The following is a 72089-nucleotide window of genomic DNA, read 5'->3' as shown; positions in this document are numbered from 1 at the left end:
ACCCGTGTTTCCCACTGTCAGCATGGGGTCGAGACACCTCAGACACAGCTTAGGTTGTTCCCTCCCATGGCACAGGAAAGGCATTGGAAGGTGCCTTCATTGCTTGAAGCTTCACGGTAGCTTGGGAAATGAAGCAGCCCCCTTCCTCCTCTGCATTGTTGCCCAGCTCCCTGCTTCAGCTCCACAGTCCGTGTAGTTTGAAGTGACCTAAGTGGAACCCAGGAAATGTCCAAAAGTTGTGCCGTAAATGGATCCAAGGAGGAGCCAAGAGTGAGGAGGAGCCAAGAGGACAGTGGCACCCTTGTGGTTTGGAGCCATTGGGCATGGAGGGTGTTTAGCAGAAGATATACAGGAATGAGATCACCACCAAGGCAGAGTCCAGACTCAAAAAGAAAAGGCCAGGTTTCTACCTGAAACCCCAATACTCTGAAGAAGTCAAAGCATGGAGAGGTTATCTAAAGTTCCAGGCCAGCCCAGGCTACAAACTGAGACACTCCTTCAAAACACACACATGCACACACACACACACACACACACACACACACACCATAATCTGAATTACTGAGGTCAGAAAAAGAGACATGGGGTTCACACAAATTTAGACCTATGTTAAAAATTCACAAAATTTTGGTGTAGAATAATTTTTAAATGAATCAAAACAAAAGAAAAAAAAACTTGTCTACAGCCCCATTCACCAAACTAGCAAACTAGCAATTGCTAATGTGGACAACTTCCCTCTGGTCTTTTTAATTTCCCTTGCCTTATTTTGAGATGGGGTTGCACAGCCAACAAAGTTCAAATGCAGTCTTTCCTTATTTATATCATACTATTTTAAAGTCTATCTGCTAAATAAACAAATAAATAAGTTCACACAGGAAAGGAAGGAGAGAAGTAAGAAAGGGAGGGAGGAAGGGGGGAAGGGAGGAGGAAGTGAAGAAGGAAGGAAGTGGGGGAGGAAGAAACAAGACAAAGGAAGTGGAAAAGGCTGGAGGTGGGCCAGAGACCCTGATAAACGTAGCAGAGACCTGAGAATATTGCAAGCTTGAAAAGACTCTGATTTCTTTCAAAGTTGTTTTAAATATTACCTAAAGCTTAAAATTTCACAAAGCCTTTTTGCCATTTTTTAAGAGAAGAAAGTGGAAGGGGGGGGGCTTTTTTTTCAGGTCAAGTCACTTGCCAAACCGCTCCTTCGTGTAGCAACATCTCCACCTGCTGGACTTGAGTGGTATGACCACACACTACAAGACAGTTCAGGTTGGCAAATCCACAACCCCAAAGATGTGAAAGTCCCTGAGGCCCCTCAGCTCAGATCCATATGATGACCCCACTCAGATGGACCTTCACCTCTACTTCTTACTCAGTGACAACTTCATCGCTTCCATGTATACCAAAAACTGAATTCCGACTATTTCCAAGACAAACGAGCCTTGGCCCCCTGTGGAATGTAGGGTAGGCCAAATGTGACCGATTCAGGCTACCTTGTAGCAAGGCAGGCAGCTGGAATGAGAGCAATCCATCCCGACACAGACATGATAGGTTCAGACAGCCCACAATATGCTCACAAGTGTGGATGGGTGTCCAGAATACTCCTCCATTATGCAGACCTTTTAAATATGGTAATTTTGTTGATTCTTTAGGAATGTCATAATGTTTATAATACAAGTTGAGCGTATTCGCCTCCAGTCCTCTTAAATCCTACCTCCTCCTTTGTAATGTCATACCCTCTTTATATTGTTTCTTTGGTTGGATGATTTTCTTTCAAGACAGGGTTTCTCTGTGTAGACCTGGCTGTCCTGGAATTCATTCTGTAGACCAGGCTGGCCTTCAAACTCAGAGATCCACCTGCCTCTGTCTCCCATGTGCTGGGATTAGAGATGTGTGACGCCACCACTGCTGTTTGTTTGTCCTTATAACACACCAAGCTCAGTCTGTTCCATCTGTCTGTTCATGGGTACAAAACCATTCATAGAGACAAAGTCAACCTCAGAAAGAGCACACCTCCAGAGAAAATTGATTCTCCCCGAGAAGCCACCACCTGCCCCATGCTCGAATGTTGAGTAGTTTGATTCCGTGCAGGTCTTACACAGGCGATCAGTCTGCTGTGAGGTTTCTGAGCTTAGTGGTCCTGCCATATCCAGAAGACCCTTTCAACCCGATCCTCCCAACCTCTCACTCTTAAATCTTTCCACCCCCTCTTTTAGGATATTCCCTGAGTCCTAGGGAGGAGGTGTGACATCGCTGTCCTGTTTGCAGCGAAGCACGCCTCAGATGCTTGTTCTCTGCTCTTGAACCAGGGGAGTTTCCGCATTTAATGACCGCTGACAGCACAAAGAAGCATCTCTGATGAGGTCTGAGAGCCACCCTCATCTATGGGTACAGAAATTCAAATTGAGACGGCCGTTTGATCCTTTATTCATTTAGCAGAATGTCCACAAGTTTGTCACTGGGGCCTTGGTTTTTATAAACAACCACCCCACTGATTTCCATAATGACTAAATATGTTGCACTGCTACCAACAGTGCACGAGGCGTCCCCATTCTCTGCATCCTCACCAGCCTGTGTAGCCTTCTGTTCTCTCAATCTTATTTATTCTACTTATGGTAAAATGAAATCTCCAGGTATTTTAAATGTTCATTTCCCTGATGGCTAAGGATGATGAACACTTTTAAAAATATTTCTTAGCCATCTCAGTTCCATAACCCACATTTAATTGCTTGGTTTTTCTTTCCTGGTGTATAACTTTTAATTTTTTTTTTGTATCACCTAGATACTAATCCTCCATCAGAGGTATAACCAGCACAGATTTTTTTTTTAATTCTGTAGGTTGCATCTTTAGCCAATGAACACTTTCCTTTCCGTACAAATTTGAATTTCATGAGTCCCACTTGTCGACTATTGGTCGTTTCCTAAATGACCGGGTTCTATTCAGAAAGTCCTTCCCTGAGCCAATGTCATGAACCGTGTGTCCCCTGCTCTTTCTTCTAGACGTTTCAGAATTTCTGGTTTAACATTGAGATATTTTATTCACCTGGAATTGATTCGTGTGCAGGTTGAAAAATAGGGGTCCAGTTTCATTATTCTCCATGTAGCTGTTCGGTTTGACCAGCAGCATTTGTTGAAGATGCTGTCTCTTCTCTAATGTACACTTTGGGTCTCTTTGTTAAAATCAAGTGGCTGTCCGAGAGTGGATTCAGATACGGGTCCTCGGTTCTAACACAACGATCAGTGGATCTGCTTTTTGCCAGTGTCATGGTTTGTTTGAGACAAAGTTTCTCTGTAGCTTTGGAGCCTATCCTAGAACTTGCTCTGTAGACCAGGCTGGCCTCGAACTCACAGAACTGCCTGTCTCTGCCTCCCGAGTGCTGGAATTATAGGCGTGCACCACCATCGCCCGGCTTATCATGCTCTTTAATTATAACTCTGTAGTATAATTTGAAGTCAGGGATGGGTTTTTCCCCAGGAGGATTTTTATTGTTCAGGTTTTTTGTTTGCTTTTGGTTTGGGCTATTCGGGGATTTTTGTGCTCCCATATGAAATGTAGGGTGGTTTTTTTTTTTCCTATTTCTTTAATGAACTGTATTGGAATTTTTATAGGGGTTGCATTGAATCTTCAGATTTGCATTTGAAAAGGTAGCCATTTTCATATTAATTCTACCAATCGTGGGATAAAAGGCCTGGTCATTTTTAGTGCTTTCTCTATTGCTTTCTTTGGTTTTGGAATTGCACTGTATAGGTCTTTTGGTTAGGTTATTCCAAGAAAAATTATAGGCTACTGCAAATGGGACTGCTTCCCTGGCTTATTTTTCAATATTTGGTATATAGGAAGGCTACTGGTTTTCGTACATTAATGCTGTAACCTACAAGCTTGCTAAAAGTGTTTATCAGCCCAGCATGCAGTCTTAACAGTAATTGAGCTGATTACTAACTACCTGTCTCTTCTCTCAATTTCTTAATAGGCTGTAGGCTCTGAGTAATGAAAGAAGCATAATTAGCCAACATCCTCCAGCTTCATTCCCTGGAAACGTGTATCTGCCTAACAGAGGCTAGTTGACATCGTCATGGGAGGCTAGTGAGCTTTCCAAAGCACCCTGAGAAGGTATTTCAGGTGAAGAGCTTTTCTCTGTCCCCTCCTCTGGCCTCACATATGAGACCACCAAGGTGTTCACGAACAGTTAAGGCCCTGCAGCGTTGCCTCACTTGAGCCTGTGACTGTATTCTAAGGTGAGAACGACATGTTTGATTCTCTCTCTTTGTTCAAGCAGATTGTCAACAGAGAACCCCAGAAATGAGACTGTAACAGTACCGGGCAGATAAAAGGTGAGTTGCTAATATCCAGAGCTTTATATGGTTTCATATAAGCACCAAAGCTAATAATCAGGGGACAAATGGCAGTTAAGCAAGCAAATGTCGGCCGAACAGCTGCCTCTAGCTAAGAAAGAGGCCAGGAGAGGAGGCATACCGCCAAGCGAGCGGTTGGCAAAAGCAGGGATGAGAGAAAAGAGAAGAGGGGCCCTCACTGCTTTCCGCACTGCAGGGCCGGAGCCCAGGCGTCAGCTCCCACGTTCAGTCTCAGCCAGGACATCACCCTTTTCCCTAGACACTCCACGAAACAACACACTCAGAAAAAAATAAAAGGGAGTTTCTGGTAAGATAGAAGAAGATTAATTTACTGCTACTGAAGAGGCAAACAAGAAACCCAGCTAGCATATTACTAGGAAGTAACACTCATCTTCACTAGCATTCCTATTCCCTTTCTCTCATCAGAAAAGACTGCTGAGTCACAGGTGCTTGGTGCTCTGTGCTTCCGTTAGCATGGAGGGTCTGTTTAGATCCAGAAGTCAGGCGTGGATAGACACTAACTGGCTCGGGGCCACAGACTCACGACCCACCCTCGCGGTGTTCACAGCCACGGCAGCGAGTTCTTGGTGAAGGCCACCAGGCAACGAGGGTTGCCACCTGCGACTTCCCCCTTAATTGCTGGAGACAGGTTACTTTATCTGTGTTGTGGTCCCTCGCCTGAAGGATGCAGATTCCAATAGCACTGATCCCATTAGAGAAGAGAAGGATATGTGAGGCCCCAGGAACTAACTTGCAGCTGTGCCCAAGGAACATTAGTGTTTAATAAGCGTGCGTGATAATCATCGTGCTGCAAGGGTCCTCGTTGTTCTAAAGCAGTACACCATGCTGAACAGCAACGAGTACAGACTGGACAATGACAAGAGTACAGTGACCCAAACATTGCCTTCTTAAAGATGTCTGTGTCCTTGCCAGGCGGTGGTGGCGCACGCCTTTAATCCCAGCACTCAGGAGGCAGAAGCAGGCTGATCTCTGTGAGTTTGGGGCCAGCCTGATCTACAGAGCTGGTTCCAGGAAAGCTAGGGCAGTTACACAGAGAGATATCCTGCCTTGAAAAAAAAAATTAGAAAAAGTCTGTGTCCTAACCCCTGGAATCTGTGAATGTTTTATATTGGGAAAGAACAATGTAGGTGACATTAGGCCATGGGGAGGTGTGCTGGGTTACTTGGGTGGGTCTGGTATAATCATATTGGTCCTTGTAAGGGGCAAACACCGGATCACAGCCAGAGAAAGAAGAAGGCCATGCGATAAGAGAATAGAATGAGAGATGGTTCTGGGATGTGGGACCAAGAACCAAGGGGCGCGAACACATCTAGGACATGGGAGTGCGGGCTTCAGATGGATGCAGCCCTGCAAACACCTTGACCTCAGCCTCTTGCAGTTCACTTCATATGGATGACCTCCAAACCATCAGGGTATGTTTATGTTGTTATCCTCTGCGGAGTTTGTGACCAATTACCAAACGTCACCCTTAGGAAGCCATCCCAAACTTGCATAAGAACATCAACTTGTTTCCTTCGTACACGTGTCTGTTGAAAGGCAGCCTGACGGAGCAGAAAGAGCCCTGGCCCTGCCACGGGAAACGTCAGTTTATATTGCTCCTCTCTTTGCATAAGTGGCCAAACTTTTCACGGTCTGGTTGTTCCATCTCTAGAATAGAACAAAACATAATCATTTCAGGGACTGACTACAATAGCACACAGAAGGTACTCAAGAGCCATAGCTTGCTTCCCATGAGAGATGCGCAGTGTCCTGAGGCTTGGCCCCATAGAGCAAGTAATTACAGACCCAGCTCCTGAGATGTGGTTAATGTGTGCACATATCTCAGCCTACTCTCCATGTCTAAGGTCTGTCGTCTAGCTGTTTTTTTTCACGGTTCCCTCTAAAAGATGAGACACCCTGTGGCCGCCAACAGATAATTCCACTAATTTCCACTGCCATTACCTGAGGTTGCAGCTCACCTCATCATCCTCCACCTGTCTTCCTCGTTCATGAGTCAGAGGTCTGCACCTGGCAATCTGGTGTTGGTTAAAGCCACCTCATCAACAGCACGCCAGGTCACTACTCCCTCCCTCTACCCACGGTGCTAGAGATGCTCAGAATCTACCCCAGCTCATTGTGAATACCACTCCCATCATAATCACAACGAACAGCAATGATGGCGGATGAGTGCTGGGTACCGAGCACTGTACTGGGGACTGTGAGGGGGGCCTGGGTCTTTCTCATCCCTCTCGTTCTCTCTCTGGGAAGATGCTTCCAAAGTTGACATACTGTAATTATGCCCTAAGAGACGGGTTAACGTTAGCAAATACATTTATTTGTTACCAGACCACACAAGGGCAGCCGATCAATATTTCATTGTGGAAGGTGGAAGGACTCGAGAGGCCCCACTCCTTACTGAGGCACGATTGGCACTTAACAGTTTCTCAGGGTATGGTCAGTGTGGTCACTTTCTTCAATGGTGGAACCACTTGCTTCAGTAAATGACCCCACCCACCCACGCTCATGCAGACAACCCTAATTAAACTCAGTGAGTGATACACACAAGAAAACAGACATGAGCCGGGTGGTGGTGGCGCATGCCTTTAATTCCAGCACTCGGGAGGCCGAGGCAGGCGGATCTCTGGGAGTTCTAGGCCAGCTTGGTCTAGAAGAGCTAGTTCCAGGACAGGAACCAAAAAAGCTACAGAGAAACCCTGTCTCAAAAATCAAAAAAAAAAAAAAAAAGAAAGAAAAGAAAAAGAAAGAAAACAGACATGAACATAGGAGAGGACCTGTTGGGAAGAAGTATTTCACTGGCCAGGGAAGGAGGTTAAGACGGGTAAGGAGGCGGGGGAAATCACTAAATGCATTATACACAGGTATGAAATTGTACAAATATGTGTGGAACTTTCAAAGAACAAAAAGAAATTCTTAAAATTTGTTCTGCAGTTGTTTCACTCGTCAACAACAGCAAATCTCGCTGCTCTACCTAGGCCTCTGCTCCAGCTACAAAGGGGACCATCATGAGACTTGTTCAAACCTAAGCATCAGGGGAAGACAAGATGAAAGTAGCGGGACCCAAAAATGGGCTTTTGGTGTGCATGGCAAAGCAATGGTGGAGGGCGGTGCCTTGGAGACTGACGAAGGAAAGTCAAGGAGGGAATGCTAGCGGGCCTCCATAGCAGAATCCGAAGGAAACCTTCCTCTTGCCTGTCTTCTGGACTCTATTTCCATGCATGGCCCTGTCTCCACGCACATAGGGTTTTTCGTCCCAGTAATGAACTTCACCTGTCCACCTTTCCGAAGGTTACAAAGAGCTGAGACCCTGAAGGCACACGCATCATTCCATTCAGCCCCGTCCAGAACCTGCTGAGGTGCACACGTCATTCCCACAAATGCAGACGGAGACAGATGCCCAGGGATCCGTGTGTCCAAGGCAAACCACTAGTCAGATCCTGGATCCCAGCAGCGTTGGCCTGATTCCAAAGCTTGTGCTCTTCCCAGGCATTGCCACTGGGACGGCTGCTGCTGTTGGGCTTCCCCTCCCCACCAAGTGACAGCCAGAGCCAAGAACATTTCCAGGGCCTCTTCCAGCACAGCTTGAGCGTTGGGTGGTCCAGAAATACTTAGTTTTATCCTGGAACGAATGAAGAACTGGAAGTGAAAGGTCTCTTTGCAAGCTGGAAACAGCTTGTCCCAGCTGAGGAGCTGAAAGGGGGGGAAAAAATCACCTCTTAATGGAGAAGCCCTGTCTTCAATGGGAGGCCCCACTATTGCAGATTCCTGAAAGGAAACCAGAGGGGTGTGCTGAAAGCGGGCACAGGTGTGAGGAAGGAGAGTCTAAGGATGCTGGGCAGCTGCTGAGGGAGGCTACCTAGGACAGGAGGACTATAGGATGTGGGTGGAGCCCTGCGAGGGTAATGAGGATAAGACGAGGCACACACAGTCCTCACTGTACACAGAGGGAATGGCAGGGGTGTAGGGAGAAACAGATGTTCCCAGAGCACCTACTGTGTATCCATTGCAAGCACCAGGCTGTGAGTTTAAAACAGTGCACACGAGAGCACCAGGAGCTCTTCAGGGTCCGAAGCCTCTTCACTCGCAGCCACTGGAACACCTGTCACATTGCTCAGCACAGGCTGGGATGTGTCAAAGTCCTGTCCTGTGCTGTGCCTCCTGCTTTGAACTGACCTGCACCACCCTCTCCAAGGAGTCCTAGCTTGTCCTGCTCCTTCAGGTTGTAATCCTTTGGTGAGCATGGTAAGCCCTGTTCCCTTAGGTTAGATTCCTTGGGCTGTATACTTGAAAAGCATTAAAGCCATATGGTGGAGGAGAGGGGGTGCAGGTGCACCTTTGGGTGTTTTTGAGATAGGCTTTCTTACTGGCTTAGCATTCTCCAAGTAGGCTATGCCAACTGACCAACAAGCTTCAGAAATCCACCTATCTCTGACTCCCCAGTGCTGGCACTACAAGTATGTACCACTATGTCCAGGTGTTTCTACATGAGTCCCCGAGTTCTGGACTCGGGTCCTCGAGCTTGCAAGTCAAGCACTTTACCAACTGAGCTATCACTCCAACCCTCTTCTGTCATATCAACAATAGAACATCATTCTAGTGGCCTGGCAGTCAGGACAATTAGCTTCCAGCAGGCATCTAGGCCAGCTTCTAGCATTTTCATGTCAACAGCCCATTTGGTATCATCTCTAAGTATGATCATCCAGGTTGTGGGACCTTACAAAACGCTTGAAGGTAAGGCTTATCCTGTGTCTCCCTTGCTGAGCTGTGAACACTGGCATGTCAGCCTATAGGGGAAAAGATGTCTTGTCAAAGGATTATTTTCATTGCTTGGATCCCAGCATCTCTTTCGTCCTTTGTCCAGCTCAACCCTTTGTTTTCCAGTCTTGATACCTTTTCCCTCTTCTAGCCTGCACCATTCTGATCCACATTGGACCTAAAGAACTTAATTTGTTCCTTGTCTGCTGAGGTTCCTCAGCCAGAGAGAGGTTCTTAAGGTGTTTGGAGAGTCTCAGGAGCCAAGCATATGGCCTGGCTAGAAGGAGGAATGGGACCAAAAGGGGGCTTTTCAGGATCTGGAAAGGATGGAGATCAAATAAATAGCCTAAATTAGACTTCTAGAAGGATGGCACGCATGGCTTTGAAATGTCCAACCTTACCTTAAAGGTTTACACAAATTGAAGTTAAATATGGTAGCTCGTACCTGAACCACAGTACTAGGAAGAGGAGGCAGGAAGACTGTGTCACTTTCGATGCCTGCACAGAGTGAGATCTAAGTCAGCCTGGGCTACAGAGACCCTGTATCAGTACACCAAAAAGTTTTCAGTTTGCAAAGTGTGCATATAGCCCGCCTTTGTTTAAGCATAGCTGAATGCTTGAAATTCACCAACTAGAAGTGGAAAATAAACCTTTCCTCTCATGACCAAGCTGGGTCCTTGTCTCTTGTAAGCCTTGACTAGAGAAGTCAGGTTTCACTACTCTGAGACATTTCTCAGTCAAATCCAGGAGGAAGGAGACCAGGAATTTTTTTTTTATATAGAGAGGAGAGCTACAGTGGCCTCATCGTGAAAAGGGCCAGGAGTCCAAGGGCTCCATAAAGGATTCAGGACTTAGTAGAAACGAAGGAAGCAATCCAGAGGATGGAGATGCTAAGTCCTGCTGTGGCCATTCCTGCAGAGATAATCCACAGGCTGTACAGCATCAGAGCATTGCTAGGTGCTAATGGTCAGGAGGACAAAGTGGCATGAGCCTAGGAAATTAAGGGCAAGCCCCCAAGGAAAATCGTCTCGCTCAGTCTCCTTTGTGTCACGGATCAGAAAACTGAGGTCCAACTGAGGTCCAAAGAGAATCAGCCTGCCTGGCTAATAGTGTAGAGCCAAGATGGAAACAACTCCATCCTGTGCCCTAAGAGGGGCTCTGTCTCCCGCCACGCTGCTCCCGGCACTGCATGTTCCCTCTACAGTACCTGGCTTCTCATTCATCACAAGGCTTCAAGGGCTTCTGTGATAGGCACAAAATTGCTGTGCTTCGACCTGCAATAAATCACCCACCTAATGATCTCCGAGCTCCTCGTGACCATCTGCAAGCAGTCCTGTGCTCACTCACTTGGGCAATAAAACAGCTGAGCCTGCTGCCTTCCTTGAGGGAGGGGTGGGAACCAGGAGAAAGAAGAGCTGCAAAGGGGTAAGCTGGATTTCTATTGCTGGTGCTCCCGCTCTCCCTTTCTCGAAACTCTTTCTTCTTTTCCTCTGCCCCCTCCCCCTCTCCCTCCTTCCCTTTTATGCCATATGTTGTGGCACTAGAAACAATCCCTGAGTTAAACCCCAGTGTCACTACTATGGCCATCTGGAACATGTCCCTGAGAGTTCCTCGCGCAGGTCAAATGTGGTAAAAGCATTTAGATGGCATCTCTGGTCACTGTCTCTGTCCACACAGCAGAGAACAACATACCTGTTCCCCCATCACAGACTCTGTGGCTTAGACAGCTTTTGGCTGCTTCTAGACCAGGCTTCAACCATGGAAGTCCTGTGGCAGCCTCAGCTCCCTCCTGCCTTGGTCCTGCCTGGTTTCCTCCTGCCATACTCTGCTGCCTGGGTCTTCGTCACTGCTCTAGAGTCTACAGCTGTTCCCCACCACACCCTTATCATGGGGTCTAAGCTGAGTACTTTCAGGGCTTCTCAAAAACTATTTTTTATCCTTACTATTCTTTTCCTAAGGGTCAGACCTACACCATTTACCTCCCTCCGTCTCTATTTCCTCTTCTATAGAATGAAAGAGTTTATTCACAAGATTGTCAAAAGGATCAAATAAATTAGTACATACATTGAATGCCATAGCAAAAACCACAGTGTAAGCAGCTAATGACATTAATAGCCTGCTACAGCTGCCAAAAAGAATGGTTCTTTGGGTGCATTAATTAGAATAGAATCAGAATGATAGTGGAGGGAGGGAAGGGTCTTTATGTAACCCCACTGTTCAGCCTACAGCGCAGTTCAGCACTAAGAAATGCTTCCGTAAACTGAAGGGCGTCCAGAGGAGACAGATCTAGTAACTGGTCCTCTGTTGCATGAAAGGAGACTGAAGGCAGTCAGTGAATCCTGAAACCTGGAGGAAGGACTGTTGGAATAGAGAAGAGGGGACACCAGAACTGCCCTCAGATGTACAAGAGGTAATTTTTTCATCTTTTTTGTGTGCAAACCCAGGTAATGGTTGGACGCTTGGCTCTTGGGTTGTGCTTGGAAAATGTCAACTAATGCGGTTTCTGATATTAGAAACCATAATGACATAGGATGGTAACCAACCAGTACATACATTCATATGGACAGACAGACATCTGATGTTAGAAACCACAGTGACAGAGGATGGTAACCAACAGTATGTACGTTCATATGGAAAGACAGACATCTGATGTTAGAAACCACAGGGACATGGGATGGTAATTAACATAAAGAAATTTTAAAATAAATTTTATAAAGAGACATAATTTCCTTGCCTTTACAAGGATTAGGGATTATTTATTGAACCAGTGAATTCCCCCCAACACACACAAAATCAGAGAACAGAGAATTGCTACCTTTTTTTTGCCAACAATGGGTATTAAAAGAAATCTAATTATCATCTGTTGCATAGTCATTCTCTAAAAATAAAAATCTATATCACACTTCAACAAAAGAGAAGCACAGGAAAGACAGGGCCTACCTCAGAATAAAGAAGGCCCTTCAGATTTGTGCGCTGAGCTTCCCAGACCTCACTTTCTATACATCAGTGAACAGCACCACTTGGAAGCCCATATCTGGAAACACTTTAATTCAATAGCTCCAGGGTCTTTTTCTTTTTAATTTAATTTATTTGAAATTAAAATGTAATTACATCATTTCTCCCTTCCCTTTCTACCCACCAAACCGTTCCTTGTACCTTCCTTGCTCTCTGTCAAATTCATGGCTTCTTATTCTTTTTTTTTTTTTTTTTTTTGGCTTTTTCGAGACAGGGTTTCTCTGTAGCTTTTGGTTCCTGTCCTGGAACTAGCTCTTGTAGACCAGCTGGCCTTGAACTCACAGAGATCCGCCTGCCTCTGCCTCCCAAGTGCTGGGATTAAAGGCGTGCGCCACCACCGCCCAGCTTTGGCTTCTTATTCTTTAATTGTTGTTACATATTTATCTATCATATTCTAACTATAAAAACATAGCTCGCTCAGTCTATATAATGCTAGTTGTGTGTAAATGATTTCAGGTCTGACTATTTGATATTGGACAACCAATGGGAGGCTACTTTTCCTGCTTTCCTTAGTTACCTGTAATTCCTTGTGTAGACCTGAGGCCCATGAAATTTCCCTTTCTGTTGTCGCATGTCTGTTAGAGTCATCCTTGTCCAGATCATGTTAGGTAGCCATGTTGATGAGATTTCATGGGTATAATTTTGCTCACATTTCTAGGAGATGCAATCTCACTGAAAGCTCCCTGTTCCTCTGGCTCTTTGAATCTCTCTTCCCTCTCTTCTGTGATGTTTCTCTGGGCTCCTTCTTCTTTGCCTACAGGTCTATATATTGTTTTGATATTGCAACAGGACATTGTCATCTAAAAAGTTCGCACCCAAGAACCAGGCACAGAGGGAGGAAGAAGAGAAGGGGGAGGGGGAGGACGGCAAGGAGGAGAAGCCTCTGAAACAGTGAGCCAAGATAACTCTTCCCTTAAGTTGCTTTCTCGTGGCCCTTGTCACAGAGCTGGAAAGCTGGCTACTACAACATCTTCAAGTAGCGGTAGAGAAAGCAGAATCCTTCTGGAGTGCAAAGTCTCCTTCAGCTATAATAAATGACTGTTTTTGTCCCTGGTGCACTCACTAAATGAGGAAAGTTTTCTAACTCCACACAACTGGCCATGTCACTTACTGGCTAAGTCACTTTTTTGGACCTCAGTTTCTACATTCCAAAGTAGGAAACACAGTGCCTTTATGTCTACTTCATAGCAATGCTGATCACATGGAAAGAGATACACAAGGGTGGAGGACGTGTTGCCCCTCCCTCCTTGTACTCCACTTCACTCTGTGCTTCTTCTGTACTTCCCATCCACAGTGTATTCTCTGGGCTATGGATCCAGGATGGTCCTCACAACTCCTTCTTAGCTGTAGGGCTTCCGGTCCAGTTCTCAGTAATATCACCCCTAATGGTTAAGAATAATGAGAGGTTTGTTTCTGTCCCACGCTTTGAAGCAATTGGTCTCATTCGGTCTGTAGAATGCTCCAGAAAGGGTGATCAATAACCCAGGACAAGTTTCTAGCCCTATAGTGTGTATCCTATTAGAAGAGTCCACAGATACTTGTCACAGTCTGATAAGACCCTGCTCCACGGCCCTTTCCTAAATCTAGTCTTGTCCCTTATCCCGACCATCGTCAGCTCCCAGCTCCACAAGCCTGTTTTCAAAGTTGCCCCTCAAAAATGTGTGGCTCAGGCCAGCAAGCCGCTTAGGGTGAATAGGAGCTTGTTGCCAAGTCTAATAACCTTATTTTAATCCCTAGAACTGATATGGTGGAAAAACAAAACCAGTTCCTGCAAGTTACCTTCTCACACACACACACACACACACACACACACACACAGGGGGTGGGGGTGGGGAGAGAGAGAGACATGTGCACTGCAACCACCAAACAAATATAAAAAGAATTTCCCATGATGGGATCCTGTCCACACTCTTCTCTCTCTCTCTCTCTCTCTCTCTCTCTCTTCTCCTCTCTCTCTCTCCACTCTTCTCTTCTCTTCTCTTCTCTCTCTCTCTCTCTCTCTGGAATTCATTTTCCTAACTTCTGGGAAGCCTAGATCTCTCTTAAAATGGAGAACTTGCTAGTGCCTGGTCACCTAGACTACAGTGTGTTCCCAAGTTTCAATGCTAGCAGAAACCATGTCTTCATTGCTCATCTCCAAACACCAGTATCTAGCATCATGCATGATGCCCAGCTGGTAATTGATAAATTGAATGACTAAAGACATGAGATACACATGAAAATAAGTAATTTTCCTCCCTCACACGTGTGGTTGTTTTGTGAGTGTCTGACCAAAGCAAACAACATCATCTCCCATCAGGACAGAGAGCGGGTAAGAGTTTGTAGATTTCTTTTGTCCCCAGACCACTGTGCAGTAAAGTCCAGCACTTGTGCACAACACTCAGAAAAATGTTTGATGAACAGTAAATCATTGAATGAATGAGCGATTGGGCATGCATCCAAAACTTACTGGACTGAATTTAGAAGCCCTGTGAGGGTAAAGGAAGTGCCACATCCTAGAGACAGCAAACATGTGTTCTGTGTTTGTCAGAACAAGTTTGCTTGCTCAGTTCCCCCCCCCCACGTTTGTCACCCACCAGCCCGCTAATGGGATCATAAAGGCCGGGGAGTCAGGGTTCTGGGCTTTGTCTATGTCATCAGCTCAAAGCCCCTCTAACGGGAGTTCTTGGCACGATTGGGTGTGGAGAGAAAAGAAGAGGTGATGAACGGCCCAGACACCAGGCAACTCAGATACCTGCCTTTGTTCTTCTCTCGGGAAGAGGGTAGCAGCCAGGCACACCGAGTCACGGTGGACGAAGAAACTCAAGAATGTCCCTTGATAAATGTGTGCTGGGTACATGAATGAACGCCTCTGCTGCTGATTACCTTTTAAGTGACTAGGGTCAAAGGTTGGCATTAACCCGAGGCTCATGGGGTAAGATATCCTTTGTGACCTAGCAGGAATTATTACCAAGGGCAGACCAGGCCAGAAAGTTCACATGGCTAATGAAGACAGGGTCACAAGATTGAGGCCCCCCTAGAGACTAGTTATCTATGGGCCGAGAAAAATCTGCTTCGCAGCCTTATTGCCATGCCGTGACGCTAGGCAACCATCTTACAAATCCATGTTTGCTCAGAATAGGAAACTCCAGTGGGCATGAACTGGCTCAAATACCTCATCCAAGCGTAAACAGCTCAGTCTACCATCGTTGGATGTCATAATCATTGTGAAGGAACAACAGTAGCCAGTGTTTGCCCAGGGCTTCCTCTGTGCTGAAATCTTTGCAGGGAATTTCTTGACATAATCTCCACATGTGGGCATAACCATCTACTTTACCAATGAGACCACTGGAGCTTCAAGTTAATAAGATGCTGTCATGCCCGTTCTCTCATCTGTGCCATGAAGCCACTGTCGCTCTGTGAGAAGGAGCTGATGCCCCTTCTTTTACAGATGAGAAACCTGAGTGTGGAGATTTACTGTTCAATCCAAGATCTCCCAGTTAGGCAGTGGCAGATCCTGACCCTAGGCTCAGCCTTTCTAAAAACCAGTTTTGTTCTCTACCCTTTGCTCTCGAGTGGCATGTTAATTTTATTGGCATGGTAAAGGGTGATGACTTCCACACCAGGGAAAGCAAGGCATTTGAGATAGCACAACCTTACCTCCTGAGAGTTGACCTCAGATAAACCCACAGACTTGAAGTATTAAAGGGAAGGTGGCAAGATCTTAACCGAGAGGGGTATCACTACAATTCCTAGCTTCATCGTTGACTAAGTGTTGCTGGGTGGGTTCCTACATAGCCCTGGGTTTAGTGAATCAGCATTCTCAATTTTAAATGCATCCTCTAACCTGGTCACCATAGCAACCACGTGAAATGGACAGTGGTGGTCCTATTCTATGGACACATAAACTGAAAGGCGAAGGCTAAGTAAGTAGCTTAGCTTGAATCCCCAGGCTGTGGCTCCAACACAAGGTTCTGTGTCCTGAAGCAGAAGATCACTGAGGACAAGGATGACTGAGAAGCAGACACTAGCTCTGTCCCAGCTATGGGATACCTGGGCAAAAGATGGCCTAAGTCAGAGCTGAAGTTGAATTCCTCCAGACCTTCTAGAGTTTCTTTTAGACTCTCCTGCCAGGACACAACTGTAGACCTGGGAGCCTGGCATGGGGAGCGAGGGGTAGCAGGAATGAAGCTGAGAACATCCAGCTGGCAGTGAAGAGCTAACCCCAGGGTTGGGAGTCAGGCAGGGCCCTGACCTCTGCAGACTGAGGCTGACGAGCTCCTGTCAGGGACCTCAGGGTGAGGATTCCTGCATCTGGCAGAGAGCTGGGCCAGGTGACCTTTGGTGCGCCTTCATCTCTGTAGTCCCATTGTATCATGCTCTCACGCTCCTCTGTGCCCTCCAGGATCATGGTGATGCATCTATGGGCTGAGCAGTGACATCCTGGGACAGCTTAGGTGATAATTCTTTAGTTCCAAATATGGAGAAAGCATGATTCTCTGGAATCTGAACCTCCCAGAGCTGTCTCTGGGTATAACTTCCCTACAGCAGCAGAGTTTATCCTGAAATCCAGCATTCCACGGTTGCGAGTCTGTTTTCGGAGGTGGCGCGATAGGCGGCTGGCGGTGGGAACCCCAAGACGGATGCCAAGTCTCTCGAGGAGCAGGGATGGGACAATCCCAGGCATCAATGGAGCCTTGTAGCCTCGCTGGAAAGAGGGGAACACCCTGCCTCAGGAATGCACCCTGCAGAGTGCTGAAGAGAGCCACCCTGCCATTATGAAACCCTAAACACTCGGGGTGTGGCGAGGCTTTCAAAAGAGGGCTCAGCTCCCACTGAGGAGCCTTGAAAATGTGGAACACATACCACCCAAGGCTAGCAAAGGCCTAGACAGCTCAGACAGACACGTGAACAAGGAGCCAATGAGCTCAGGGCAGACTGTCTCAAAGAAATAAACATGTGGCTAAGGTATTTCCATAGCCTGTAAATACTGTCTTTCAGGGGGTTCCGAAGGAGACCAAACAGCCTGCCCCCACCATTCCCCAAGAAAAGAGTGACACTGTACCTAAGGAGGGGGCAGCCAGGCACCAAAGCCAGATTTCCCAGCCACCCTCTAATTTATAGGCCATAAATGATGGGGCCTGTGATCTATTGCCCCTGAGCAGGAGATTTATTCCAACCAAGAGCACACACAGGGCCCACTGATCTAAGGAACGGCCCTGGGTGGGGAAAGGTTCAGCTTTTGCTGAACACTGAGTAAAGATGTTTGGAACAGACGATCATACTCAGAGGCAATTCCAAACATCACAGAAACTAGCACACGATCAACAGCCCCACCAAGGACTGGTTGGGAGGAAGAGACGCTGCGATGCTGGAACCAAGAGAGACAACCTCCATGTCTCTGAACCAAGAGAGACAACCTCCATGTCTCCGAACCAAGAGAGGCAACCTCCATGTCTCCAAACTTCCACTTTATATCTCTGTTTTGACTTCTCGTTCTGCTTTTGTCTCATCCAAACCTTCTTTCAAATGGGAGGCACATTCATATTCCTTCCCAAGATGCTGCTGGGTGGAGGGGCACAGGGGGCTGGGCATCGTCTGTCCTAAGATGGCTGTGCACAGAAGCTGTATAAATCTCTGCTCAGTCACTGGAAAGGAACAGTCTGTGCTCATTAATTCATCATCTACCCATTCTAACATTGCATTTCGAAGGGAACTTGTCACAGAGAGGACGACCCTTGTGCCCAGTGGCCGGCAAGGAGACAATCTAAACGTGTTTTATTTTGCTATCTATTTCGTTGTCACCTGTATGTGATCAACAATACTGATTTTTCTACTGTACTCATAGAAGTTTTTATTTTTGTTTCAATTTCTACAAAACTAAGAAGTCAGATTGAATAAAAAAGTAAGTAGAGAACAGGTGCTGTTATTGTAATTACAAATACAGTTAATTGCACAAATTAATAGGCTCACAGTGCCCCTTCCATACAGACCATAGATCCTAGAAAAACTTGGTAAAAATACTTGTTGTTTGGGGCTAGAGAAATGGCTCAGTGGTTAAGAGCACTTGCTGCTCCTCCATAAGACTAGGTTTGATTCCTGGCAATCTCATGACAGCTCATGAGCATCTGTCACACCAGGGGATCTAATGTATGCTTCTTGCCTCCATAGTTCCCTGGGCAACAGACTTTGTGGTCCACAGACTTTCACATAGACAAAACACCCATACACATAAAAATGTTTAATTATTTAATATTTAAACTGGCTTAGAAATAATGAAACCTTGAAAATCATCAAATTAAACAAAGACTTATTGATTGGCACTAATTCTAGAGTGTATAGGTTCGAGGCAAAGGCTCCCATGAGGTAAATTATATTTTTCCAAAAGTCCAAAAGAATTCTTTCTGTTCTTCTCTCCGTCTTTTATAGGTCACAGATACAATCTAATATTCTTTTAATTTTTAATTAGACATGGTTACAGATTAAGAGTGTCTATCATGCTCCCCCATGCTCCCAACCTTAATAATTCATAACTGGAATCCTAATCCATATTTCTCCAGAGCATGACTATAGTAGAAGATAAGTAAAAACCTTTAAGGGGGTAAGTGAACAAAAATGAAACCAGAAAGTTAGCCTCTGATCCCATATAATTGGTGCCTTCCCAAGAGGAAATCTTCTGGGCATGGCCCAGCATTCAGAGGCAGAGATAAGAGAATCAAGAATTCAAAGTCAAGATGGGCTACAAAGAAAGATCCTATCTCAAAGAGAAAGAAAGAGGCTGGCAAGATGGCTCAATGAGTAAAGACGCTTGCCTCCAAGTCTGACAGCATGAGTCCTTACAATTCATCAGAGAGAACCTGAGGACCAGTTACAAGTTTTCTCACCTCCAAATGAGCATGTGGGGTGTGCACCACATCCCAAATACATTACGCATGAAATAGGTGTGAAAAGAAAAATGAAATTTGGATCCACAAAGACAGCAGAGATGCTCCACCACATACTGAGGAGAGACACACGTACAGTCACAGAGAAAACCAAGGAGACGGTGAAATCTGTCAATGCCCTGATCTCAGGCTTTGGGCTCTTGCTATGGCAGCCCTGACAGGCTGACACCATCACTACGCTGGAGCACGTGCCGCTGTTTCAGGAGAGGAACTTTTACCTGACGACAGGACACGAGGAATTTTAACTAGCTAACCTTGCCTGGGGCCCCCTGGCCTAAAAATCAGTTCCTTAGACACATTTAAAGATAATGATATTTTCATATAGAATCATTTTTTAATTTTATAATCAATATAGACACCTCACTATATCTGCTTCAATAAATTCTGGGATTGGAAACTTAAAACTTCTCCCTAAAGGGCTGGAGAGATGGCTCAGAGGTTAAAAGCACTGGCTACTCTTCCAGAGAACCTGAATTCAGTTCCCAGCAACCACATGGTAGCTCACAATAATGAGATCTGGTGCTCTCTTCTGGCGTGCAGGCATACATGCAGGCAGAACATTATATACATAATAAATAAATAAATCTTTTTAAAAATACTTCTCCCTAAAAACATGACTTAAAATTCAATCAGTCTTGTAAAATTTCAACTACACACTCTGTTCATGTATTCATTTTTGGCAGTCACTTATTCTGCATCCTCTGCTTAGAAAATGAATTCATCACAGCATATCAAGGTCTTTACTAATTTGTATTTTAATTTATTTACTATTTAATTGCACAGTTCTCACAAGAAATTAATGCTAGTCTTACAAAGTAGGCTGAATCATAGAAATGAAATTGATTTTTTTTTCAAATCCTAGTCCAGTACATTGTAAAAGCTGGGCCATAGATATGAAGAACATAAAATCAAGGAAGCCCAGAAAGGACTGACATAGAGCCCCAGATCCCAGGGAATTAGGACCACACACGTACACACACATACAAAAGTAGCATTATAAGAAATCTCTTCCATTAATTCCATTGCTCCCTCTAGAATCTTAAACTTGGGTCCTCCCTTTCATCAACCTATGACCCATTTTTCTTACCCACACATTGTGTCCCCCTTAGTGATGTCATTCACTCCACTGTGCTTTTTTCCTTTTTTTCTTCTCTTCTTGTCTCATACATTACATCCCGATCACAGTTTCCCCTCCTTCAATGCTTCCCAGTCTTTCCCCCAACCCCCCCCCACAACATACCACCTCCCACCTACCCCAGATCCACTCCTCCTCATTTGCCTTCAAAAACAAAAAGAGTAGGCCTCCCAGAAATATCAACTGAACATGGCATAACAAGTTACAATAACACTAGGCACAAACCCTCATATCAAGGCTGGACAAAGTGATCTAGTAGGAGGGGAAGGGTCCCAAGAGCAGGCAAAAGAGTCAGAGACACCCCAACTCCCACTGTTAGGAGTCCTACAAGAACATCCAACTACACAACCGTAACAAACATGCAGAGGACCCGGCTCAGACCCATACAGGATCCATGACTGTCTTTTCAGTCTCTGATCCCTATGCCTGCTTAGTTGATTCTGTGGGCCATGTTCTTGACCCGTCTGACTCCTGCAATCCTCCCCAGTCCCCCTTCTGCAGGGTTCCCCTGGCTCTGCCTCGAGTTTGACTGACTCCATGGTGTTTTAATTATTACTTTAAATGGCAATTCTCCTGTATGTTTCAATCTCAAATCTCCAAGCACAGGTTGGATGCCAGTGCTGGCTATCGACAGCTCTACAGGCATGTTCCTTTTCTCCTTGCAGCCTTATTCCACATCTTTTCCTTAAGTTTCTCACTTCACAACCTCACGTTCATTTAGCCCATGATGGTAAACACTGCTGCTCCACCCCAATGCCTACACCCACCACATTCTCTTGTAGCTCTGATCAAAACCATGCTAATTTACTTCACCATTCTAAGTTAAAGCCATTCTACTGTGTTAATCAGGGTATATCTTGGTGAAGAGACCAAAATTCTGATTCGAATTACCTTTAATTGAGACGATTAATTATCTGAAATAGGCTCCAGGTAAGACTGGATCCAAGGCGTCCATCATAAACAAATAATTCCCTAAACTGACCTTATTCTCAATCATAACTTCCTTAGGCAATGGCCAATATAGTTTGGGGATTCTATCTTAGCCATTGGCAACCTCACTGTTAAGAAGGTGCCTTGTCTGTGGTTCCATGATTTCATTAAACAGCCCATGAATGATAACCATGGTTTCAGAACAATGTATAACATATTTTCCTACTGATAGTATTTGGTTCATTGATCCTACCCTTGTTGGGGGGCAGGTTATATGAGTCCCCATCTAAATCACAGTGGCTAAAACTGAAGTGTTGCCCTCCCAAACTGAAAGGAGCACCCATTGAACAAAAAAGAAACAAAATACAATGGAGTCTCTGTCCTTCATGCTTCTGCCATAGGTATTGATTCTAATTTCATGCTGCTGTGTATCCTGTCAGCGTCTCTGGTCATTGCTATTCCCTTCTGCTAGAGCTCAGGTGAACACAGGGTTTTCTGCAACAAGACAGGGAAGGATGCAGAAAGAGACTGAGTTTTCAGGAAATAATCAGTGTGGGTAAGGGAAGAGTTCCTGTTTTGTTTTCTTTCCAGGGGTCAGTTGGACACCTTGGGCTGGCATGACGTAAGAAAGTCTATTATGTAGGAACCACCCAGTATGGAGAGGTCCAATTCAGTCCAGAAAAAAAAAATGGCTTTGAACAATTCTGAGGTTCCCAGGTAGCGGTAAAGATTGTCATTTCACCTAGCGGAGTCTGTCTCCTAATTCCTCAGGACACCTACATGAATTGGTCCCCCTTCTGGCTAGTGGTTTTTCTGGGCGTTTATTCCTGGAGACCTGAAATCCATCCATTTTATTTGTGACCGCGTTCCCAGTGCCTAGCCTGACAAGTTGTCCCTTTAGGACCGGTATTTATTGACTGTATTGGTGATGGGGCAAGAGGCAGGTGTCAAACATTTTTCATCTCAAACGGCTTTAGCCCAGAGTCTGGCAAACTGCACTTGCTTAATAGATTTCCATCAGATTAAATGTATGCTAAAAAATCATTTAAAAACAGATCTTAGTCATATTTTTTTTGTTGGTCTGGGCCCATGGGTGTTTTAAGATCACTGAACTGAGGACTGTCGGTGTCCATGTCCTAAAATGCATAGCTTCTACTCTGAACCTGTGGAGTGTTCTCAAGCACTATCTTTCTGTGCTACTCTTGTGTCAGCACAGGGCTTGCTAAAGCAAGCACCGACAACATCTTACGTCACAGCCATCCTTTCTCTGCTGTGGAGCATGTCATTCTTTGCTCCCGTGGGGAGAAATGCTGGTTTGTGTGCACAAATCCGTTCCCACAGTCTAAGCGGATTCTGTTTCTCCCCCAGCCTGCCCACCTTGATATCCACCCTCAGCACTGCTAGGTGGGCATCGGAGCTCAGCACCCAGCAGGTTGTCTGCTGCTTGGGAAACCCCAGGAATGTTAATGCTATTGAGCCACTCTGCTCAAACACTCCCAGTGTGCAGGGAGCACAGCTCTGGTAGCTAGGCAACCATTACAAGCACAGAAGGATCTCCAAAATAAAGCAAGACTCGGAACACTTGAGTCAAGTACAATTGCACTATTAATTTGCGACCGGTTGGATTGCAGCCTTACCTTGGTTGGATGGTCTGTTTCTCACTTGAGAAAACATCACTACCCAGGTCCGTGGGTTTCTACATCAGCATCAAGTCTCTGATCCTTATTATTTGTGATTCCCAGAGTCCCAGTAAAGAAAAAGGCATTTTTCCCCAATGTTGGGCCTCTTAGCAAATATTAGGTGTTTAATAAAAATTGATTGAATGAATGAACATGTGGGCACAGAACTTCTGGGAATATATGAAAACATGGGCACAGATCTAAGTGATGATTTTGAAGTAAGTTCACAAATGTTTTGGTACTTCCATCTCTTTAAGAGATGAAGTTTTGGTGAGAGCTGGCTCCATGACCTGTTCCTAACCCATCAACACTGTGGCTGAATCAGCAAAGATCAATCAATATCCCCTGCCCTGAGAAGCCATCTGCAGAACAGAATCTCTGCCTCAATGAAGCCTTCAGTTGGCTTCAGACATTAACAACATCTATCTACACTTACATGGAGACCACCCCCCTGATGTGGGAGTGTCATATATCAATCTGTTGATTTCATTGGTTAAGCAATAAAGAAACTGCTTGGCCCTCATAGGTTAAAACATAGGTGGGAGGAGTAAACAGAACAGAAGGCTGGGAGAAAGAAGCTGAGTCAGGGAGTCGGCATGATTCTCCCACTCCAGACAGACGCAGGTTAAGATCATTCCTGGTAAGCCAGCTCGTGGGCTACAGCAGATTATTAGAAATGGGCTAGTTCAGGTGCGAGAGTTAGCTGAGAAAAGGCTAGATATAATGGGCCAAGCTGTGTTTAAAAGAATACAGTTTCCGTGTAATTATTTCAGGTAAAGCTAGCCGTGCGGGTGGCCGGGTGCCTGGAATGCAGCCCCGCCGTTCTTACTACTACACCCCCCCAAGCCAGAACGACCCAACAGAACCACTCCCAAATTCCTGCCTCACAGGGGAAAAAAAAGGAAATATAAGACAAATCAAATGCTTGTTATCTTAAGTCACTGTGTTCAAGCTTCCTCAGCACACAGCAACTAAGACAGTAAAAAATGTCCTTTTCAGAGACAAGTTAGTTCACATGTCCCTTGAGGACAAAGGTTCTGTCTTGCTCACCTGCCCTGGTGTGTTCATCTCCAGCACCTGAAATTCTGTGTCAATCAACACTGGGAGCAAGTAGCTCAATGTCAGATTTGTTCCTAATTGGTGTGGACATCTGCACATACTTAATTCTCGCACGAAGAAAGTCCAGCTCATTAGAGCATAGCCATCCAAACCAGAACTATTAGACATGAGGGGATTCCTACTAAAACTCCCACTACCCTCCCTCCTACTAGGTAACTAGGACTTAGGTTCCATAGTAGGCAGACAGATGGGGGAAGATAAAGAAGAAGCTGGCCACCTTTGTTACCTAGCCATGTCCCAGCTCCCTATCTGCTCGACCACCAGGCAATCTGCCTAACTCCTGGTCTCTAGGAGTCACAGCTAAAGGAGCTCAAGACCTTGACCTATGCAAGGTCAGGACAGCTGACAAAGGCACCGCTAGGGCAAACCCTGCATCTCAGAGGATGAGTAGCATGGAAAGCAAATCCTACTGAGGTCCCTTGGAAGTTGTGACAGCCGCAAGGTCATCAACCCAGCTCAATGTCACAAAGACTGACTGGACAGCCTCGGTACCTTTCTGACCTGCACTTCGGGAACATAAAGACTTCCATCATGTCTCCTGTCTTCGCATCCGAGAAATGAGCGCCAGGCCCAGCCTTTTCCACACTCATATCCACACAGCCTCTCTCCAGTCCTTGTCAGACCAGATTATCGGCTTCAGAACAGGCTGCAGACACATCCTTGTGTAAGAGACAGAGGAGTGGGCAGCGAGCCACTGTGGCCTCCTTTCTCAGTGACTAACTCATGAGCCACATTTGCTCTGGGTGCAGCGGGGTGAGAGAGGGCTGCCTGCAGACAGCTGCGAAGCCCACACTCCTTCCAGGAGACAGTGTGCGTCTGCGGCATGTGGTGAGGGGACGGCCAGTCACTTATCACATCTCCTGAGAGAAGGACGCTTTTTAAAAATGTGTTCGATCCCCCAAGGATACCAAAAATTAACTTTAAAAAAAATGCAAATCTCATATCCCAGAAATCTCCTATCCTCTACCCATGGCTTCCCTTCCCTGTTAGCCTGGATGTCACACTCAGAACAAGCCTCAAGTCCATACACGCTCAATGAGCCTCAGCTGCACTGAGTGCTCTACCGGCTTCTCTCTGCTTTTAATTTGTGTCATTTAACTTAACCCAATAGAAAGATGGGCTAGGATGTAGTTCTGAGATACAGTGTTGGCCTAGCATGTACAGACCCTGAGTTCAAAGAGCAAGGGGGTGAGGGAGACAGAGACAAACAGACAGAGAATACGAAACTCAGAGAATTTGACTTCAAGCCAGGCACACCTTTAATCCCAGCACTCGGGAGGCAGAGGCAGGTGAATCTCTGTGAGTTTGGGGCCAACCTGGTCTACAGAGCAAGTTTCAGGACAGGAGTCAAAGCTACAGAGAAACCCTGCCTTGACAACCAAAAAAACAATAAGAACAGAAAAAACAAACAAACAAAAACTGTTTCAAAGCCAGCCATCACCTTCCCAGAAGCCAGATCCTTCCAACTTCCTCATGAGAGGCAACTCTTCAATATCTAAACAGTCCTTGTGTTCCCACCAAGATACTGAATCTTGACTTTGTTTGTTTTATTGTTTTTGTTTTTGCTTTTTTTTTTAATACTCTTGCTTTCTTGTGTATCAACCAAAGTGCTAAGATTTTGGATGGGTTTTATGGCTGACTGAACTCACTGACAAATATTTCCCTACTCCCTATACAGCATCTAAGACTTCTAGTTGAAGTCTTTGCTCAGCATAAGACAATCTGATTTATCACATAACCCATAAGAGCTGCAGCCTGAGCAGCTGACATCTTACCAAGTCATATTTTCTAAAATATTGAAAATAGTTCCAGGTTCCCCATAACTCAAGTTTTCCCTTCAGAGATGTTTGAGGGAGCTGTCTAACACAAGCAAGGCAGTGTTTAAGAGGGAGAGCCTGCTTCAGGATGGAAAAAGAGACCAGTGTTAACCCCTCTGTCTCGTTCAGTCTCTCCCATCCCTTTCCACCTTAACCCAACAGGGAGGGCAACGAAAGGGGTGTGGGGGAGGATGCCAACCATCAGTTTGCTGCTGGACGATGCTGCCATCTGCTGGCAGAAACTGGAATTTCACTACACAATTATGCCAGTCTTTCGGTTGATCAACCACAACGATAAAATGTTAAATACCCATAAATTTTCTTTAAATTGCCTCCAACGCAGTCGTAGTGCTATCAGACTTGGGGGTTATAACCTGTGCCCCATGTCAAGTCTGGGAACCATCTTCACTAAGTCAATTCAAAGAGTCAAACTCAAAGCAGAAATCGGAAAAAGGAGATTACTCAATATGGCTACATTGGGGAGAAGAGGGATCTAGCAGAGACCACGAGTCTGTCCTCTGGGTCCAGAAGTGAGGGTTTATCTGGCTTACTGGTCACACTCATCGTTGGAAAAGTGCAGGCAAGAGCCTGAAGGCAAAAACTGAAGCAGAGCCCACGGAGGAGCACTGCTCACTGCCTTGTCACCCTCCCACCCCACCCTACCCCCCTCCCCTGCTTGTTCGCTTAGTTTTCTTATACAACCCAGAATGGATGTGGGAGTCTCTCTGTGTGCTGTGATTACCATTAATGAATAAAGGAACTGCCTTGGCCTGTTGATAGGGCAGAACTTAGGTAGGCCGGGAAGACAGAACTGAATGCTGGGAGGAAGAAGGCAGAGTCGGAGAGACATTATAGGGCGGGGCCACCAGAGTCAGACATGCTGAAATTTTCCCGGTAAACCACTGCCACATGGCGATACACAGATTAATGGAGATGGGTTAAATTAAGATGTAAGAGTTAGCCAATAAGAAGTTAGAGCTAATGGGCCAAGCAGTCATTTAAATAATATAGTTTCTGTGTGGTTATTTTGGGGCTAAGTGACTGGGAACAAACCAGCGGCCTTCCTGTTACACAGGACCACCTGCTTAGACGTGACCCTGTCCGCAGTGAGCTAGGCCCTCGTACCTCAATTAACAATCAAGAAAATACTCCACACACAGGCCTACAGACAAATCTGACAGCTGCTGCAGGTCATCAGCTGAGGTTGCCTCTTACCGGGTGTATCAAGTTGGCAAGTACGATTGACCAGCACATTGTTTGCCAAGTGCTTACCTTTTGAAATCCACTGTACAGGGCCTGGACAAGGAGAGCAGCTTCCATGGTCTGCTCACTTTTAGCCCGTTCACAGCCGGCAGTCATTGCCAGTGGCTTCTAATGTTCTCTGGGTGAAATGTGAACAGCTTCCTCGGGGCCACGAGGAATCTAAAACTGGCCACCCAATTTCCAGCAGGTCTGACTTTACCCATGTGCATCCAGAGCTGCTTTCTAAGTGCCTGTAGGTGAGACACTCCCCATATCCTGACTGCTGGGAGCCCGTGTGTTTTGAATTAGGAACGCTCCCCCGCCATAGGCTCATATATTTGAATGCTTGGTCATTAGAAGATAGCACTACTTGAAAGGAATTAGCCGTGTGGCCTTAGAAACAAGTGTGGGCTTGTGGGAGGAAGTGTGTCACTGGGGGTGGGCTTTAAGGTTTCAGAAGTTCAGGTGAGACCCGGTGCCTCTCTCTCTTCCGGCTGCCATGCTATCACGTCTGCCTGCTTACTGCCATACTCCCTGCTGTGGGGATAATGGACTAAGCTTCTGAAACTGGAAGCAAGCCCCAATGAAATGCCTTACTTTATGAGTTGCCGTGGTCATGGTGTCTCTTCACAGCAATAGGACAGTGACTAAGACAGAGATGACACCCCCACCAAATTCACACATGCAGCATCTTCAGATACTAGTTTCCTCCCAAGGCTCCTAAAGTCAGAGACACTTATGTGATAAGCCACATTATCTTGAGCTTCAAAACTTAACATTTGGAAATGCGATTTCTGTAGACATATTTCATGAGATAGTCATCCTGGATTGGAGGGAGACCTAAATTCCATGACCAGTGAGTGTCCTTAGGGGAGGGAGGACAGACACAGAAGTAAAGACCCTCAAGGAAGGAGGGCATGTCAAGATAGAGGCAGAAATTAGAATGATGTAGCCACCAGCCAAGGAATGTGAAGGACAGCCAGCAGTCACCAGAAATGAGGAAGACCCAGTGTCCGTTCTCACTGCAGCCCTGGGAGGGACAGGGTGATGTCTTGACTTCTGATATCCAGAGCTACAGAAGAATAGAATTTTTTTTTCCTTTTAAGTTACTTAGCTTGCAGTAATCTGGTGGAATTGCAAAGTGGTATCATTAGCCTGGAAATCAGTGTGGCGTTCCATCCAGCTACCTTCAGATTCATGAGCAAACATCCATGGAGCGGGATGCTGAGTCCTTTGCTTGGCCGTGTTCACTGCTGCTCTACTCACAATAAGAAACAGAAACAACCTGGATATCCTTCAACTGATGATGAAAATGTGCTGTAGGTCCGCTGTGGAATGCTGCTGAGCTGTAAAGAAAAATGACCTCAGGAACTCTGAAGATGAATGGCTAGAACTAGAGAAAAGCATATTGAGATAACCCAGACGCAGAAAGACACAAATGTGTTCTCTCGTTTGAGCCTCCTAGCTCCAAATCTTTAGATGTTAGTACAAATCTTGGAGCAACTACAGAAACCAGGAAAGGAAAGGGGGGGGGGAGCTTTGTAGGAGTAAAACAGTAGGGGGCAATAGAGGAGAACGGGATAGAAGTGATAGTGGAAGTGGAGAAAATGGGGGGGATCTAATTAGAAAGTGATACGAGATAAATACAGAAGGAGAGGGGAGGATAATTTTTTTTTTCCCAGGATGCCTGGAAAAAGTCATATTTAATCGTATGATTGACATCTACTTAAAGACATCCCCAGTTTATTTCTAACGTATTTCAAAGTTACGGACACCAGCACCTTTCACCAAAAACAATTCACAGTGCACACAATTAATAAAAAGTAGCATTTATTTCTATTTTTACACAGAAAAATGTTTAAATCTTTAGGCTACGATTGGAAGAGTTTTCACAGATACCAGCAAACTTATTTGGGGACATGGCAAGGACATGGAACGGCGATCACACGCATCAGCTCACAGGAGCAATGACTACCTGCAGAAGACCAAGAGAGCCCAAGGCCACCGACATTCTCTCGTGGCCTAAAAGACACTGTAAGCAGTTAAAGCCTCGGCAGTGTAGCCGCTGGAAAGTGTACTCGGGTTAATAATCACACACTCATGCAAACAACCCTAATTAAATGCATCAGAGAGTTTTTAAAAAGTTGAAGGAGAAGTTACTAGAAAGGAGATGGATTTTTTTTAAAAAGGACAATGTGGGGAGGAGAATATGATCAAGATATACTATTTATATAATTGTGAATGACTAATACTACCAAAAGAAGAACCCTTAGCATTCTTTTTCCCACCACCTAGAACATGAACAAAAAGCACCACTCCCATGGTTGCTGTGGTGCCATATCTCAAATGCATCCAGGACTCAGCATGGACTGGGGCCAGGCTTTGAGGGAGATTTAGGCTTCTACAAGTTGCTGCAAAAATGACAAACTACCATAAAGGGCAGACAGGGGCATTTTGGCTTCCAGATCCCAAGTTGACCTGGGATTATTCAGCTCCATCTCCAGACCACACTCCATCAGCAATTCATAAGTAATGGTCAAGCCTTCACCCTGGAGTGGGGCAAGAAGCTGAGGCTGGAGAGTGAAGGGGATGTTCCAGGGATACTTGAAGTTCGGCTGCAGGATGCTCTTTACCTAGAAGAAGAACTCTCAGGTTGGAAAGACCAGGCTCTAACACCAGGGTGAAAAACCTTCTGTCCTAACAGCCAGGAGCCACACAGAATAATGAACTAAGAAAGAACTGAAGCCAGGGTGCATTGGTTCCTCAGCTATATCACGGTAATAATAAAACCTATGCTGCACAGGGATGGCATCTCTATGTGTATCTCTGTGTGGTGTGTGTGTGTGTGTACACCCATGCACATGTTTGCATATGTCTAGACACACATTTGTATTTACAGATAAACATATGGGGGGAGAAAGGACAACTTACAAATGGCAACTGTAAACAAAGAAGGCTGTAGCTGAATTTCATCCCCTGAGTTCCTACAGAGTTGCCTTCCTAGGTGGCTAATTCAGACCCAGTGGGCCTTGCTTCTGAGGCTGCCATAAAAACAGACATGCTCCTGACAGGATCAAGCCCCACCTGCCTGCTTCCCAGAGGGAGAAGGCAACTAGGAGGTTCCCAACTATTCTCCTTGTGGAAAATGCATGGCTTTCTTCTAAAATACTCTTTCCAGTCCTCCTTTGTCTCCCTCCCTAAATGTTGGTTCATAGGGGCTTCCTACCAGCTCTCGTTGATGGAGGAGGAGACTCTTCTCCATAGACTGGGCCAGCAGATTGAGTTGGGTTTCGTTCAGCACTGGGAGAAAAGACACATGAGGAAACAGGGTGACAGACTCAACTTTTTCCTCTCACCATGAACGAGGACAGCCAATGAGAGAAGAACTCTAGGACATAGTGTTATGCCCCATTGGTCTCAAAGGTCAAGCTCACTGCCCTAGAAAGTTCTCCTGCCCTTGAGAGGAGCACAGAATCCAAAGGGACATGACACAGAGTCTGAAAATCTAAGGTCTGAGGCAGGAATCATCTTCCACCAAGAATGTGCCAGAAGCTTGGTGACTGCTCACTTTCTACACCTCAGACTCTATCTACGGTCCATGGACTGTTACCATTCTGGCCTTGCTGACCTTAGAGAGAAGGGTGATGTGAGAATGACCATGATAACTCAAGAGCTTTGGGGAGGCGGCATCTGAAACAGCCCTGTGAGAACCAACACAAGGACTTTCCCAGACTCCCCTCGAATCATTCTTACCCATCAGGGCTTGAAGGAGATAAAGAAGAAGGTTCCTGAGGTCAATCCATGGGGGTATGGAGTCCTGTCGCAGCTGATCTAGGATCGCACCACCTGGGCCATCCATATGCCCCAACTGATCCAGTTCCAGCTAGAGGAGACAGATGTTCTGTTAATAACAGCATTCCCAGTGCTGGAGACTGGATGGCTTTATATATGCTGAATGAGTCCTCTGCCATGAAGCTACAACCTGGTTCTTTTTCCCTTCTTTTTTCTCTTTTGTGTGACAGGGTCTCAGGCTGTTGCCCAAGCCAGATTTGAACTAGCCATGTAGCCCAGAAGGTCTTAAACTAGCAAACCTCCCGCAAGTACCTTCAGTTTCCCATATCTGGATCAAATCGTTGTTGATTTGATCCAGATATACCTATGTCCAGAGGAGTTAAGAAAGGTATGGGCTGGGGTTCTTCCTCTCCCTGGACGATCCTGAGCAGAATTCAGGGGCCACACTTGAGCCCTCGTTGTTATGCATGGAGTCAGAATCCCCTATCTTTGACATCTTTCTCAGTCTCCTGATTATCACGTACATTCTTTCTCCCCATGTATGTTGGAATCCTCATCACCCAACTCACCCTTGCAGGTTAGATCATCTCTAGGCAGCTATGGGACTCTTACCATGCTAAGCAGGTCATTCAGATTCTCCCTGTTACTAAGCATGCTCTGAAGGTTAGAGAACACAATTTCTTGAACATCCTTTGGAAGCATGGCCAGTTCCTGTGTTATCTGGGAAACCTCATTTTGTAGGCGCTTGAAATCTGCACAAATTGACAGCAACTTGAAAAAACCAATCAGAAAGTGAGAGCAATTCTTCAATTAAACACCTGTGGGATGGTAAGCCCTTGCCCTTCAGGACCATTTCTGGTGGCTAAAAGCATCTCCATTGATAGCCTGCTTGAGCCCCAGTGAGGCAACTCTCAGGAAGCTAGAAAGCGCTAGAACACTGGCAGCTTCCGCACTCTGGAAGGAGGGGACACAGCACTGAGAGGGGAGATGGAAATCCTGACAACTGCTTATCACAGTGGGAGAGAAGTGACCACGTAGGCGTGCATTTCTGGGAGATGTCGGGAAGGAAATGTACTGTAGACCCAAGAGATGACAGTGCTCAGTGTTTCAGGATCAGGTGGCAATGTGACCGATGGAGACATGGTGAGGAGTCAAGGGGTTTGTGTTCACCGGGCACCTGGCATGTAAGAGCTACACTAATTCATAAGTATCCCCACTGTCTATGAAGAATTAGCCCAGCACTGCATTTCAGGATGCTCTGGTTCCACAAAGCGTCCTCTGGGTGATCTGTAGCGGAAGCTGCAAAGACACGGGTGCTTACATCCCAGTATTTCACATTGCATGCTGGAGGAATGCTGCTTCCTCCTAAGTCCTCGCTGTACTCTAGTGCACACAGTTGCACATGTGTGAGTTGAACTAACTACAAATGTGACAGTAGACCTCGGTTTCCTGAATCCCAAAGAAAGTTCTCATTTGACTTCCAAGCCAATGGTTACCTGCCAGACACCCAGGTATCCTCTAAAAAGAAAATGGGGGGGGGGAGGAAGGAAGGAAGGAAGGAATGAAGGAAGGAAGGAAGGAAGGAAGGAAGGAAGGAAGGAAACCACTCACCTTGATGGTAAGGTTCTTCTATCCTTCCTAGAAAGAGAAGAAAAGTTATCACCTCTCTTCATCCTCACTGTGTCTCTCTCCTGCCATCTCCTCCTGCCCCATTCCCAGTCTATGCTTTCTCCACACCGGCCTTCCATGATCTTTCCCATCCCACAGGGCTAGGGCTGACCACAGGAGCATCACTCAGATCTCCACAACAACTCCACCAGACACACACTCACCAATTGGAGAGATGTAATTGATCTTCCAGTCTAGAAAGAGAAAATATATTGTTCCACCCAAGAATTAGTATTTGACTTTACTTCCCCTGTATCCCTGACATTTCTCTATCTTCCACCCCCAAAATTTGTGCAAGAAAAAAAAAAAACCAGAGCTCAAGACCTATGGCAAAGTCAATCAGAAGGGTTTTTGTTGTTCAGTTGTCAGCAGGAGGGAGCAGGTTCCACTCTCATTCCCCCAGGACCCTTCACTCACCTAGCTGTCTTAGAGATGATGGCCCTGGAAAAATAAAGTGAAGGGATCACTCACCACGACTCACTCACCCCACCCCTCACCATACCTCGGACCTTCTCAGCTCCTTCATCCACCCCTGCTTTTCACCTTGCAATTCTACTTTTATGAAAAATTCCGTATGATAAATCCATCCCTAGAAGATCCTGTCCAAAAAAAGACATACCTATCACAGTGCTTGCAGAATAGTATATCTCATCCTTGTCTGAGGGAGCAGAACTTCTTAGCATCCTAGGTACCATACCTAGAAAGTTTTTCTTCTTAGCATTGGCAAAAAGGAGAATGGCTAATGGGAGAGAGACTCGGTTAGGAGAGATGCAGTTGCACCTGCTAGAGTAGTTCCCACACCCCATTTAGGGACCCTCAGGCCAAACCCCAGGGATGCTGTCAACCTAAACACTAGCCTCTTGACCTTTAATTGGTACCTTTGACAGTTATCCTGAAATTTTTATTTTATTGTATTGTATTATGTTTGTTTATGGTGTGTGCATGCATGCCACAGAGCACATGCAGAGGTCAGAGGACAACTCTGGGAGTCAGTTATCTCCTTCCAACACCTGGGACCTGGAGGTGGAACTCAAGGCATCAGGCCTGGCAACAGACACCTTTGCCAGCCGATCCAGCTCACCAGCCTGAATCCTGCATTTCAAATAAGCATCGTCCCCTGTGACATTCAAGAATTACCCATGAGGGCTGGAGAGCAAGATCAACCATTAAGAGTCACTACTGCTCTTGCAAAGGACCTCAACACAAGGCAGAGCCCTCTTCTGGCCTCCTTGGGACATTGCATGCACATTGTACACAAATGCAGGCAAAACACAATACTCACAAAAGAGAAATAAACAAATACTCCATGAGGTAAAGCAGACTGGCTTCCTCCTGCCCTGTCATGTAGGCTTCTTGTTAGCCTTCGGTCGGTTACTACCTGGCCCTTCCTTATCCACTCTTAGTCTGGCAATCTTGCATTGTTCTACATTATATTCATGGAGTTTTGCTGAGGTCCAAAACTTGCCTAACAACAAAGTCAAGCATTTGACACATATAATGAGCCTGGGGAAGAAAATGTCAACATTTAATATGTGAGCTAAAGGAAGTTGAACAAAAAGCCGACTTCGAAGAGTGTCTGCAAATCAGATTTTGAGCACTAGGGGGCGAGCAGGGCATCTTCTTTACACAATCAGGCATAACAGAGAAGGGACCAACTGGGACCATGGGCTAACTGGCAAGCACAAATTTAGTCCTCTTAACAGACCAAGACGACTTAATAATTGACATATCACTGGCCATCAGCTTCATAGAAAACTGGCCTTCTCCTGTGTAAGTGGGGATGAGATTTTCCCCCAAAGCTGAGTTGAAGACAAGAGGTAAGGGACCAGCAATGCATCTGGCCCCAACCTGTCCTCAGTCTCTCAGTTCACCAAGCTCTTTCCTAACCTGACAACATTCTCTGTACCTCCAGAATACCTCACCCCAAATTCCCCTCCCATCATCCCCTCCTCTCACACACGTCCCCCTTTAGTCAGCTCCTCTAAGTGTCCTCTACAGGGGACATCACTTCTCTCCTTCCGTGCGCACCTCAGCCTTTGCAGTTTATCCTCTGTGGAACTCCCCTGGATTCAGCCTCCACAAACATGGCTTTGGTTTTCTGGGTGCAACATCTGATCTATCAGATCCGGTTTTTGTTTATTTGCTGTTAATGTTTTTTAGTAACGGGTTCATTATCTTTCCCTCTGTAAATAAAAGCTCTTTTCATTTAGCATGATCTGTCAGAGCAAGAAATGCCATCTCCGCCAGGCATTTCAAAGGCATCTCTGACCTTGTACCCAATACCTGCCCTATAACTCAGTCCAGGTTCCTGGTAGAGTGTGCACAATCTTTCTCTAGAAGCCATCATACACTAACTCTACCATACTGTACCCACTCCCACCCTATATCTCAGTCAAGAATGCTGATAGAGTGTGGAAAATACTTCTGTAGAAGTCATCATCCACTAACTTTTATAATGTACTCATGCCCCACCCTGTGACTCAGTCAAGGGTGGTGATAGAGTGTAGATAATCTTTCCTTAGTAGCCACCATACACTAATTATACTATTGTGTAAATGCTTCCTTGTCTATTGCTGCCGACTAGAGGATTGACTGTAGTTCTTTCTCTTGACCAGAATTTACAAGTAGACAGAGAGAGAGAGAGAGAGAGAGAGAGAGAGAGAGAGAGAGAGATCCATATGTGGGTATGTGCGCACACGTGCATATAGGTATGCATGCATATGCATGAACGACATCCCCCCTTTTCTGAGGAGCTGCCCTTCGCACTGAGGAGGAACTTGGAGCTCTGAGACCTACTCATGTCTGACCCTCAAATAAAACACAGATCCATGCCTAACACAGACACTTCTGCCCCACTGCAGAGTCTGAACCCAAGGGGTGTGTGTGTGTGTGTGTGTGTGTGTGTGTGTGTGTGTGTGTGTGTATTTGGAGGATTGTACATTTATTTCAAGGCCATGGGGAAACTCCTGTGCCCTGCTGTTCAGGCATTCTGCCTACAGTTTCATATTATTTTATGTTCCATTATTTTATGGAGCATTAATGGGCTTTAAGGGTCACCTGGTGGGCCTGTGGCTCCCTAATGAGCTTGTGAGTTAGCAGGACATTGACTGACTAGAGATGAGTGACTAGAAATGGCTGGAATGGGGCCTGGGCTTCATCCAGCTAAAGACACCTCCTTTTGAGTACCCCAAGTTAGATCCCTTCCCATGAGGAAGGCTATCGTTGCATCTACAGCTAGCAGTAGGTGAGCTTGGTCATGCTTAGAGGCGGATAAGATGGTGGAACATTTTGCTCGAACAGTGAGGAGTGTTCCTCTGGTTTATAGTCAAGAGAAAAGGAGATTCAATTCTTTGGACACCATACCCCATTTGGCCCCCAGGTCTGCTCACCGCAAGTGTCATTCTCAATGACCAGTCTTTTCTTCTTGTAGGCCACCACTGTACCCTTTTGGATAGGCACTGAATCCATTGTCTTCCTTTCCCACTGTCCCTGGGCTTGGCCCTGGAGAGACAAAACATTTCTAGAGGTTTATAGCACTGTGTCTCATATAACAAGACAAAGAGACTTGAATGAGGGAAAGGGACTTGAAAGGAGGGCAGATGATGAGTGTGAGGAAGGGCAGAGAAGGCAGTGTGAGAGTCGTCAGAATGCAGTCTACACATCTATGAAATTACCAAAAATAAGATGAAGTAAAATACTTAGGGAATACAAATATAAATACAGCAGGGAGAAAAGAGAAAAACAGTGTTCCATATTTAAGCTACTAAATGAATTTTATGTTAATTTTTAAATAATGCTTGGTTGTGGTGAGCAGATTGTGTAAAGGTATTGAGATCTTGTCCCTTCAAACATTTCTCATCAAAGCCAGGCATGGCGGATAAACCTATAATCCCATAGGATTTGGAAAGTGGAAAGATCTGGTTGGTAGTGGCACATGACCTTAATCCCAGCACTCCAAAGGCAGAGGCAGGAGGATCTCTGTGATTTACAGGCCAGCCTGGTCTACAGTGTGAGTTCCAGAACAGTCAGGACTGTTTCACAGAGAAACCGTGGCTTAAAAGGCAAAAACAAACAAAAATATGTAAATAAATAAATAAATACAAAACTTAGAAGTGGAAACAGGAGGACCAGGAGTTCAGGGTCAGCTTCAGCTCCATAGCCCGTTTGAAGACAGTCTAGGCTATAGAAAACCTTATCTCAAAAAATAATTGTTATCAAATGTTTATAAAATGTGGATTAATAGCTACAGTTTAATAAAGGTTTTCCCATGTTTTCCTGCCATGAAACTCACTGTGCAAATAATACAGAATCCTCATATTTCTATTTCTGCAGCAAACTATCATTTAGTCAATACAAAACATGGCACCAAATAATTATGTCCAGTTTAGAATTTATCAATATTTGCTAATCCTATATATTAAAACATTATCAATGAGGACATTAGAATGCAATCTAACCAACTGAGCTAACTGACTGGCCCTGCCCTTCACTGACCAAGGGAGAGCCAGCCCACCCTCACCATAGAGCTGACCCTGCCCCCCAACTGGCCTGGCCTCTCATAGAATAGCTGCTCTTCCCATTTGGGAAAGCTGGTCCCACCCCTCACCATGAGTGTGGGAGAGCTGGCTTCACTCCTCACCTGAGGGGGCTGGTCCCAACAGACCTTACTGACCAACTCAGCTCTTATTCAGGCCCACATCCAAAGCTTTGAGTTGCCACTCCCCAATAGCTATCACACCTATGACTTGCTGGAGCTGGGGAAGGGGCTGGTCCTTCAGAACCATAGCCACAGGAACTCCAAGACTCTGTGCAATAGCAGGATATCCAGAAGGACTTCAGTGAGGGTCCAGTGTTGATGGTCTACCAGAAACCAGAGGCCTTGAACCTGACCAGCAACACACTACACAATGAACACTTGCAAGGAAAGCTGTGTGGGCAACAGTGTTTACTACATGACGCACCAAAGCTCCCACTGCCACTGAGATGCACGAAGAGGTGATAGAGAGGCAGAAAAGATGGAAGAGCAAAGTGGTTTTATTTTTATTATTTCTTTTGGTTTGGGATTTTATTTGTTTAATTAATGCTTTTACTTGTGATTTTCATTTTTTTTATTTTTATTATTTGTTTTTATGTTTTCTTTTGGGGGAAATGCTGCAAGGATGAAGGGCAGATCCGGAGGAACTGGAAATGAATAGGATTGGAGTCTACGATGTGAAATTCTCAAAGATCAATAAAAAGTCATGTTTAAAACAAGAGTGCAATCTAAGATCTGGAGTCAGCATATACTACATACCAGCAGGGAGAATAATGGCCCCCACCCTCTGAGCCCTAGAAACTGCTGCCCAGAGCCCTTGAGAGGCCAGGCTGCCCTGGCTGCACTCGCTGTTTTCTTCCCATCCCTATCCCGTACCGTGACAACCTGGGCGATGGCTGCATCTACTGTCGTGCCGGCACTGGTAATGTTTTCCTTCATTTCACACTTTGTCACTTCAAATACCTCTGTCACCACATACAGGCTGTACCTTCCCATCCGGTAATCTTTCACAAATGATGGCTCCTTATCCAGAAGTTTCCTGAAGGTGTAAAATGAGAATGAAAAGATCCAAATGGCAAATTTCACAGAAACAGAGACCAAATCATGACAGAGAAAAGCAAAACAAAACAAAAAAAAACAGAAAATATGAGCCAGCCTCTAAGCACTAAAGAGATTGACTCAGCTTCAGGCTGGGGATGTGGCTCAGTCTATGAAGTGCTCACCATGAACACTGAGGACATGAACTCAGAGCCCCAGAAGACACATTAAAGCCCCATGTGGTTTACACTTGACTATATGCTATATGCACTTAAAATTGGCTGAGACAGTAGACAGTAAATATTCTTGCCATAACAGTAACAGTTACTGAGATGGCAGGATGGCTCAGCAGGTAGAGCTGGTTGTTGGCATAAGTTTGGTTTCCAGACACACACAGCAAAGGAAGAAACCTGATTGCTGCAAGTGTTCCTCTGACTTCCATATTTTAGCCATGGCATAAGGGTGCACATGCGCGCACACACACACACAGTGCAAAAATAAATGTAATAAAGAAAAAATTTAAATAATGGCTACCAGATGGAAGGATGATATGCTACTGACTTATACATACATGCTTATATCACATCAAAATTCTGCACATGAAACAAGCATTTCTACTTCAAAATCCTACCTCAAAAGAGATGTTATATAAGTCAACTAAGTTCCTAATCACTGTGGTGTTCAAGTGATTGTTACAGTCTTCCTCACCTTTTAATCAATATTCTAAACACTTACTTCTATGATTCTCTCCTCATTACATGCCCATCATCTGGACAATTAACAGAAACTTTCACTAGATCAGAACCTTTGTATGTCTGTCTTGTTTTTCTGTCCCCGTAACATTAATAGACCAGTAACAGGTGATTCTGTATTAATGAGTATTATTGGGGTACTATAAGGCATTATTTCAATGACTTGTAGAACAATTAAGTAGAAAATGTGAGTTGTCATAAAACCTGCTCGATGCCTCTTTGCCTACAACATCACATCTGATGTGTAATTTCCCTCTGTATGCTGTGAATACTATTGGTTAATAAAGAAACTGGCGTGGCCTGATAGGGTAGAGAAGAGCCAGGCAGAGAAAACTAAACTGAATGCTGGGATAAAGAATGTAGATTTGGAGAAGTCGTGGAACCGCCACTGGAGACAAACATGCTGGAAACTTGCCCGTAGGCCACAAGCCTCGTGATAAAATATAAAACAATGGAAATGGGTTAATTATAGATGTAAGAGCTAGCTAACAATATGCTTAAGCTATTGGCCAAACATTATTGCAAATAATATAGTTTCTGTATGATTATTTCGGGAGTCTGGGCAGCCGGGAACACACAAGAGGCCTCCCTACATCACACTTCCGAAATCTTTGCTGAATTATCATTTCACCTGTTTTGAAGACTTTCCAGTTTTGAATTTGGGATGCCAATACACTGAACCTCGATGTCATATCCATAGGACTGCACATACTCTGTGTTCACATTTCCTTCTGCGATGGCGTTGACACCCACGTTAGCCTTCAGTTTCTGGTATACAATGTGTTTAAGGGGGATGGTATCTAACACTTCAGGCTCTAAAGAGGAGAGGGAACGGAAGTTTAGCCAAGAACCACTGTGGAGCAGCTAATCTGGCAAATAAGAAATAGAAGGTCAGTTCTCCTCCTAAATTAATACTTAGTCAAGAAGCTAGCTAACAATTACATATATAATAAATATGTAATAATAATTAATATTTGAATATAAATTACTACAAAGGGCAAATTCCAGAACCAATGCAAGCATAGTTTTAATTCTAAAAAAGAAAAGCAGCATTTGCGCAGTGTCTAGATGTCCCCTGGGGTCATCCTTCCAAATACAGAATCCAGCTGTGGGGCCTCTTGCTGGAAAAGAAAAATTCCTGTGACTTACAGACAGACTGACCTCAGTCTGGATCCTAATTCTACCGGTTTGAACTGTGTGGTTTTGAAAAGTTGTTTTAAGAACCTCTGCTTTTTTGTAACATGGTTTTCATATCTCCATCTAAAGAGGCTTTTGTAAGTATTATATGACCAAATGCAAGGAAGAGTCCAGAAAATGAGCAGATTCCCAAAGGACCTTCCTTGTCCTTTGCCTTGAAGCAGGATGGCTCCTTAGCTACCTGTCTGTGCACCTCATGGGTTCTGGAAAGTTGTGCCACTGAAAATGCTGATTTTTACACTTCCCTGATCCTTGGTTAACAATACCTGGGACTGGAAGATTTGGCTCTAAGATCTGCAGGAGGGAATATTCTACTGGAGTATCTTCAGATTTCCAGAACAGGGACTGAGGAGTCTTCAGCAGTATCTCAAAATGGCGGAACTTCCTTGCATCTGACCGACATTTAACAGGACGCAGATCTTTTCCTTTGAGCCTTTTGACCACATCCTTGCAGATCCAGTCAAATGAGTGGGACATGTTGCTGGTACCAGACAGAAAGAAGTGCACGGTTTAGTTGAGAAGAGGAAGAGTGTAGTTGGCTCTCAGTGATTCCTGGTATTTTTCCTAAACCACCAAAGTGAGAGCCCACACATCAGTACACAGCAGAGATATATGCATTCAAGTTATCCTTGAACTATTCCAAATACTCAAAATACAGACTCAGGCTAAAAGCCCATCAAAAGATGAATGGAAGCAGAGGGTGAAGGGATGGCTCATAGGCTAACAGCACTGTCTATTCTTTTAGAGGGCACAGGTTCAAATCCTAGCACTTACATGGAGGTTCACATATAACAGTTATAATATCTGTAACTCCAGTTCTAGGGCATCCTATGCCTTGCTCTAACCTCCTCAGACACCAAGCACACACGTAGTGTACATGTATGCAGGCAAACCATCCATATGCATAAAAATAAATAATTTTTAAAAAGAAGAATGGAAAAAGAAAATTGATATATATGCATGGTTAAGGTCTATTCAGCCATAAGCAGTAAAATTATACCACTTACTGATAGAACTCCGGACCGTCATGCCAGATGACATAGACTAAGCACAGAGATACAGATATTGCAGGCTTCTCTCACATAGACATACTACATTTTATGTATATAAGTTTACATAAATATGTATATAAGTATATACAATATGTGTATATGTACATAAATATACACATAGATACACATTAAATATGTATGTATAAAGTATGAAATCACAAAGGAACAATTTTCAGGGAGATGGGGGCTGTGGAGGTAGGTCAGGAGAACTAGAAAACATAGTGGGCTGAACATGATAAAAGTGTATACTGTGTGAGGAAGCCATAAAGAAGCCCATTATTCCATGCTAATTTAAAGTAACAATAAATAAAAAAGAAATAAGAGTGCCATGAGTTGGATAGACATTTCTCTCAATAAGAAATGCAGTGAGTTCCTTCCCCAGTGGATTAGAATCCTTCCCTGGCATGAATAAGGACCTGAGTTCAAGACCCAGCACCACCAAAGAGAAATGGAATTAGCCAATAAGACAACAAAAACACAATTTCACCACTTATCATAAAAACGTGAACCAACATCACAATGAGGTATTAGATCTGTCAGGGTGCTGTTACCACAAAGTATAGAAGAAATAGCTGTCAGTATTAATGCTTAAAAATGGAACCCTGTACACTGTGGGAAGGCAAAGTGTTATGTCCTTGAAAGAAATAAACAAGATTTCTCAAAAACTTAATAGAATTGAAAACTGGGAGGCAGAGGCAGGCAGATACCTATGAGTTCTAGGACAGCCGGGTTTACAGAGCAAGTTTCAGGACAGCCAGGACTACACAGAGAAACACAGTCTCAGGGGGGGGAAATAGAATTGAAAACAACGAAATAGCACACTCATGTGTCTTACAGCACTACTCACAGAACCAAAATGCAGAAACAATCTAAATGTCCTTCAATGTGATAGGGAAATGTTACTTCTCACTGTGAACTGTTTCCACCTTCAAGGGAAAGAAGGTTTACAAAATGCAATAATTTGATAAATCTTAAGGATGTTGAAGTATATGTCATTCAGGCGTTAAATACACATGGATCCAATTACATGTATTATCTCAAATTCTCCAAGACCTGGAGAATGCAAGGATGCTCTCTACTGGAGTAGACAGGAAGGGACATTGTTAGTCAATCAGTTTAAAGTTTCATTTGTTCATGATGAAGTCTGCAGATCTGCTAGCAAAGTTTGAAACAATGTATTTTTACAGATTTTTAAACCCTGTTTAAGGCAGAGCTCATATTATGTATTTTACCACAACATTAAATATTATAGAAGTTATTGCCCATGCATACAATCATAAATCTACTTGGCTGAGTTGCATGAAGTTTAATTGATCTTAATAATAAAAACTCAGAGTCAGCTATCAGAGGGTGAAAGCTTGAGAATCAGAGAAGCAGAGCGGCCAGCCATTGGAGTTCTTACCTCTACCAATTTTCAAACCTAAGGAGCAATCCTGTCACTTCGAATTCTCAGACTGAATCCTCAGACTGCAGCTGTCTCTACAAATACTCAGACTGCCTTGAGCTTCTGTCTCCTCCTGCCTTATATTCCTCTCTCCGCCCAGCCACATCATTCCTGCCTCCACCTCCCTAGTACTGGGATTAAAGGCGTGGAATCTCAAGTGCTGGGATCACCTTTGTGTAAGCTCTGTTTTTCTTTTAAACAGATACTTTTTTTTTTTTTTTTTTTGCCCAAGATGGCTTTAAGCCATCTGTTTGCCTCTGTGTCCCAAGTACTGGGATTAATGGTGTATGCCACCACTGCCTGGCCTCTATGGCTAACTAATGGCTTAGCTCTGTACTCTGATCTTCAGGTAAGCTTTATTTGGTAAAGCCTAAAGAGAATATTACCACATAGCTGGGCATTTCTAGGCTAATAATCAAAATCTGCAGATATTCAAGTGTCTTTGCATATGACCACACACTCTTCCCACATCACTTAAACAGTTTCTAGAATACTTAAAATGATACTATACCAGAAGCAGTTCAAAGTCACTGTGAAAAATGTCTGACATAAACAACTTAATGAAGAAGAGATTTATTTTGACACGCAGTTTCAGAAGGCTCGGTTCACAGACGCTTTAGCCCTGTGCATTTTGACTAAACATCATAGTGATAGGAGAACATGGAAGAGGTAATGAGTGACTTCTTTGCAAGCAAGAGGCAGAGAGACATACAAGGAGGGGAGATGTAGTACCAAGTTCATATCCCCCATGTCATATTTCATCTAGCTACTGACCTCATATTAAAATTCTCCAGGACACCCGAGATAGTGACAGTAGCAGGAACCCAAGCATTCAACATAACTTGGGGGAGAAGGGACAGTTCACATTCGCAACGTGGCAGTAGACTAACCACACACACAGTTTTTGCAGAATGCAAAAAAAAAAAAAAGTAGGAACATATTCTATTCAGGTGCAAGGCTTCTGAATATTTTCTTTTTAAAAAATTTAGTTTTCATTTTTATTTAATGTGTGTCTGTGTATGTGCCCCATATGGGTAGCCAAAGAGGTCAGAGGAGGGCACCAGATCCTCTAGAACCTCAGCCATCCATTGTGGGTGCTGGGAACTGAGCTGGGGTCCTTTGGAAGAGTATCAGATGCTTTTAACTGCAGAGCCATTTCTCCAGCCCCTAATACTTTTTTTTATTAAATTTGTATATGCATCTATGTGGTATATGTGCATGTACATATGAATGCATGCTTGGATGTGTAGAGGCCCAGGTTTGCATGGATGTAAGTACACATGGGTACATATGGAGGCCTGTGGGCCTCACTGAGTGACTCTGACAATCACTCTCCATCTTCTGTATTGAGGCAAAATTTCTTACTGACGCCGGAACTTCCCATTTCAGTTAGTATAGCTAGCCAGCTTTTCCCAGAGATCTCCTCTCTATACCTCCTGCATGCTGGGTGGGCACCCGGGTCACTGGGTTTTAAGTGGATTCTAGGAGTTAGAAGTCTGACCCTCACATTTGCATGTCAAGTGCTGTACCTACTGAGTCATCTCTCTAAGCTCTTTTCTAGATAATTCCAAAGCTGCAGGATCCACGAATCAGTAAGGCCAACTGTACTACCAATGAGAAAAAGAAAGCATAATTAAAGCAAAGAATAACTTAAGTAGATTTGTGACATGGAAAAATCCCTTGGCATAAAATTCCCAACAGCAAAGAATGTGACTTACTTCTGAGGCTATGCATAGCAATGTTCAAATAAGAGATATTCAAAGCTGACACTGGGATGATGACAAGATTGTTGCATAATCAAAAAAAATAATGATGGGTTTTATGTGGGTCATGAGAAAGACAGAGGAGTGCAGAGGACTTTGGGATTTCTAGACTGGGCAATGAAGGTGCTATCATTTCCCTGAGTGCCATTTCCAAGTGGAGAATGGAAATGAATTCATCTCTCAGCACCTTGATTTTGAGAGCCAGGGAAAGATGAAATCATACAATCTTAGAAACCAGCATGAGACAGTAGAAACTGTCACGGAGATAAAATGTTTGAGACATAGATGTGTTGGTGGAAATCAAAACCCTAGCTGTAGATAGTCATGAACATGCATATATCAACAGGTGTTGCAGCACTTTGTAAAAAAGATTAAATAAGAGTAATCTGCTTACATCACTTTCTTTGCAGAAAAGAACAAGATTCTCAGTGATTGGGAACTGCATTTTGAATGATATGACTATAAGAAAGCAAGAATTGTCACTGATCATGCAAAAGTTCTCATGTGCCCACTGTCAATTATGTCCCCAACATCAAACCTGACATAGATGGGTCAGAGACCAGCCTTTACCCTTGCATGCTCTCATGAGCTCCCTACTGACTCTCTTAGGGAGAACTTAAGGAAAGAATGCTTCCTTCTCTGCAGGTCACATTATATAGGACCAACCATCAACTCAGTTCAAAGCCAGCCTGAAGGACCCTCTGTAACCACACAGTCTTCTCTCCTTACTCCTTCGGCCCCAACAGCACCTACCAGGTTGAAGTAGGTTTTCGTCCTCTGGAGAGAGCTCAGCTGAATGTGACTCCTCTCAGTCCTTGGGCCTTCTGAGTCAAGAACAGCTTATACAAATTCCAGGACCAAAGCAATGTGATTCTCTTCCCTCTGTTTCCTTTGTTTTAACAGGTCTGAGTCAGTTTTCAATGTAATATTCTGGTCTGAACATGCAAGCACACACACAATCTCTTCTCTCTAGGAACTGAGTCTAAGTTTAGAACTTGTGTTCAAATCCACCATCCAAGATCCACCATCTCTGATCAGCACCAGAGAACATCTGAAGGTGTGCCTGCAGGCTCTCCTAGCTCAGCAAAAAGGGCATTCTTAGGAAATCTCTCTGCCTCTCCCTCTCTCCTTCTCCCTTTCCCTCTCTCCCTCCCTCCCTCCAAAGAAAACCAGCTGAACAAGTCTAGTTCAAGATTTTCAGAAAATGAGAATAGAACTATTCACCTCCTGCCTAGCTACTGGTCATTCAGCTTTTTATTACACCAATCACAGCAATACACCTTCACACAGTGTACAAACCTCCCACAACATTTTATATAAGATTTAGATGAACCTTAAACAGAACCCAAATATTTTTGAATGAGTCTTGATTGGATGCACATATTTTCTTAAAGCCAGTCCTTATAAACATTACCACAAGTAGGACAATAACAAGAGAACTATTGATTTAAATACATACTTCTTTGAACTTTGACCTTAGAAATTGTAATAACCTATAATCATGACACACAAATGCCATCTTTTACACACCTTATATAACTCTCTCAGAGCTTCCAGAACTTCTTAGGCTTCCTAGCTTCAGGTTTATCTTTTCCAATATGGCAATCTCTAGGCATCTCAAATTAGAACCAAGTCTTACCATGAAGAAATCTTTGTTATAGAAAGTATACTTATTCTTAAGTATTCTTAATATTTTCTTCTTACATGTTCCCTAGTACTTTTTATTAATATCATGAGAATAATAACTTTAACCCATAACAGATATTAATCCCCAGTGAATCAGCATCTCCACCCCCAGTCCAAGCAATACTTTAACCAAGAGTAGGAATATACATATAGTATAACAAAACTAACCTTAAATTTGTATCAATATACAAAAATCCTTTACACAAGAATAGAAACATATATACAGTATAATAAAATTAAGTTTAGGGGGCTGGAGAGATGGCTCAGAGGTTAAGAGCATTGCATGCTCTTCCAAAGGTCCTGAGTTCAATTCCCAGCAACCACATGGTGGCTCATAACCATCTGGCCTGCAGGCATACACACACAGACAGAATATTGTATACATAATAAATAAATAAATATTTTAAAAAAATTTAAAAAAATAAAATAAAATTAAGTTTATATAACTATACAAAATCCATGTCAATGCAAAATATCTGAGTTGAAGAGTTGTATTTTTATCCTATATTCCTATATTCTCCTAAAAATAATAAACATCCATAACCTACCAATTAACCAAACACCATTCATACCTCCCAAAATTCAAGGGAATGTGGATGCTGTTTTCTCCTAACTGCTTCCTTCTGTTTGTGGGCAAAGCATCTTTAGGGTCCCTGATAAAATTTTGAGGTAATGACCAAGTCCTGGGAAGACCAGTTGCAACTTTTATTGATAGATATCATCTGTCAAGTTTCAGGAGTCTCCCTTGATCACAGCTGGTCCATCTTAACCTGGAATGAATCCATAGCTGCTTGTTTCCTGTGGAAACAAAAGCCAAGCTGCTTCTCCCAAGCAATGCATCTTTTTATTTTTATTTATTTATTTATTTATTTATTGGTTGGTTGTTCAAGACAGGGTGTCTCTGTGTTGTTTTGGAGTCTGTCCTGAAACTAGCTCTTGTAGACCAGGCTGGCCTCAAACTCACAGAGATCCGCCTGCCTCTGCCTCCCAAGTGCTGGGATTAAAGGCTGCGCCACCACCGCCCAGCCAGCAATGCATCTTTTAATTTCCATTTTACAAACACATATTTGACTTTTATTTTAAACCTAATGCATTTTAAAAATATTTAGGTTGTTACATTTTATCAGACTCCCTTTCAATCCTGTGTTTTCCAGCAGTTGTCTCTTGTCCATCAAAAAATTCAAAATCAACACAATACTATATATAAAGGATCCAGATGCCCTGTATATTTTCTATCTTTACATGGCTTTTTTTCTTTTATATCATTTTACTGTCTCTTTAAAGACTTTGTTTTTTAAAACTATATACTTCTTTTTATAACTATCTTTACTATTTTTCCTCTCTCACACACAAAACTTTGTACATTTTTTTAAACATATTGTGACCCGTTTAGAGATTTGTGTGGTTTTTTGTCTGAATTCGGCTTTCGTGTGTATCTGTAAAAATTATTTGATCACTGTTTTAAATTGGTCAGTGGGCTTGGCTGGGACAAAAGTGGCTGCTTTCGCCATTGGTTCTGTTCGACTTGACTTTTTAACATGGCAGAAACAACAATGAGCGTCACACTTACCCCCACCAACAACAACAACACCGTGATCAGGTAGCATGCAGCTAACCCACAAACATTTTTTGTCTCTATGAGCAAGAGCTAAATCCTCCACACACTACTAGGTAGCCTCTCTATCGAGGCCTGTGTGAGACTGTGGAAACCCATGATGCCGCTTTGCTCATGGTGGCTGGTGGCCGGTCCATCTTGAAGGCGGCTGTTGGAAGAAGAATCTCTGCAGTGCTGCTGTATGAAATTGTGAGAATGGGAAGCCCCTGCACCTCCATTTCTGTGCACTCAGAATCTTTTCAAAGCCTTTTCAGGTCTTATGTGGATCCACACCAGACCTTGGGAGCTCTTTGTCTCTGGCTTATTATTAACTAGCTCTTACAACTTAAATTAACCAATTTCTATTATTCTCTATTTTACCACGAGACTCCTGGTCTTTCACCTCACATCTTGTTCTCCTGATGCTGCAGGCGTCTCTTAGACTATGCCTTCTTTTTCCCTTTACCTCTCTTTGGATTTCCTTCCTGACTCTATTTTGCCTGGCTATTGGCCAGATCAGCTTCTTTATTAACCATATTCACAGCATACAGAGGGGCATCCCACATTAAAGGCCACACCTCCTAATAGTGCCTCTCCCTTGGAGGATCATTTTTTTTCTAACCACCATACTTGGAAGAATTAAAATATTTTAATTTCTTTGCATAATGTTTAAGAAGTTGAGAATGGCTATGGAATAGTGGGCCTTAGTGGGCTAACTACTTTTGATAGAAAAATATAAAATAGACGCAATAATGTTTATGAGTACAGATAATAAATAGCTACATACGTACCCATAAAATGACCACACATTTAAATCACAAGAGTACGTTTAATCATTGAAATAGGCAAAATGGTGACACCCGGATCTCCGCAGGCAGCATAGTGATTTGGTAAGAGTTTTCCTGTAAAGGGACGGTGCGGCTGGAAGCCAGTTTCCTATATTTCACTGGCTTGTGTTTGTTTATTTGTTTGCTTGCTTGCTTTGGTTGTGGGTTTTTTTGTTTGTTTTTGTTTTTTGCCCCTTTGGTTGAAAGCTGCTTTGCAGTTGGTGGATTAAGCCTGCAAGGCATGGGGAGGGCTTGGCAGAGAGGCTGTGTTGTTAAGAGAAGATGAACTTTGAGTCTTCGTCTCAATTGTGGCTCCCAAAGTCAGAAGGGTAAATGAAAAAGGTGTGGTTAAAGGCTCTTTGGCAGACTAGAGAAGCAGTTTGTAATTCTGTGAGCATACATAGAGATTAGCTATTAAAAAAAAACATAACTGGAGAGAGACAGTGGTGTGTTTGCTATAAGAAATGGATACAAGTCAGCAAGATCAGGAGTGGGTAGAGACAGACTTGACATTTTAGAAGGGCTGAGAGTTCAGCGTCTGCATTGACCTAGTCTGTCCAAGGGGGACTGGAGGTGGGAACATGTTCGCTCGGGTCTTCCAGGTAGAAGAAGCAATGGATGGATGGTTCCAGGGTTAGAGCCAGAGATGCACTTGGTGTCCATATGGTAATGGCTAAGCGGTCAGTGTAAAGGTCCACACCCATATGGTGGGTAATGGCTAAGCGGTCAGTGTTAAGGTCCACACCCATCCCCCATGGTTGGATCGGGGGAAGCAGAGAGAAGAGGAGAGTTTTTCAGCACCCATGAGTCACCACATGTATCAGAAAAGTCATAGGTTGAGACGCTGGGTGTTGCCATCCTGGAGAAGTGAAAACTGGGGGCGGGGTAGGGGGTCAGTGACTAGGAAGGCAAATTGAAGCAGCATTACCTTGCTCAGGAGGCAATAAACTCTCCAGCTAGCCAGAAAAGGGTTTTTTGGATCCAGCTGAGGCAGAGCTGGAATCCCTTGGTCCAAGGTAATAAGAAGTTCTATGTGCCCAGAGTCGAGCTGTGCAGGCACAGTACCCTGGGCATCAGGTAGGAGATTAGTATGGTGGCACCTACTAGCCTCTGTCCTGACGAACCCAGGTGCGCAGGCTGAGGACCTTGTCCCTTGCCTTAGGTTTCTCCCTCCCCCGTCCTAGTCTCCTGGTCCCTACGACCTTGGACACCAGTTCACCTTGCCTCCTCCCTCAGAACCCTGATTTGGGCTGACCCCTGACCTTTAGGCTGCCCTTCATGCTGCCATGCAGAATGTCGCCATTGTCCTGCACCAGGGGCACGGATCCGAGTCCTACTCTCTCTTCTGGGCCCCAGATGGATGTCGCTGGAGGACTCAGGTACTTTTCCTTACTAAGACCCTGCTACCACAGAATTATTAAAAAGTATCATTTAACCTAGTGAAGCTGGGTTTCCTCCTCTAGAGAAAGTACAATTGAATGCAGCTCCTCTCTATCCATGGGCTTTCAGACTCAAGTAGAGTTTGTACAAACTCCAGGACTAGAGCCATGTTAATTCTCTTCACTGTGTTTCTTTCGTTTTAACAGGTCTGAGTCAATTTTCAATGCAATATTCTGGAAATGCAAGCACACACACACACACACACACACACACACACACACGACCTCTTCTCTCTAGGAGCTACACTCTGAGCTTACCACTACTGTTCAAATCCACCCTCCAAATGACTATGGAGCAGCACCACACAGCAGTTAAAGGTGTCCCTGCAAGGCTTTCCTGGCTCAGAAAAGGGTGAAGACCAAAAGAAAGAGAAATAGAACAGAAGACAAGATTCATCAACGTTCCAAAGATGGAGGGTACATGAATGGCTTGGGTGAAGAAGCCTTGGGAGAGTCAGGGACTGGGGTGGGGCTGGGCTGCTTCCTCACCCAGGAACGAGACCAGAAGTAACAGTAGTGGTTGGAGATGTGTGAACAGATCTCTCAACTCTCAGACCCCTCTCCAGTATTGTAGCCATGCAGCTATCCTTCCTCAACTGGGAAAAGGGTCCCTATGAATTTGGTGAGAATTGTTACAATTCACATAGGTGGAGAAGGGGCTCAGTTGTCTTTGTTATCACTCTTTCTTGCTGAGTTAGGGTGGGCTCCATATCAGATCTTAGAACATGTTCTAGTATCAGAAATTATGGAGAATGCTGTCTACATGTCCTTTGGGTGATATCCTCTATATAAAAGTTTACTATCTGGGAGACAAGACAGGCAGACATTTGAAAAAGGTGGAGTCTCCTGCCTTTTAAGTTTGGATTTAAGAAAGTAGGCATATTTCTGTCCGGTGCTTCAATGTAGGTCTCTGTCTCTGTCTCCTTTCATCGCCTGATGAAGGTTAATATTCAGGAGGATGCCTATATGTTTTTCATTGGGTTCTCCTTCTTATTTAGCTTCTCTAGGATCACTAATTATAGGCTCAACGTCCTTTATTTATGGCTAGAAACCAAATATGAGTGAGTACATCCCATGTTCCTCTTTTTGGGTCTGGCTTATCTCACTCAGGATAGTGTTTTCTATTTCCATCCATTTGCATGCAAAATTCAAGAAGTCCAAATCAGGAGCAGAAGGAGAGAGAGCACGAGCAAGGAATTCAGGACCACGAGGGGTGCACCCACACACTGAGAGAATGGGGATGTTCTATCGGGAACTCACCAAGGCCAGCTGGCCTGGATCTGAAAAAGCCTGGGATAAAACCGGACTCACTGAACATAGCGGACAATGAGGACTACTGAGAACTCAAGAACAATGGCAATAAGTTATTGATCCTACTGAACGTACTGGCTTTGTGGGAGCCTAGGCAGTTTGGATGCTCACCTTACTAGACCTGGATGGAGGTGGGTGGTCCTTGGACTTCCCACAGGGCAGGGACCCTGATTGATCTTTGGGCTAACAAGGGAGGGGGACTTGATTGGGGGAGGGGGAGGGAAATGGGAGGCGGTGGCGGGGAAGAATCAGAAATCTTAAATAAATAAATAAATAAATAAGAAAGCAGGCTTATTAATTAATAGAAGCCAGTAAGCAGTCATACTGCAGAAGGACAATGAGTAAGGAAGCCCATGCATGGTGTCAGAGAAAGTAAACAAAATCGATGAGCAAGGGACCCCTCCTCAATGACCTCCAAGCCTGCTAATATCTTGGTACCTTCCATCATCATCTCCAGAACAGAGACCCTAAAACCACCCAGTCAGTGAAAATCAAGTCATTCTGACTGCTTCCTACTGAAACTGGGGCTTAGGTTCTCCCTTGCTTGCCCTCTAGAGTTGAAGAGAAGATGCTGTTGTTGAAGACACCACACCCTTCAGATACAGAACTTGGAGGAACTGAGCTAGAACTGACCTGGGAGCTATCTCCTGAGGATTCTCTCTCGTAGGACATGAAGGTGTTAGTCAGGTCACCAAAGAACAAAAGCACCAATAGCCCCACCCAGCTGTAAAACCTACAACCGCCAAAGAAAATCATCACAGGAAGATATGTTCAAGGCTATGTTAGTCACTTTTATATCTTTGGCATAGCTAACAACATGATAACTGAACATAAGATCTTCCCAATTGTAGAGGTTTCATTCCTGGTGCTATAAACCTAGCCAACTACCCATGGCTGATGAGGTCATGGACCCTAAAGAGAAACCTACAGCTGCCACTCTCCTAAACTAGCATGACTCTTAACCACATTCTAAACCCTTATCCTTTCACTCCCAACTGATGATAGCTCTCGCCCTCCTCAAAGAAGCCTCTTTCTTCAGCAGACTGTGGGGTTTTGAATGACCACGGTCCCCATAGGCTCGTAGAGTCCCATGCTTAGTCCCTAGTTGATAAACTAGGAAAGATTAGCAGCGTGGCCACGTTGGGTGGGTGTATAATTTTGGAAGAGGTGTGTAGCTGGGAATGACCTTTTGCCAGAAACTAGCCTCAGCAGAGTAGTGGATCTCGAATCTGGGATGTTTGGGTGGTGAATGAATATCCAAACACAGGATTCTGATGCAAGCTGCCAGGCTATCAGCTGCGGGGCAAGTTCTTCTGCTTCTTCATCTACTTCAGCTTCTGCTTCTTCTACTTCTGCAGCTGCTGCTGCTGCTGCCCCAATCTTCAAACCCCAGTCTTTTATTGTCAATTTTACACAAGGAAAATGATTCTGTTTTCTTGCCACAGGTTAATCATTACCTGGGCAAAGCAGTTTACAAGAAGTAAAAAGATTCTTTGAAATCAGAACATCAACCAGTTTTGATTTATAAGGCCATAGGCAGTCAGCCCTAAAATCCCTAAGTTCCTCGGAAACTTTATTCATCATAACCAAGTTCTTATCTGTTTCAGTATGATTCTTTTGTCAAGTTTTATAATCAGTTAAAAAGCAATTTCTGCATTTTTCCCAAATTTCCCCAATTCTTTCATCAGTCAGGTTTTCCCCATAACCTGCTCTACAGATTCAATGCCTGCCCGCTCCGTCAGCTCAGGAAGACTCATATTATAATACAGCACATCCATATTTTCAGAAGCTACTGTGTGAAAGGAGAAAAAAAACATGAAGAACAAGTATACTAATAGAATTGCTGTGACCAGAATCATCTGTAAAATTGCCAAATGTATATGCAGGCGCCATAGAAGCAGACCTTGGGGCACGTAGCTGTTTCTCCTTGGCCCTCAACTAACAAGATCATTTAGCAACCATTGGGTTGCCTGGAAGGAATTGTTTCCTGCATCTCAAGAACAGCACGTGGAAGGGGGCTATACTCTGCTGTCTCTGGTGTTCTTTGAGTTTCAAAAGCCTATACCAGGCCCAGTGCCCCTCTTCTTTCTTTGCCTGCTGCTGGTTGATTCTGATGTAAAACTTTCAGCTATTTCTCCGGCACCACGGCTGCCTGCATGGCACCATGCTTCCCACAATGATGATGGTGAAATAGGTTCTGAAACTGTAAGTAACCCCAATTACATGCTCTTTTTTATAAGGCTTGTCTTGATCATGGTGTCTCTTCACAAGAATAGAATACTGACTAAGACAGGGACCATCATAGAAATCTGCAACTGGTTAAAATGCAGAGAATTGTTGACCATGGGAGACCCACCCACAGTTGATATGTCTATAAAATTAGCCCCACACCTGAAGGTCAGGGAACATTGAGGAAGAAGCAATGGAAAGATTCTAAGAGTCAAAGAGAAGGAAGGGCTGCTGCGAGATTGTGTCTTCAAGATAGGACTGGGAGCTGTTCTCTTGAAATCTCAAAACTAGACTCACCTAAACAAGACTACACATGACAACACAAGTTGGCATGGCAGTGTGGATGGGGAAAAGGCCCTAAAAACACATGGAAAACTAGAGACGACGGATGGCTGCTGAGAGGACAATCAGCCTTCTACAGGGACAAACCCCTGAGAGCTTACCCTATCCCGAGTGTCAGCCCTAAACATACACAAATACAAGCAACACAAAGTGAGCTCAGCAGACTGTATCCATGTATGCATATGTGTGCCTGTGTACAGTGATAATTAACGAAGAGTTCATGACGTTTACAGGGAGTGCTGAACACGGGGGAAGTTCCAGCAGAGAGGGGGTGAAGATGATGCAAATAAAGTACTCCTATATGAAAGTCTCAAAAAATTTAAATACAATTTTTAAAAGAAGGGTTTGGGGGGTCTCTACTGTTGCTGGCTGTCAGGTATTGGGCGTAATTGATGCACGATAGTTTGATTTCTGTTACTGTGATAAACGTCATGATCAAAAGCAACTTGAGGAGGAAAGGGGTTTATTCATCTAATCATCCCTGGTCACAATCCATCTTTGAAGTACATTAGGAAGGCACTCAAGGCAAGAACTCGGATGCAAGAACCATAGAGAAATGCTGCTTGCTGGCTTGCTCACTCCCCCATGCTCAACTACATTTCTTGTATAGTCCAAGTCCACCTGCATAAGGATGGTGTCTTCCACATTGGACTGGGCCCTTGAATATCAATCATCAGACAAGAGAATTTCTCACTGAAATGATCATAGGACAGTCTGATCTTGGCCATCCTTAATTGAGAGTGTTTCAGATAACTCTAGACTGTAGGGCTGTAGGGGCAATAGAGAGGGGGAACAGTAGGGTACAAGAGATCCCACAGAGGAAATGGAAAAACCAGGGGATCTAATTAGAAAAAGGAGAGGAGATCAATACAGATGGAGGGAGGAGGAGAAAATGAGGAAGGATGCCTGGAAAAAGTATGAAGTATTCATATGAATAACTATCTATCTACCTAAAAATATCCCCAGTTTATTTCTGATGCATTCCAAAGTCACTGACACCAGCATCTTTCACCTGAAACAATTCAAAATGAACACAATTAAGTAATACTAACTTCTATTTTATTTTATATAGAGGAAAAATTTTCAATCTTTAACCTACAATTTGAGGAGTTTTGACAGACAACAGCAAACTTTATTATAGACATGGCAAGGATAGGGCATACCTATTAGACTCATAAACTTACAGTAGCAATGACTACCTGGACATTACCAAGAGAGCCCAGACATATCAACATTCCATAACAGATGGAGGAGGGGCCAATAAGGCTCAACACTTCCCTCAGACACTGTAGGCAATTGATGCTGCTGGGGAGGAGGGAGTCATAATTCCTCAGCAGTGTAGCCTCTGGGGCTAGAGAGATGGCTCAGAGGTTAAGAGCACTGACTTATTTCAGAGATCCTGGTTCAATTGCCAGGAACAACATGGTGGCTCAAAACCATCTATAATAAGCTCTGGTGCCCTCTTCTGGTCTGCAGAAGTATATGCAAGCAGAATGCTGTATACATAATTAGTAAATTAAATGAGAGAGAAGAATATAATCGGGATAGATTATTTACATTAATATGAATGAGTAGTAATATCAAAAGAAGAACACTTAGCACCCTTTTCCTACCACCTAGAACATGCACAGAAATCCCCAGTCCCATGTATGCTGTGGTGCCATATCTCAAATGTATCCTGGACTCAGTATGGACTGGGCTGGGGCCAGGCTTTGAGGGAGATTTAGGCTTCTACAAGTTGCTGCAGAAATGACAGGCTCCCATAAAGGGCAGACAGGGGCATCTTGGCTTCCAGATCCCAAGCTGACCTGGGATTATTCAGCTCCATCTCCAGACCACACTCCATCAGCAATTCATAAGTAATGGTCAAGCCTTCACCCTGGAGTGGGGCAAGAAGCTGAGGCTGGAGAGTGAAGGGGATGTTCCAGGGATACTTGAAGTTCGGCTGCAGGATGCTCTTTACCTAGAAGAAGAACTCTCAGGTTGGAAAGACCAGGCTCTGACACCAGAGTGAAAAACCTTCTGTCCTAACAGCCAGGAGCCACACAGGATAATGAACTAAGAAATAACTGAAGCCAGCATGCACTGATTCCTCAGCTCCAACATGGTAATAATAAAACCTATGCTGCACAAGAATGGCGTGTGTGTGTGTGTGTGTGTGTGCGCGCGCGCGCACGCGCACGTGTATGCACATGTCTAGACACACATTTGTATTTACAGATAAACATATGGAGAGAGAAAGGACAACTTACAAATGGCAACTGTAAACAAAGAAGGCTGTAACTACTTTCATCCCCTGAGTTCTTACAGAGTTGCCTTCCTAGGTGGCTAATATAGACCCAGTGGGCCTTGCTTTGAGGCTGCCACAAACACAGAGATGCTCCTGACAAGATCAAACCCCACCTGCCTGCTCCCCAAAGGCAAAGCAACCAGGGGGTTCCCAGCTCCTCTCCTTGTGGAAAATCTATTGCTTTCTGCTAGAATGTTCTTCTTCTTCCTGCTTTCCTCTCCTCCTCCTGGATGTCAGCTCCTAGAGGTTTCTTACCAGCTCTAGTTGATGGAGGAGGAGCCTCTTTTCCATAGACTGGGCCAGCAGCTTGAGTTGTGTGTCACTCAGCACTGGGGGGAAAGACACATGAGGAAACAGAATAACAGACTCAACATTTTCTTCTCACCATGAACAAGGACAGCCAATGAGAGAAGAATTCTAGGACAGCGGAATATGTCCCATTGGACTGGAAGGTCAAGCTCACTGACTTAGAAAGCTCTGCTGTCTTTGGCTAGGCACATGGGAGAGAAAAGAAAACTTACAAATGGCAACTGTAAACAAAGAAGGCTGTAACTGACATTCATCCCCTGAGTTCCTACAGAGCTGCCTTCCTAGGTAACTAATATAGACCAAGTGAGCCTTGCTTCTGAGGCTGCCGCAAACAGAGATGCTCCAGAATGCTAAGTAACATGGCCCAGAGCCTCAAAATCTAAGGTCTGAGGCAGGAATCATCTTCCACCAAGAATGTGCTAGAAGCTTGGTGACTGCTCACTTTCTACACCTCAGACTCTATCTACGGTCCATGGACTGTTACAATTCTGGCCTTGCTGACCTTAGAGAGAAGGGTGATGTGAGAATGACCGTGATAACTCAAGAGCTTTGGGGAGGCGGCATCTGAAACAGCCCTGTGAGAACCAACACAAGGACTCTCCCAGACTCCCCTCGAATCATTCTTACCCATCAGGGCTTGAAGGAGATAAAGAAGAAGGTTCCTGAGGTCAATCCATGGGGGTATGGAGTCCTGTCGCAGCTGATCTAGGATCGCACCACCTGGGCCATCCATATGCCCCAACTGATCCAGTTCCAGCTAGAGGAGACAGATGTTCTGTTAATAACAGCATTCCCAGTGCTGGAGACTGGATGGCTTTATATATGCTGAATGAGTCCTCTGCCATGAAGCTACAACCTGGTTCTTTTTCCCTTCTTTTTTCTCTTTTGTGTGGCAGGGTCTCAGGCTGTTGCCCAAGCCAGATTTGAACTAGCCATGTAGCCCAGAAGGTCTTAAAATAGCAAACCTCCCACAAGTACCTTCAGTTTCCCATATCTGGATCAAATCGTTGATCTGATCCAGATATACCTATGTCCAGAGGAGTTAAGAAAGGTATGGGCTGGGGTTCTTCCTCTCCCTGAACGATCCTGAGCAGAATTCAGGGGCCACACTTGAGCCCTCGTTGTTATGCATGGAGTCAGAATCCCCTATCTTTGACATCTTTCTCAGTCTCCTGATTATCACGTACATTCTTTCTCCCCATGTATGTTGGAATCCTCATCACCCAACTCACCCTTGCAGGTTAGATCATCTCTAGGCAGCTATGGGACTCTTACCATGCTAAGCAGGTCATTCAGATTCTCCCTGTTACTAAGCATGCTCTGAAGGTTAGAGAACACAATTTCTTGAACATCCTTTGGAAGCATGGTCAGTTCCTGTGTTATCTGGGAAACCTCATTTTGTAGGCACTTGAAATCTGCACAAATTGACAGCAACTTGAAAAAACCAATCAGAAAGTGAGAGCAATTCTTCAATTAAACACCTGTGGGATGGTAAGCCCTTGCCCTTCAGGACCATTTCTGGTGGCTAAAAGCATCTCCATTGATAGCCTGCTTGAGCCCCAGTGAGGCAACTCTCAGGAAGCTAGAAAGCACTAGAACACTGGCAGCTTCCGCACTCTGGAAGGAGGGGACACAGCACTGAGAGGGGAGATGGAAATCCTGAAAACTGCTTATCACAGTGGGAGAGAAGTGACCACGTAGGCGTGCATTTCTGGGAGATGTCGGGAAGGAAATGTACTGTAGACCCAAGAGATGACAGTGCTCAGTGGTTCAGGATCAGGTGGCAATGTGACCGATGGAGACATGGTGAGGAGTCAAGGGGTTTGTGTTCACCGGGCACCGGGCATGTAAGAGCTACACTAATTCATAAGTATCCCCACTGTCTATGAAGAATTAGCCCAGCACTGCATTTCAGGATGCTCTGGTTCCCCAAAGTGTCCTACGGGTGATCTGTAGCAGAAGCTGCAAAGACACGGGTGCTTACATCCCAGTATTTCACATTGCATGCTGGAGGAATGCTGCTTCCTCCTAAGTCCTCGCTGTACTCTAGTGCACACAGTTGCACATGTGTGAGTTGAACTAACTACAAATGTGACAGTAGACCTCGGTTTCCTGAATCCCAAAGAAAGTTCTCATTTGACTTCCAAGCCAATGGTTACCTGCCAGACACCCAGGTATCCTCTAAAAAGAAAATGGGGGGGGGGGGGAAGGAAGGAAGGAAGGAAGGAAGGAAGGAAGGAAGGAAACCACTCACCTTGATGGTAAGGTTCTTCTATCCTTCCTAGAAAGAGAAGACAAGTTATCACCTCTCTTCATCCTCACTGTGTCTCTCTCCTGCCATCTCCTCCTGCCCCATTCCCAGTCTATGCTTTCTCCACACCGGCCTTCCATGATCTTTCCCATCCCACAGGGCTAGGGCTGACCACAGGAGCATCACTCAGATCTCCACAACAACTCCACCAGACACACACTCACCAATTGGAGAGATGTAATTGATCTTCCAGTCTAGAAAGAGAAAATATATTGTTCCACCCAAGAATTAGTATTTGACCTTACTTCCCCTGTATCCCTGACATTTCTCTATCTTCCACCCCCAAAATTTGTGCAAAAAAAAAAAAAAAAAAAAAAAAAAACAGAGGTCAAGACCGATGGTAAAGTCAATCAGAAGGGTTTTGTTGTTCAGTTGTCAGCAGGAGGGAGCAGGTTCCACTCTCATTCCCCCAGGACCCTTCACTCACCTAGCTGTCTTAGAGATGATGGCCCTGGAAAAATAAAGTGAAGGGATCACTCATCACGACTCACTCACCCCACCCTCGGACCTTCTCAGCTCCTCCATCCACCCCTGCTTTTCACCTTGCAATTCTACTTTTATGAAAAATTCCGTATGATAAATCCATCCCCAGAAGATCCTGTCCAAAAAAGACATACCTACGACAGTGCTTGCAGAATAGTATATCTCATCCTTGTCTGAGGGAGCAGAACTTCTTAGCATCCTAGGTAGCATACCTAGAAAGTTTTTCTTCTTAGCATCGGCAAAAAGGAGAATGGCTAATGGGAGAGAGACTAGGTTAGGAGAGATGCAGTTGCACATGCTAGAGTAGTTCCCGCACCCCATTTAGGGACCCTCAGGCCAAACCCCAGGGATGCTGTCAACCTAAACACTAGCCTCTTGACCTTTAATTGGTACCTTTGACAGTTATCCTGAAATTTTTATTTTATTGTATTGTATTATGTTTGTTTATGGTGTGTGCATGCATGCCACGGAGCACAAGCAGAGGTCAGAGGACAACTCTGGGAGTCAGTTATCTCCTTCCAACACCTGGGACCTGGAGGTGGAACTCAAGGCATCAGGCCTGGCAACAGACACCTTTGCCAGCCGATCCAGCTCACCAGCCTGAATCCTGCATTTCAAATAAGCATCGTCCCCTGTGACATTCAAGAATTACCCATGAGGGCTGGAGAGCAAGATCAACCATTAAGAGTCATTGCTGCTCTTGCAAAGGACCTCAACACAAGGCAGAGCCCTCTTCTGGCCTCCTTGGGACATTGCATGCACATTGTACACAAATGCAGGCAAAACACAATACTCACAAAAGAGAAATAAACAAATACTCCGTGAGGTAAAGCAGACTGGCTTCCTCCTGCCCTGTCATGTAGGCTTCTTGTTAGCCTTCGGTTACTACCTGGCCCTTCCTTATCCACTCTTAGTCTGGCGATCTTTCACTGTTTGAATTATATTCAAAGCGATGTGCTGAGGGCTGAAACTTCCTACCAACAAAGTTCAATCCTTTGACACATGAAATGAGGCTAGGAAGAAAAATGACACCATTTAAGTTGTGAACTAAATTAAATTAAACAAAAACTTCAAAAAGTGTCTGCAAGTCACATTCTGAGCACTAGGGGGCAAGCAGGGCATCTTGTTTACAAAATCAGTCATAGTAGAGAATGAAATCCAAGTGGGACCACGTGCTGAAAGCCAAACACAAATTTACTCCTCATAACAGAACAAATAGAAACTAATAATTGTCGCATCACTGGCCATTCACTTCAGGGAAAACTGGCCTTCTCCTGTGTAAGGGGAAATGATCCTTCCCCACAAGGTGACAAGAAGACAGAGTAAGTGACCAGCAATGCATCTGGTCCCATCCTGTCTTCACTCCTTCAGTTCACCAAGCTCTTTCCTAACCTGACAACAGTTTCTGCACCTTCAGAAGCCCTCACCTCAGAGTCCCCTCCCATCATCCCCTCCTCTCACACAGGTCCCCTTTAGTCAGCTCCAAGTGCCCTCCACATAGAACATCACTTCTCTCCTTCCGTGCGCACCTCAACCTTTGCAGTTTATCTTCCAGAGAAACTCGCCTAGGTTCGGCCTACACGAACATGGCCTTGGTTTCCTGGGTACAACATCTGATCTAAACAGAACTGGATTTTTTTTACTGTTTGTTTGTTGTTAATATTTTTATTAACAGGTTCATTTTCTTTTCCTTTTTAAATGAAAGCTCTTTTCACTTAGCATGATCTGTGACAGAAAGGACCTCTCCCCCAGTCATTTCAAAGGCATCTGCGACCTTGTACCCATTCCCTGCCCTATAACTCAGTCAAGGGTGTTTGTAGAGTGTGGACAATCTTCCTCTAGAAGCCATCATCCACTAACTGTACCATACTGTAAATGTTTCCTGGTCTATTGCTGCCAACTAGAGGATTGACTCCAGAACTTTCCCTTGGGCACGATTTACAGAGTAGTTATTTCAGGGGTGTGTGTGTGTGTGTGTGTGTGTGTGTGTGTGTGTGTTGAGGGATTGTACGTTTCAAGGTAAAGCCATGGGGAAACTCCTGTGTCCTGCTGTTCAGGCATCTGCCTACAGTTTCGTATGTGTTGTGTTTCCATCATTTTATGGAGCATTGATGGGGTTTAAGGATCAGCTGGTGGGCCTGTGGCTCCCTAATGAGCTTCTGCGAGTACCAAGACGATGAATGACTAGAGAAGGCTGAGACTAGGCCCGGGCTTCATCCAGCTAAAGACACCTCCATTGAGGACCCCACATTAGAAACCTTCCCATGGAGGAGGCAGTGCCTGAGCTTGGCCATGCTTGGCAGTCGCTAAGGATGGTGGGACATGTGCCTTGAAGAGTGAGCACTGCCCCTCCTAGTGTAGAGTCAGGAAAGAAGAGGAGGTTCAGGACTTTGGACACCCCACTCCCACTTGCCCCCCACATCTTCTCACCACAAGTGTCATTCTCAATGACAAGTTGCTTCTTCTTGTAGGCCACCACCGCACCCTTTTGGATAGGCACTGAATCCGTTGTCTCCCTTTGCCACTGTCCCTGGGCTTGAGCCTGGGGAGACAAGACATTTCCAAAGTTTTATAGCATTTTGTCTCATAAAAATTATATTTACTTTTAATCAAGGCAACATATGCCTGTAATTTTAAAATCAGATAAACTTAGGAAGCTCATGACAAAACACTAGCAATCCCTCACTTCCCCTTCCTCCTGGTCCCCGTGTCATGACAATATTCACCTACATTGAATTTCAGAAGGTGTGCCTGGAGAGGCCGGGCAGTTGGGCCCAGAGCACCATGATACCAGGCCAGTATTTACCACTGAGCCACACAACCAGCCCTATTACAATATCTTGATTTTTCCAAACTAGGGATATGATTTCCTGTCTCCCTCTGAGTTGAGGGTCTCATTCTCCTACTTGGCCCTCAGTGCTTACTGCTCCCCCCGTATTCACATCTGGGTTTCTGGGTAGGTGCGTGTTCTCTGTCAGCTGTTGGGTGAGACTGCTTCTCCTCATTCCAGATCGTGTCTCCATCAGGCAGTGTGATGTCCTCTGTCTTTTCTGTCCTGTTACCGATTATCTTCAGGGACCTGAGAGGAACACGCCTGAAAAACTTCATACCTAAAGGCATCTTTGCCTTGCATTTGGTTCACAACTGGAGGAGATAGAATTTGAAGGTGGAAGTCCTTGGAATTTAAATTGTTTTCCTTTTTATGTACAAATTCCTTTACTTGAATATGGTTTAATGTTTGAGAATTTCATATATTCATACAATGTATTTTGATCGAACTCATACCTCATTAACTCATTTCCAACTCTTCTCTTATCCCATCCCCCATCACTTTCCCTTCCCAACTTTTTGAGCTCTTTTTGTTTTTTGATTTTTACTAAACTCAATGAGTTCCTTTAGTGCTGCCAGACCATGACTCTGGGCCATAGCAGGATGTCCAAGAGAATCTTCATTTAGGGTCCAGTATTGATGGTCTACCAGAAGCCAAAGGCCTTGAACCTGAGCAGCAACACACTACACAATGAGCATTTGCAAGTAAAGCTGTTTGGACAAAAGAGTAGGCTGCAGGATACACAGAAGCTCCCACCGCCACTAAGATGAATGAGGAGGTGATGGGGAGGCAGAAGAGATCTTCAAAGAACAAAGTGGTTTTTCGGTATTATTTTGTTTCGTTTTATTGTTTTTTTTCTTTGTTTAATATTCGTACCTGTGGTTTTTATTTTTTGCTGTTTCTCTTTATTATTTTTTTTGGTTTTACATTTTGTTTGTATGATATTCTTATTTGTATTTCCATATCTTATTTTTATTATTTCTTTTTAAGTTTTCCTTTGGGGGGATGTTCCAAGGATTAAGGACAGATAGAGAAAGATTAGAAAATGAGTGGAATTGGGGTATTTGATGTGAAATCTCAAAGAATCAGTAAAAACTTATGTTTAAAAAATAATTCAAGACCAGAAGTTAGCATATACTACATACAAACGGGGAGAATAAGGGACCTCGCCCTGTGAGCCCTAGAAACTGCAGTCCAGAGCCCTTGAGAAGCCAGACTACCCTGGCTACACTGGCTGTTTTCTTCCCATCTCTAGCCCATACCTTGGCAACCTGGGGGATGAGTGCTTTTCCTGACAGGTCTACACTGCTACTGCCTTCCAGCACAGTGTCCTTGGTCACTTCAAAGGCCTCCGTCACCACATACAGGTCCTTCCTTCCCATCCGGCAATCCTTCACAAATGATGGCTCCTTATCCAGAAGTTTCCTGAAAGTGTAAAATGAGAATGAAAAGATCTCTGACTTCATAGAAACAGAGACCACATCGTGAGGAAAAACAAAACAAACATAAAACAGGAACTGTGAGCCAGCCTCTGGGCACAGAAGAGATTGAGTCAGGTTCAGGCTGGGGATGTGGCTCAGGCTATAAAGTGTTCACCATGCACATGTGAGGACATGAAGTCAGATTCCCAGAAGACACATTAAAGTCCAACGTAGTCATAGCTGACTATATGCAACATCCGCTTCAAATCGGCTAAGGGAGTAGACAGTAAATGTTCTTGTCATAACAATAACAGTTACTGAACTGGCAGGATGGCTCAGCAGGTAGAAGTGGTTGTTGGCATGAGTTTGGTTCAGAGACACAAATAGCAAAGGGAGAGACCTGACTCCTGCAAGTTGTCCTCTGACTTCCACATTTGAGCCATGGCATGAGGATGCAAAGGCATACACACACACACACACACACACACACACACACACACACTATATGAATAAATATAATTTAAAAAATTTAAATAATGGCTACCAGATAAAGTAATAATATGTTACTGACTTATATGCACAAATCACACCAAAATGCTGTACATAAACATGAATTTCTACTTGTAAATTATATCTCAGAAGAGATGTCATAAAAGTCAATGAAGTCCCAAAGGGCTGGAGTGTTCAAGTGATTGTTACAGACTTCTTTACATTTTAATCAGTATTCTAACCACTTACTTCTACGATTCTCTCCTCATTACAGGCCCATCCTCTGGGCAATGAATAGAAACCTCTATCAGATCAGAATCTTTATCTGTCTGTCTTGTTTTCTGGTTCCTGTCACCAGAATAGGTAATTCTGTATTGATGAGTATTATTAGGGCACTATAAGCCATTATTTCAATGACTTGTAAAAAAAATTAAACAGAATAATGTGAGTTGTCATAAAACCTGCTAGATGCCTCTTAACCTACAACATCACATTCCAAAACATGGTTGAACCTTCCTTTCACCTGTTTTGAAGACTTTCCAGGTTTGAATCTGGGATGCTGGTACACCGAACCTCAATTTCATATCCACAGGACTTAGCATAAGCTGCGGACACACTTCCTTCTGCGATGGCATTGACCCCCGTGTTAGCCTTCAGTTTCTGGGACACAGTGTGTTTGAGGGGGATGGGAGCTGACACCTCAGGCTCTGAAGAGGAAAGGGGACAGAAGTTTAGCCAAGAATTCACTGTGGAACAGCTTCTTTGGAGAATGGGAAATAGGAGGCTATTTCCCCTCCTCACTTAAAACTTAGTCAAGAATATAGCTAGTAATTACACATGTAATATATAAGAATTAATATCTGAAATATAAACTACTGCAGAGGGAAATTTTCAGACCAATGCAAGCATTGTCTTAATTCTAAAAAAAGAAAATCATCATTTGTACAGTGTCTAGGAGTCCCCTGAGATTATCTTTCCAAATACAGAATCCAGCCCCAGGAAAAGAAAACTACCTAGGACTTGCAGACAGACTGGCCTCAGTCTGTATTCTAATTCTACCAGTTTGAACCGTGTAACTTTGAACAAGTCATTTTAGGAACCTCAGTTGATTTTTTGTAACATGGGCATCATATCTCTATCTAAAGAGGCTTTTGGAAGTGTTAAACAACCAAATGCAAGGAGGGGTCCAGAAAATGAGTGGACCTTCCTTGTCCATGCCCTTATGCAGGACGGCTCATGAGCTACCTGTCTAGGTACCTCCTGGGTTCTGGGGAGCTGCGCTACTTCTCTGCCCCTTGGCTGACAATACCTGGAACTGGAAGATTTGGCTCTAAGATCTGCAGGAGGGAATATCCAACTGGAGTATCTTCAGATTTCCAAAACAGGGACTGAGGAGTCCTCTGCAGTATCGCAAATTGCCGGAACTTCATTGCATCTGACAGACGGGTGACGGGACTCAAATCTTTCCCTTGAAGTTTTTTGACCACGTCCTTGCAAACCCAGTCAAATGAGTAGGGCATGTTGCTAACATCAGACAGAAGGAAGTGCAAAGTTTAGTTAAGAAGAAAAGTTTAGTTGACTCTCAGTGATTCCTGGTATTTTTCATAAACCACCAAAGTGAGAGCCCACACATCAGCACTCAGCAGAGATATACACATCCAAGTAATCCTTGAACTACTCCAAATAGTCAAGATACAGACTCAGGCTAGAGACTCATCAAAAGATGAAAGGAGCCAGGAACCTGGGACGAAGTGGGCCTGGGACGGTGAACTCCAAGGGAGCAGGAGTAGATCCAGACCAGGGACATTTGTGGAGCAGTGAGCTCCATGGGAGCAGGACTGAGTCAGCAACCTAGACCAAAGCAGGCCTGAGAGGGCAAGCTCCACGGAAGTGGGAGCAGATCCAGACCTGGGACATTTGCAGAAGCAGGACTGAGCCAGAGACTTGGGCCTGAGCAGACCTGAAATAGTGAAGTCCACAGGAGCAGGTCCAGAGGAGGAAATTCTGAACGATTGGGCCAGAGCCTGAGGCCACTGCGGGTGTGGGCATGAATCTGGCACCTTCAAGGGAGTAGACCTGAGCCAGGACCTCCAACAGAGAAATAAGGGAAATAACAGATGTTATGACTCAAAAGGACTTAACAGCAATCTATAGAATATTCCATCCAAACATAAGATATACCCTCTTCTGAGCACCTCATGGAACCTTCTCAAAAATTGATCACATACTCAGTAACATAACAAACCTCAACAGATACCAAAAAATGGAATAACCCCATGTATCTTATCAGATCACCGTGGCTTAAAATCAGAATTCAACAGCAATACTAATTCCAGAAAGCCCACAAACACATAGAAATCAAACAATGCTCATCTGAATCATCAATGCGTCAAGGAAGAAATAAAGGGAGGAATTAAAGACTTCCTAAAATTCAATAAAAATGACCATACAACATACCCAAATTTATGGAACACAATAAAAGCAGTGTTAAGAGGAAAGTTCATAGCACTAAATGCCTACATAAAGAAGCTGGGAAAATCCCACACTAGTGAATTAACAGAACATTTGAAAAATTTAGAACAAAAAAAACAAATTCACCAAGAGAACTAGAAAAGAGGAAATAATCAAATTGAGAGATGAAATCAACAAATTAGAAACAAAGAAAACAATACAAAAATCAATGAGACAAAAAGTTGGTTTTTCGAGAAAATCAACAAAATAGACAAACCTTTATCCAAACTAACCAAAAGGCAGAGAGAGAATATACAAATTAACAAAATCAGAAATGAAAAGGGGGATATAACAACAGACATGGAGGAAATTCAGAGAATCATCAGGTCATATATCAAAAACCTGTACTCCACAAAATTGGAAAACTTAAAAGAAATGGACAACTTTCTGGATAAATATCACTTACCAAAATTAAATCAAGACCAGATAAGCAAATGAAATAGACCTATTGGTGCTGAAGAAATAGAAACAGTCCTCAAAAGTCTCCCAACCAAAAAAAGCCCAAGACTAGAAGGTTTCAGCTCAGAAATCTACAAAATTTTCAAAGAAGAACTAATACCAATACTCTTCAAATTGTTCCACACAATAGAAACAGAAGGAACATTGCCAAACTCTTTTTATGAGGTTACAATTACCCTGATACCAAAACCACAGAAGGACATTACTAAGAAACAGACCAATCTCACTCATGAACATTGATGCAAAAATGCTAAATAAAATACTGGCAAATTGAATCCAGGAACACATTAGAACCATGATCCACCATGATGAAGTCAGCTTCATCCCAGAGATGCAGGGATGGTTCAACATATGTAAATCTCTCAACATAATTCACCATATAAACAAACTGAAAAATCAAAAGCACATGATCATCTCATTAGATGCCAAAAAAGCTTTTGACAAAATACATCCCTTCATGATAAAGGTCTTGGAGAGAGCAGGGATAAAAGGAACATACCTAAACATAATAAAGGCAATATACAGTAAGCCAACAGCTAACATCCTTTAAATACTCAGGAGGCAGAGGCAGGCAGAGTTCTGTGAGTTTAAGGCCAGTCTGGTCTACACAGCAAGTTCTAGAACTGGCTCCATAGCTACTGAGAAACTCTGTTTCAAAAAACAAAAGCAAAAAATCTCACCCCCCCCCCAAAAAAAATGAACAAAAAAACCAGATATCAATCAAGAATCACAATTATAATATTTAGTCTATTTTGATCTGGCTAAATTAAAGAAGATATTCTATCATTTTTATCTTTATGAGTCTAAAGTTTTATATCTAATTTATCTTTTTTCATAACTAAGGAAAACTATAATCATAACTATCTAATTGTCAAATTGATCAAAGACCCCAGAAGGACATAATATTACCTAAGTAAACAGGAGATGCATTGTAAGCAACTTCCAAAACTCTACAATTGAAAGAGACATTTATTCAATACTGTGACTTATTTGTCTTTGTTGCCTGAGTCTGTCTTATTGTGTATCTGTAATCATTTTCTGACCAGATAGGTTTTTTTTTTAAATGCTAAGCAGGCATGGCTAGGACTAATACTGTAGCTTTGCCTGTTGGTTCTGACATATCCAAAATAAAAGAGGTTTTTTTTACCACCTCTGCAAACCATGTTCACCCTAGCTCCAGGGATGCAATAGGTCTATGTCACCATTAAGCAACTTGTAGCACTCTACTTCAAATGCCATGTAAGTGCTCTGTAGCAGGACCTCCTGAAAGAACCACTATTCATGCTGCCAGTACAAACCAGGAAGCAGTCTCTTAAAGAAGCTGCACCTCTGCTTATGGCCAACAAACAGAATCTATGTAAAAAAAAAAATGCAACTACCAAAAAACTCCAATTGACTTCCATTTTTGTAGGTCTAGAAGCCCCCCTCCTTTTTTTCCTAAAGCTTTCTTAGGCTTTATGTGGATATACCTTGTCCTATGTTGGGTGCCATTATATAGAATGAGACTGCACTTTTGTTTCCTGGCCACCCACACCAGAATAATCACACAAAAGCTATATTAATTACAACACTGTTGCACCAAAAGCTCAGCATATTCCTACATAGCTCTTGCATCTTAAACTAACCCATTTATATTATATTCTATTTTACCATGAGGCTCATAGTTTGTTGTCTCACATTTTGCTTCTTGGGTGGCTACATGGCATCGGTATGACTCTACCTTCTTTCTCCCAGCATTCAGTTTAGTTTTCCTGCCTAGCTATATTCTACCCTGTCATAGACCAAAGCAGCTTCTTTATTAACTATTGGTAATAAAACATATTCCCAACATAAAGAGGGGAATTCTACATCACATATGTGCATATGAAGGAATGTAATTATCATTGAGTGACTCTGACAATCACTCACCATCTTCCATATGGAGGTAAAGTCTCTTGCTGACACCAGAGTTCCCCATTTCAGTTAGTCTGAGTAGTCAGCTTGTCTCAAAAATACCATATCTATATGCATGCCTATTACATGCTGCGATTACAGGTGGGCACCTTGCCAGCTGGGTTTAAAGTGAGTTCTAGGGATTAGAAGTCTGACCCTCACACCTGCACAGCAAGTGCTGTACAAGCTGAGCCATATCCCTAGGCTCTTTTCTTAATATAATCACTCAATGGTCTGTTCATTCCAAAACTGAAGGATCTATGAATTCATGAGGCCAACTGTACTACCAATGAGAAAAAAGGGAACATAATCAAGGCAAAGAATGATCTAAGTAGATTTGTGACATTGAAAATTTCCTCAGCAGAATGTGACTTACTTTTGATGCTATTCATAGCAAAGTTCAAATAAGAGATATTCAAAGCTGACAGTGGGATGATGACAAGATTGCTGCATAATCAAAAAAATAATGATGGGTTTTATGTGGGTCATGAGAAAGACAGAGGAGTGCACAGAAGTTCAGGGCTTCTAGATTGGGCAATGGAGGTGCTACCATTTCCCTGAGTGCCATTTCCAAGTGGAGAATAGAAATTAGTTCATCCCTCAGCACCTTGAGTTTGAGAGCCAGGGAAGGATGAAATCATACAGTCTTACAAACCAGCATGCAACAGTAGAAACTGTCATGGAGATAAAATGCTTGAGACATAGATGTGTGGGTGAAAATAAAAATCTTGGTTGTAGATACTCGTGAATTTGCATATATCAACAGGTGTTACAGCACTTTGTAGAAAAGATTAAATAAGAGTAATCTGCTTACATCAATTTCTTTAGAGCAAAGAACAAGATTCTTGGTGAGAGGGAACTGCATTTTGAATGATATGACTATAAGAAAGCAAGAATTGTCACTGATCATGCAAAAGTTCTCATGTGCCCACTGTCAATTATGTCCCCAACATCAAACCTGACATAGATGGGTCAGAGACCAGCCTTTACCCTTGCATGCTCTCATGAGCTCCCTACTGACTCTCTTAGGGAGAACTTAAGGAAAGAATGCTTCCTTCTCTGCAGGTCACATTATATAGAAACAACCATCAACTCAGTTCACAGCCAGCCTGAAGAACCCTCTGTAACCACACAGCCTTCTCTCCTTACTCCTTCGGCCCCAACAGCACCTACCAGGTTGAAGTAGGTTTTCGTCCTCTGGAGAGAGCTCAATTGAAAGTGACTCCTCTCAGTCCTTGGGCCTTCTGAGTCAAGAACAGCTTCTACAAACTCCAGGACCAAAGCAATGTAATTCTCTTCACTGTGCTTCCTTCATTTTAAACAAGTTTGAGTCGGTTTTCAATGCAATATTCTGGACATGTAAGCACACATGACCTCTTCTCTCTAGGAACAAAGCTCTGAACATAGAATTAGTGTTCAAATGCACCATCCAAAAGATCAGCACCAGAGAGCAGCGGAAGGTGTACCTTCAAGACTCTCCTGGCCCAGAGAAGGGAGGAGTCTGAGGAAACCAGCTGAACAAGTCTGGTTCCCGATTTTCAGGAAACTACTATTCCCTCACCTTCTGACGCATGTGATTGCGACATGCGGCTACACGATGAGAAGAGAATGACTGCGCGGACTCTGTGATAGTTACTTCACTCATTGTTCTGACCAAATGCCTGACAAAAGCAACTCCATGGAGGAAAGGGTTATTTTCCTATGATCAAGTGCAGAACTTAACTTCACTTCCATAGAGGAATGCAAAACCAACGATACATTTTAAAAATCTTGAAGCTCACTAGAAATCATAGGCAATAATATTGAGATTCAAGTTTCCCTTTGATTAATGGAAGTTTTTTTTTTAATATAAATCCTTTTTAGTGCCACCAGTGATGAAATGATAATGACTCCCATACAGAGCACACCCTTCAGATATGGAACTTGGAGGGACTGAACTGAAACTGACCTGGGCGCTATCTCCTGAGGATTCTCTCTCACAACATGTGAAGGTGTTAGTCAGGTCACCAAGGGAGGAAAACATCATTAGCCCCACCCAGCTGTAAAGCCTACAATCGTCAATAGTCATCATCATGGCAAGATATGTTCAAGGATGCATTAGTTGTATTTATATCTTTGGGACAACTAACAACCTTCTAAATGGACTTAATATCTTCTCAATAGTAGGGAATTCATGCCTGTTACAATAAACCCAGCCAACTCCCCATGGCTGATGAGGTCATGGACCCTAAAGAGAAGCCTACAGCTGCCACTCTCCTAAACCCGCAAGATTCCTAACCACATTCTAAATCCTTATCCTTTCACTCCCAACTGATTGTAGCTCTTGCCTTCCTCAAAGAAGACTCTTTTTTCAGCACAATCTGCATGGTTTAGAGTGAGCGTGGTCCCCATGGGCTTGTAGAGTCCCATGCTTAGCCCCCAGGAGATAAACCGGGAAAGATTAGCAGTGTGGCCTTGTGGGTTGGGTGTATCATTTTGGAAGAGGTGTGTAGCTGGGCACCCCCAGCTTTGAAGGTTCAAAAGCCTACACCAGGCCAAGTGCCCCTCTCTTTATCCCCTGCCTGTGCATTCTGATGTAAAACTCTCATCTATTTGCCTAGCCTCAGGCCTGCCTGCATGCCACCATGTATCCCGCCAAGATCATAATGGACTAATCCTCTGAAACTGTAAGCAAGCCCCAATTACATCCTCTCTTTTATAAGAATTGCCTCAACCATGGTGTCCCTTCACAAAAATAGAATACTGACTAAGACAGGGACCATCATAGAAATCTGCAACTGGTCAAAATGCAGAGAATTGTTGACCATGGGAGACCCACCCACAGTTGATATGTCTGTAAAATTAGCCCCACACCTGAAGGTCAGGGAACATTGAGGAAGAAGCAATGGAAAGATTCTAAGAGTCAAAGAGAAGGAAGGGCTGCTGCGAGATTGTGTCTTCAAGATAGGACTGGGAGCTGTTCTCTTGAAATCTCAAAACTAGACTCGCCTAAACAAGACTACACATGACAACACAAGTTGGCATGGCAGTGTGGATGGGAAAAAGGCCCTAAAAACACATGGAAAACTAGAGACGACGGATGGCTGCTGAGAGGACAATCAGCCTTCTACAGGGACAAACCCCTGAGAGCTTACCCTATCCCGAGTGTCAGCCCTAAACATACACAAATACAAGCAACACAAAGTGAGCTCAGCAGACTGTATCCATGTATGCATATGTGTGCCTGTGTACAGTGATAATTAACGAAGAGTTCATGAAGTTTACAGGGAGTGCTGAACACGGGGGAGTTCCAGCAGGAAGAGGCGATAAGTACTGACATAAAAATTCTCAAGAAAATTTAAATGTAAAATCAAAAGAAAATTTTGGGATCTCTACTGTTGCTGGCTTTCAGGTAACAGAGGTAATTGAAGGGCCC

General features: G+C 44.0%; 2 protein-coding genes across 2 annotated transcripts; both read right to left on the bottom strand.

The window, feature by feature from the left end:
* Positions 1–28812: 28812 nt before the first annotated feature.
* On the bottom strand, positions 28813–45274 carry LOC121461387 (gasdermin-C-like). The gene is made up of 13 exons (XM_041672462.1): positions 44965–45274; positions 40219–40433; positions 39387–39570; positions 37842–38004; positions 35821–35932; positions 33051–33170; positions 32849–32872; positions 32596–32625; positions 32375–32401; positions 31376–31515; positions 30725–30854; positions 30198–30271; positions 28813–29604 (listed from the first exon to the last, which is right to left on the bottom strand). The coding sequence occupies exons 2-13, from the start codon at positions 40427–40429 to the stop codon at positions 29365–29367; spliced, it is 1455 nt and encodes a 484-aa protein (XP_041528396.1). The 5' UTR covers positions 40430–40433; positions 44965–45274; the 3' UTR covers positions 28813–29364.
* A 10088-nt stretch (positions 45275–55362) lies between these two features.
* Gsdmc (gasdermin C) lies at positions 55363–65292 on the bottom strand. The gene is made up of 10 exons (XM_041671852.1): positions 65082–65292; positions 64296–64479; positions 63125–63287; positions 61463–61574; positions 59167–59286; positions 58493–58519; positions 57514–57653; positions 56866–56995; positions 56185–56258; positions 55363–55602 (listed from the first exon to the last, which is right to left on the bottom strand). The coding sequence occupies exons 1-10, from the start codon at positions 65290–65292 to the stop codon at positions 55363–55365; spliced, it is 1401 nt and encodes a 466-aa protein (XP_041527786.1).
* Between the last annotated feature and the right edge of the window lie 6797 nt (positions 65293–72089).

Source organism: Microtus oregoni, unplaced genomic scaffold, assembly GCF_018167655.1.
Source record: "Microtus oregoni isolate MIOR12 unplaced genomic scaffold, Mior012 000022F_ref0000154, whole genome shotgun sequence".
NCBI classification, from domain to species: domain Eukaryota; kingdom Metazoa; phylum Chordata; class Mammalia; order Rodentia; family Cricetidae; genus Microtus; species Microtus oregoni.
The sequence above is the reverse complement of the archived record's forward strand: the minus strand, read 5'-3'. Positions and strand labels throughout refer to the sequence as shown.

Excerpts from the sequence above, each read along its gene's own strand:
- LOC121461387 (XM_041672462.1), bottom strand. The coding sequence starts at position 40,429 with ATGTCCCACTCATTTGACTGGATCTGCAAGGATGTGGTCAAAAGGCTC. Across the intron at positions 32,402-32,595 it reads CAATTACATCTCTCCAATTG|GAAGGATAGAAGAACCTTAC; the intron begins GTGAGTGTGTGT and ends TTCTCTTTCTAG. Across the intron at positions 29,605-30,197 it reads TCCTCCATCAACGAGAGCTG|GTAAAGAGCATCCTGCAGCC; the intron begins GTAGGAAGCCCC and ends TTCTTCTTCTAG.
- Gsdmc (XM_041671852.1), bottom strand. The coding sequence starts at position 65,292 with ATGCCCTACTCATTTGACTGGGTTTGCAAGGACGTGGTCAAAAAACTT. Across the intron at positions 63,288-64,295 it reads CTGGAAAGTCTTCAAAACAG|GAAACTTCTGGATAAGGAGC; the intron begins GTGAAAGGAAGG and ends TTACACTTTCAG. Across the intron at positions 57,654-58,492 it reads AGAAGAACCTTACCATCAAG|ATTTCAAGTGCCTACAAAAT; the intron begins GTGAGTGGTTTC and ends CAATTTGTGCAG.